This window comes from Mastacembelus armatus, chromosome 11 (assembly GCF_900324485.2).
Source record: "Mastacembelus armatus chromosome 11, fMasArm1.2, whole genome shotgun sequence".
Lineage (NCBI taxonomy): Eukaryota > Metazoa > Chordata > Actinopteri > Synbranchiformes > Mastacembelidae > Mastacembelus > Mastacembelus armatus.
The window spans coordinates 18722628-18782668 of NC_046643.1; the positions used below are offsets into that span (position 1 = coordinate 18722628).

Genomic DNA, 60041 nt, shown 5'->3' on the forward strand with positions numbered 1-60041 from the left:
CACACACACACAGGCGATGTAGAAACAGCAGTGTTTAAAAACCCCACAGACGTGTGAGACAGACGTTAGCAGGTGGATTTAATTCTGGTGAACTTTGACCATAGGGAAAAAAAACAAAACAAAACAAAACAAAAAAAAAAAAAAAACAGCTTATTTGTGAGGCTGCACAGTAACTTGATGATCCTCAGATTTATAACATCCAACACATTAGACTCCACATTTTATGCAGAAACAATTTCCTGTCATTTCTGAGACTGTAGCAACCCCGTCCTTTACGTCAGGATACCACGCTGTGCAAATATCACAGGTAAGTGCTGCAGCCCTAACGAACATTATAGGAGCCATAACACACTATAAAGTGCACTGACATTATTGATCACACTGCAAGTCTCTAAAGCAATATTACAGTGAACGTAAGGCATTAAAGCACAGCGTAAAGGCACGATGAGGTCATTATAGTAAGTATTGATTGACAGACTCACTGCACGTCTCTTTAGTGACAGGCCGATTACAGGAATATTAAAGAACATCGGTTTGATTTTGGCAAATGTTCGAGTATCACATCAGCTCAGTTTGGCAGTTTAGCCAAAGTTTCTCACTCAGCCAACTTGACTGTACTCATGTTTTCCCAAAGTGGCCTCAGTCAGAGATCAATACCCCCTGATCAATAGATGACCATGAATATTTGCTTCTAACCTGACTGAGAAAGACTGAAGGAGAGAGGAGAGGAGAGGAGACAGGACGGAGGTGGAGATGGATGGATTGCCGCGAATAAAAGAGGAAAAGATGAAGAGTGTCATCTCTGAGACTGTGATGGACGCTAATGAATTTATGCATCTGATTTTGGGAGTGTTTCACCTTCTGGAGCTACATGCATGTGAGTGTTCTAGTCAAACTGCTTTTGTGGTGCTAAATTCAGTTTTTCTTTGATGCAGGCTTATAGTTGACAGTAGGAAAAATAAGATCCTCAGAGTTCACATTTTCATTCAAACTAGTGAATTTAAAAAAAAAAAAAAAAAAAAAAAAAAAAAAAATCAGCTTCACTCTTGTTGCAATTTCAAACAAATCAGAATAAGAAAAATCCTTGGTAATTCAGCAGACACATCCTAATTTTTTAAGGATTCATTTTCCATAAAAAGATTTTGCAAACCCCCACGGCACATTTATATATGGACATTTGACTAGTAAAGTGTGTTGCATTATATTAAGTAAATGGCAGAAAGTACTAAGAATAAAAGCATCCGAACATGTCATTTGTTTAATACTATGTTTACAGTGACATTTCATCTAAAATAGGAAAATACCATGTTTGGTATCATATGAATAACAGACAATCATATTTAAACCCACCTCAGATTTAAGGTAAAGCTAATGACAGGGTTTTATTCTTTGTGTAGGCGCACTGTGGCAGGAAAGGCACCGGGGAAACGGGGGTCTTACCGGGGCTGGACCGCGGAGCCAGCGAGGACTTAAGTCTCCAGGCGCTGAAGTCGGACGCTGTTCTCTGAAAGACGAAGGGGACCGGCAGGGGGACAAACATGGTCCTCTGTCGACCTGGGGGTCGTTGTTTTGTTTTTATTTTAGTGTCACTTTTGTTCTTCTCTATCCGTCGTCCTTCCGTCGTACTTTGGCCTTTCTTCCAATGCTTTCCAGGTTTGAGGAGAGCAGTTCGTGGAGACGCTGGGATGGGTTGGGGGAAAAAAAAGACAGACTCAGCGATTGGCTGCTTCTTCCGTGGGTCGAGCCGGTTTCAGCGGATTCACATCTCTCTGTTTTTTGGATGAGTTTACACCTCGGACGCACAGATGTGTATTATGGTCCCTTCACTTGTGCCTTCTCGGAGTCAACTAGTCCGGTACACGCACACACAACAATGTGCAGGACGCAGCGACGACTGTTTGGCTTTGGGAGGAAACGAAGCGACCAGTTGTTACCCACGGTGGCTGCTACAGGCTGCGGGTGGCCGGACAGTGGGTGATCTCTACTATCATCGCACCCATGTAAACCTAGAGCAGTTGGTGCTCCTCTCTCAGCTGCTCTCCACTGGACGTGACACGGACACAAATAGACTCCATGTATTGTGTCCGGACAGCTGTGCGTAAAGATCGCAGTGGCTCTCTGGCTCTGTCTCTCCTTGTCGCTTTGGTTTGGGTTGGGAACAGACGGATTTCTCCTCCTGCACTGTCATGAAAAGTACTGTCCGCCGGTGGATCCTCGGTATAGAAAAAAAAATGGAGGAAACTGTCCGTGTAAGACTGGAGTTGCTTCTTTTTGGTTCTTGTAAAGATTTGGTTAGTAGCTGGCTGGTCTGCTGAAGAATACGTGCACACAAAGCGACACAATAACAAAACGCAAAAGCATTATTTGGTAAAAGATGGAAATAATCACATCATAAAGTAAGGCTACGCAGGGTCTCCTGTCTGACTTTCGCTCCTCCCTCTCCTCCCCTGGCTGTTTCTCTCTCTGCCTCTTTCTCCACCGCGGGTTACTAATTAAAGCAAAATCAATAAATCAATAAATGAATAAATCCATAGCAATAAGTACACCTGTCCTCTGGCTTCCTACTTCACTGATGCGCAAGCGAAAGCAAGAATAGCGAGGAGGCTGAAGTGATGCGCCTTTTTACGCTGTGCTGTCTTTTCTTTGGCTCTGCTCCGCCATCCGCCGGTGTGTTTCTCTCTCTCTGTATCCTGCGTGTGTGCGCGTGCATCTGCGTCCCCTCAGTATCTTTTGGGAACCCCGGTGGTTTCGGTCCGACACCGCGCAGCCTGAACGCACTCTGGCACAGCGAAGCGCTCCGATGGGTAGACAGAGATACCCAACCCCCCCCCCCCCCCCTTTTTTTAACCCCCTTTCCCTTCCCTCTGCCCCCCTTTCTCTCCTTACCCCCTAAGCCCAACACACGCACACACGCGCGCACACGCACGCATATGCGGAAAACTACACAGATCACCATCCTCTATCCTCCTATAGGCAAAAATCTTTTTTGTCGATTTATTGGCAGGTGTAGTTCTAGTATCTGAGGTGCAGATACAGCAGGTGGAAACTTCGATGTATACCACAGAAGCCATTTGTAAAGAACATGTGTTGTACTGAAACATATATATAAATATAAAACAAGGATTATATTAAAATGTACTGAATCCCCAGATGGTTCCTCTATGCTGCGTCCTCCCTCCCTGACCACTATAGTCCCGTACAAGATGCGCCCACATTCAGCCAATTGATCCTCTGATTACTTCATAATAATGAGGCCAATGATCACATCATCACCGGCCTCCGAAAAATCGATCTCCTCTGCACAATGCGCGGACATGAATCCAAAGAGGGGTGGGGGGCTTTGATGTATATTTCAGCAGGTGGATCTCTCTGCCTCTCTCTCATGTAGATTTACGTGGGTCTGGCCAACGCAAGGTCACCTCATCTAATGCATTTCCCTCACACAGAGGTGAATAATCAAAGCCCGCAGAGCCACGGGTGTTAAATTAGTAATTATTTGGAAGGTCTACGTGCGTGTGCGCGCAAAATGTCAGTGGAGCTGAATCTAAATTGCCGGTGTTTTTCCTATTAAGAGCTGGCGTTATGTATGTGTCCGAGGAAAGGTGCCTCCCGGCCATCACCATCACCATCACCGTTACCACCTCCACCTCCACCTCCTCCCCCGTGCACCACCGCCCCGATCTGCGTTTACACTCACGATTATCGCCGACATAGATTTTTTTAAATAGAAAAATCCATACGCTAAATATCGCGGTCAATAAAAGAAAATCGACCAAACCACACGCGCCTCTCTCCTTCCCTGTATACACGAGTGTATCCGCGAGATGGGCCCGAGCTGTTAATAAGTTATCGATCAATTATAGGCCTCGCATATGGAAAGGCCTCGGGCTGGCAGCGCTGATGTCTATGCAGAAGGAAAACGTCAAACAGAAACTATCTGCTACAGATACATCACCACCCTCTGACTCTACAGCTGCAGTACCACAGATACTAATACTACACTATCTCTATTACCAATAATGCAGTAACAAAACTGCTATTTGTAGTGGACTGCTAACTTTACTGCAGTACAGTTATTACAGTTTTAACTACAGGTGTCAATGCATCTTTACCACCACTACCACTACTACTACCTACTACCACTACTACTACAAACAACTGACCCCTCTATCACCATTACTACCATTTCACTATTAGTATTCCTCTAACAGTAGTACTGCTACTTCTACTATTACTGCAATACACTCTATTTCTACTAGTAGAACAAATGGTTGCGTCTGCAGACTATTATTCCTCCTCTACTAAAATTACTACATCAGCTTTTAAAATGTCTGTTTCGATACTGCGGCGTCTGCTCTGTACCTTCCAAGTAGAAATACTATGACTTTAACTGCTGCTGTGGCCTCTACTACTACTACTACTAAGAATAGTAACACCACGTTTATGATTTGTAGTTCGGCTACAAAAGTTGTAGTAATAGTACTACTAATGCTTCTATACCATGTAATATTACTACTGTAACCACTACTGCTGTGGTGGCCTCTACCATGACTTCTCTAGTAATACTACAACTACTGGTGTAACATGTATTTCTATTAAAGCTACCTCAGGTATTACTGACAGTGCTGCTAATGCTGCTATTCCCTCTACTTTTCCCAGCACTAATATTGTGAATACTACTGCAGTAACTGAAGTTCTTGTTAAGCTTTTGTCCTACGATTCAGAGCATTTCCATTACCTGCTTTAGCTTTTGATCGTCATCTATACATGGACACACGTCACATCACAAAAGAGGGCCACCAATAAAGAGAAGCCCACTCCCTGCTCCCCATTGACAGATGACATCGTGTGTCCAACGAGCGAGAAAGGCAGGAAAAAGAATAGGAGCAGAGCAGGAGGAGGAGGAGGAGGAGGAGGGAGAGGAGCAGCCATATAAAGAAGCGACTGGTTGTCCCTCAAGAGCCCCCCTCTCCAGATGAGGGCGAGCGCAGAGGAGCCCTGATCCAAACTCCTTCCAGACAAAAGCAATTATTTCTTGTAGAATATAGTGTGTTTTGTGCGTCCATCGCAGGAGAGGAGGGAGGTGTGTGTGGATTTGAAGGAGAGGTGAAGAATATGGCGCACGGCGGGCCTCATCAATAGCAATATGTTCTTTTCCCTTCTGTAATATCTATCCTTTTATAACTACTCTGCAACCTGCTGCGATGGCTGCTTTGTCTGACATCATGGGCTTATAGGCCATAGTGGATTTCTGATCAGCTACACACACGCGAGCAGACGGAGAAGAACCTAAAAAGCAAACCTGTTGTTTCTGAATCCAGACCTGGAGCTTAACTGCTGGACTATTTACAACATTACTTAAAAATCACTGATGTTTCTGTCAATATTAGTCAACTGTTATTTTCTTTATTGTCTATAATCAAATCACCTGCACATGCACACACACACTCTGCTCCAGCAGAAGATGCTACACACACTTTATGTCTAAAATAAAAACATGCTGATAAATGACAGTCTCATTAGTTTTCTGCTGTTTTATAGCATCATATTATGGTGTGTGTGTTAATGCTGTGCTGTTTTTACAAAAACATATACCAATAATCTGAATAAGTGAACACTTTCCTTTCAGATTATTGCTCTCCATCTGTCCGCTGTGTGTGTGTGTGTGTGTGTGTGTGTGAGAGAGAGTTCATTGTTAAATGGCAGTGTCATGTTGACAAACGAGTTGGTTGAATTAAATTCTCCCTCATCAATAACAAGAGGGACCCAATCAATACCAGTTTACAATTATATCACCACCTACCCGTCCGCTACAACACACACACACACACACACACACACACACACACACACACACACACACACACACACACACACACACACACACACACACACACACCAAAAGGAGTGAAAGATAAGAATCATTACCAGGCTGTATCATGGGGCTTAATAAACACTATAAAATATTCACGGGCACACACACTGAAGAAGACAAAATGATAACTTTGGTGTTACATGATTATGAAAACACACATTCTTGCACACAAATACATGGATGTAAATCATTCAGATGACCCTAACAGACACACACCACCTCTGTGCACACAAATTATTTTTAGCTTCTGACATTTGATCTATTTTCAGCAACTCTCTCTCTCTTTCCACCTTTCATTTCTTCTCTATGTCTCTCTGCTTTTCCTCTTGCAGCCTGACTAAGTAATCAATGCTGACAGATTGTCAATAGGCCGGTCTGGTCCCTGCCAATACCTCTCCTACATATCCATTATTCCTTTTAAGGCCACAAAGGACAAACAGAGAAAAGAGTAAAACACGATGCTGTCGATGCAGCACCTTGATACGATCATTGAGACAGATCAATGCTCTTGCTTAGAGCTCATGAGCTTGGCTCGACCTCGAGCGTGCAGGAAATCACAGACAGCGTGAAAATTGGTTTGTGAATATGCTTTTTATCCACTGAATGTCATCCCATGTTCTTATCTTCACAAGCTGAGGATTTATTCATATATTTTCTTTTATTTCACACATAATTTTATTCTCACTTTGAAGATATTTTCCTCCTGTGAATCTCCCAGTGTTCATATTTCACACATGTTCTGCATCCTATTTCCTCCTGGATTGGTTGTAATGGATTTAAGCTGTAAAATGCAGGACAGTGCTAGCATGGGTGGGGGGTGGGGGGTGGATAGGTGGGTGGAATCTGTCCTGTACACACAGATTTGCCTGCTGGTGCACACAGGCCCTGACAGTACACACCTGCCACACACTGTTACACTCGAGATGGCAGGACATCACACATGCAAAATATTTATATTCATGCAAACACACACCATAACATGCATGAACGCTCGAAAAGCAAACTCACATACTAAGCCTGTGGTCCTTGCAGTTAGAGAGAGGCCCAAACAGCTTAGCTTAGCACAAATGCAGCATCAAGGCTCGAGGTAATGCCATGACATGGATGGAGCTTTCCAGCCCATGCAGCCTGGAGTGTGTGGTCGTGTGTGTCTATGTGTGTGTGCGTCTGCTGCAGACGTGGGGGAGATGAGAGCCTTAAACACTGAGAGGATCACACCCAGCTCTCCTGGACACCATGGAATACGATCAAGAGGAAAGGGTGTCTGTGTGTGTGTGTGTGTGTGTGTGTGTGTGTGTGTGTGTGTGTGTGTACAAGAATGATAGTAAGACGTACAGTAACTGCGCAATACTGTAAAAATTAGAAGTGAAAGGTGTTTTAAACACCGTCCTTTACAAAGTATTCTGATGCTGAAATAGCACGTCACACATCGGCTGTTATAATATTCTAAATTAATCCATTTTTAAAGAAACAGCAACTAAATTTCCCATAAAATAGATTTTCTGTGTTAAAATATAAAACTCTTGAAAGAATTAGAGAGAAATGTGTGTCTGAGCCACAGTATTATTATTATTCATATAAAAAATTAATTAGACAATAAAATGTGGAGTTTCACAAAGTTGATAGCTGCCCTTGTAACACAAGGTCTCCTCTGAGACGTGCATTTTATTCACACAAATCTTCTAATCCCTTTTCTTGTACGACATAAACACCATCGACTAAACTCTTGTATCTCTTTTCTCTGCGTCTTTTTGTCCATAATTATTCTCTAGCCGCCTCTCTCTTCATCTTTCAAATACACACACACCAAATGTGCTCATGCTCAGCCTGCATGGTTTTCATGGAGAGAAAGAGAGACACAGACACACAGCGTGTGTGGGTAGATTTAGAAGCGGGGATCAATGAGAAATGTAGAAATCAATGCACTTAGCAGTGGGAAATCAATGGGGCCTAATCGGGATGCCAATGGCACAAGTCAAAACAATTAAGAAGGAAGAAAAATGTTTAACAACCCCCCAAACCCACCCCAGCCCAATGCTTACACAGAGGCCGAGGAGAGATGGAGGGAGTAGAGGGTAGAAAAAAAAACGAGAGGGCTGAAATAATACGAGGGATGCTGGTAATGTCAGGAGGAAGATAACAACAATGTTTGGATGTGCTCACGGATCAACAGAATTTAATTCTCTTACCTTGTAAACTGCCTGCAAAGCTGCAACTGTGAATCCAGGTCATCAGCTCCCATTGCTCCACCTGTGAGCTCATTTCACTCCAAATAACCTGTAAAGACAGAAGAAGGAAATCCGTCTCAGAGTCGGGCTTACTCAGTGAAGTCAGTGTAATTAAAATGATATAGTTAACACATAATGTCAGTGAGCTGGACCTTGCAGGTTATAATCAGTGGAGGTCTGGTCAAAACAAGCTCATCAGCAATAATAAACTGGAATAAGTTTTGATCAAGACTCTTGCAGGTTGATAAGCTGATAAAAACAGACTTTGCAATCAGAAGGAGAATCACCATTTTCACTGCTACTCTGTGGTGCTAGCAGGCTAAGCTAGGTGTTCCTGATGTTCTCCTCAGCCACATCCTCCAGCTGTTCCTGGGCGATGCTGGGGTCTTTTCAGACCAGGTGGAATCCTGCATCCCGTCCCTTATTTCACGCTCACATGTAGATAAGATGTTAAGATGCCTGGAACAGTCATTCTCTGGGGCCATACACGCTCTGATTAAACCACTAGAACTACATTAGCTAAGCACTACAGCACAAAGCAGAGACACAATGCTAAGGTCATCAAACCACGCACTCTCCACTCTTTGTGCTGCGGCAAATTCTTACAAGTCCTCTGAGTCTACTGGTACCTCCCAATACCTTTATACTGATCGATTCAAGAGCTCTCTGGCATAACCAAGCTCAAAAAAGAGTCTTTTGAGAGATCCCCTTCAGCTTGTCCGCTCCCTTCGTTACAGGCTTCCAGGGCTGTTGCTACAATAGACACAGACAATCTTCTGGAAACAGCTCAGCGGTTCATTAGTTTTCCCACACTCACTAATTTGGTACCGCTGGTCCTGGACAACTCAGAAAGATGAGAGTCAAGGCCCTATTGCTAATAGCAGTACAGCTGGAAAGTCCAGCCAGGATCTGTAGGGTCCATGCACCAACACCCCCTGCCTTCCTTTGCCACCTGAACGTATTAGACCGCTACACCTGCAACTGTGTGTGAGCTGGGCCCCTGCACAATGGTCCAGCCAAGACCTGTCTCGAGGAGCGGGCCTGTTGCTGATCAAGTCACTCCTAAAGCGTCTTGGTCTTGTCCCTCAGCTGAGACCAACTTGGGACACTCTACCAAGGACGAGCATGATCCAAGAAGTAGACAAATAACTCCAACACAATAAGATGTCGATTTGTGAAGGAAGTCAGGCCTATACGGAACAATGTGATTATTACAAACTCCGCTGGGAAACATGACAGCAGGTAGTAAGGGAGAGAGAGTCGAAGATACCTCCTACGACTCATAAAATCTGTCGATAAAAATATTTCTGTCTTAAAAAATTGACTGATGGATATGACACTGCATTATGAATATACCCAAAGGCACACTAGGAGAGGGCGAGGTGGATGGTTAACAAGAGGAGGGCCATAGAAACAGAGAAGGAAAGTATCTGAAGGTATGTTAGGGCTGCATGCCATAGGACTGCAGTGGGGTTTGCTGTGCATTGTGTGTGTGTGTGTGTGTGTGTGTGTTATGGTGGAGGCGGCGGTGAGGTTGATCTGGGGCCAATCAATAGCGGCAGGCTGTCTTACGACCCCTGAGTTCCTCCTGGCTTGGCTGGCAGGCTGGAAATCAATGGGCAGGGCCAATAACTCAGGGTGGTGTGTGGATTAGTGAACTGTCAACTAATCAGAGTTACTGAATCTGACACCACAGCTATTAACCTATTGATATGACACTTGGCACCAACACATACGCGCGCACACACACACACACACACACTGATGAACACACACGCACATGGGAACACGTAAATAAATGCCTGAAGTTCGTATTTCCTGCACACTGACGCACAGCTTAGTTACACACGTGCGAACACTTACATTTGAACACACACATTTTGGGGAGGATGCACAGCAGGTATATGTAAATATCTGGATTGTACTTGCTCATACATACACAAATCTATGTCTGCCATAAAACACACACACACTAGTGGTCAAAGCAGTTTGGAATAAAACTTTAGAAAAATGCATTTAGTGTTTAGATGCTGCTGTAAATGCCAAATAAAAGAAGTTGAAGTAAACTGTTATTTATAATGATACTAAAAAAACACACACAAGCAAATGAGATCACTATGTGAAATCTGTTTTATTTATTTATTTTTCTACATGTGATTCACCCCCCACCCCCCAATAGAAAAAGCTGCCTACTGAGAGTGTAAAAGATCTTCAGCTGTTCAGACGTTAGTAAGTGAATGAATAATCAATAAACACTAGTTTAAAGAGGCCAGAAAGAATAGAGTTGTATTCAGACAGCACAGCACAGGCCCTGACCTCTTTAGTGGCCACAGTTCATTTAGGGATAATCTGAAACAAACCATCATTCAGTTTTATTACATGTGCCGTGTGGGTGCTGCCGTTTTGACCCCTGACCTCCAAGCAACTAATGGCTTTGAATGTCAGTGAACCTGAACTTTCAGTGTATGCCGCTGTTATAGTATAGTCAATATCTCAATTGTGCCGTGAGTGTTGATGATGCCTGGTTCCTGCACACTAAACAGTTTATACTAAAATCCATGGTCTTTAAGCTCTAGCATGAGAAACCACTGTGAACTGTAAACGGCAGCTGCAATTTGTTCAGAGCGTTACTGCATCCTGTGTGGTTGCCTTCCAACATCTTAACTAACCACTCGATTTAAGTCCCAAACATTTCTGGGAGCTTAAAAAGGTGAATAATCTCTACATGAAAAGCATGGTAACCTGAGTTCAGGTGGCTTTACCCTGCACTACAACCCCGCTTTTATCCACAATTCATATCCAGATTCCTCTGTGCTGCTTTAATAAATACACCCTCTGATCTTTTCATATTGTTATGTTCCTCTAGTGTGGAGCTATAGGCTTACTCTGTGTCAAGGGTGCTGCTTCGTTCTACATTATTCTCCTCTGTTCTTCTGTCCCTTCCTACTTTTTTTTAGGGAAGAAAAAGGAGATTATTTTGTGGGTTAATTCCACTGAAACCGCTCTGAAGTAACTTGACTTGGCATGTGCCTATACAAGGCTCCACAAAAGGCTCGAAGAATACTATTCAGTAATGGGGTAAAGCAGGGGAAGGAGCAGGACAAAAAGCCTGTGTGTGTGTGTGTGTGTGTGTGTCCGTCCGAGTGTGTGTTACAAGAGCAGCTGAAAGGAGGGAGAAGAGAGAGAACAAAATCACCTGAGAAAATACGACAGCTAGCTGAAGGAAGAAAAAAAAAGAATGGCTGAACAGGAGAGAAACTAGTGAAAAATAACCAAGTGCTGGGAGAGAGGAGACGCTACATCCTACAGAAGTAAGACATTTTCAGTTCATTCATAAAGTGACGGTTCTATAAACAAATGTCTCGATTAATCAGCTTCACACCAGTGGTTTGTTTGTTACTTAGATTCAAATTTGTGTACATTTTTTTGGGGGGGGATTTTGATGATAATTTTTTAATTTAATGATTGTATTAGTGTAATGTAAAAAAAATAGAACTTGTTCAGTACTTTTCTGTTTATATGTAAAAAAAATAAAAATAATTGTATTTTCCAAGAGGACAAAAACAAAGAAAAGAGGCGAAGAGAAGATGTTTAAAAAAAAAAAAAAAGAAAGGACTCAGGGATGTGTGTGTGTGTGTGTGTGTGTGTGTGGGTGGAGCACACTGAGCCACACATGATAAGAGCTGTAGAAAGAAAGACAGAGCGAGTCCAGGGCTAAAAGAAAGAGCAATAGAGGTATGTTAGAGCTTTGCAGTGGCCGAGAGAAAGGCGGGGGTGGAGGTGGAGAGCTGGAGGAGGGGGGTCCGTGGGCCTCCCACTCTCTCCGGATTAGGAAACATATGCAGCGGAGGAGCGAGGGAATGGGGATGAACGAGAGCTGGAGGAGGGACAAGAATGTTTTTCGGGTGAATGGGAGGGATGGAAACACAAGTGCTGGACCATGTGTATTTCCACCCTTTTTCCATCCTCCACCCATTAACTCACCATCATCTTTGAACTTGATTGGTGCACAGGGACCCAGAGGGAAGAGGCTGCTTTCTGCCGTCGCCCTTTGACTCGACTTCTTTTCTGCCAACACAAGAAGCATATGAGAAAACCGCAGAATAAGTCAAATGAATTCCTTTTATTTTTCATGTGACGTGTTTTGATCTGAACGCAAAGAGTTTTCATTCACAGAAAAATAAACATACATATTGTGATTTTGGTCGATCAGATTAAAGTTCGATTGAATCAATAAAAGAATTAAAACCACTCACAGCTCAGTAGCTTTTCTATTGAACGGTGAGATGAGATTGCAGACACTAATAAATCCCTGTCGTTTTGTGATGTAACTGACACACAACTATAATTTTTTCATCTATAAAATACATAAAAATGCAAAGTGTGATTGTACAGAGAAAAGTCCTTTTATTACATTGTGGGAAATAACTTCACAATAATAATATAATGGAGAGCCATTGTCCTCTACATGGGTAAAAGCCAAACAACCCAAAATAACATTTTTGAATGTGATTTAATTATAATAAATGAGTTCATTTCCAAAGTGAAGCAGTTTTCAGATTACTGCAGTAACACCATAAACACCAGTCATATTCTCAATTTTACCTCCTCACTGGTGCTTTCCTGCAGGCTACCACACCACTCGCTAGAGCCAAATGCAAATATCGACCCAATCTTGTAAACTATCACCTTACTCTGATTAGTCACAATAGTTGCATCATGACAGACACTTCAAACACAGCAAAAGAACCTTGAACAAATCAATATCTTAAAAAAAATCATAGTGCAGACTCAGCTGTGCCACAAATAATTTGAAAAAAACCCTTTTGGTGACTTGTATTATAAGGTTCTTTATCTCAGACGGTATGACCACACACATAACTCCTACAATTAAATTCTTCTTCGCTGTTAGAAACTATATTCTGAGAGTCACACACACTCCGTCCACAATAACGTGTGTGGAGATTTCCACTGGACTGTACACTGGAACAGTCTACAAGCCTGTGTGTGTTAGCTAATGCCTGCCTGTGTTTTATGGCAGAGAGTGTATTCTTGGAAGTGTCTATATGTGTGTGTGTGTGTGTGTGTGTGGGGTGTTACAGGGGTCACGAGTCAAGGTCAGGTGATAATTTGCTAGAAAGCTGCAGAGATGAAGGGACAGTGGAGAGAAGAAAAAATGATGGCGAATTGATACCGAAAAGGAAGAGAAGGCCAATCGCAGAGAAAGAAGAAAACCTGGCACCGCAGTTTCTCACCAGTCTGTCATTGTCGTCTTTCAGCTTGTTTCTTTTGTTTTGCCTCTGACATTTTTTCTTCATTTTCCTCTCTTGCTTCCTGTGGTCGTCGGGGTTTAGGACATTGTGGTGTAAAATGCGATAAACATGCTAAAATAACGTTCTTCTTGCTCCACCAGCCTCTATCCTTCGCTTATGTTTTATTGTCCACCAAATTTCTCTTTCCTTCTCTTCCTAAACACACTCTCTCTTTCTCCCCTCGCACAGACACACACAAACACACACCTCTGGCCCAGAGAGGTCAGCCTTTGGTGGATGAGGTCAGGCGTCTGGGATGAAGTTGACCTTTGACCCGCAGGGCGCGATCGCCTGCTTGCATCCTAACCAGCTGGATCATGAACCAGCCGTCCAACTATCCCCGTGTGTGTGTGTGTGTGTGTGTGGCATATGTTTACATTTGTGTGTGTACCTATATTTTTATATGTGTGTGTGTACATTAATGTCTGTAAATGCATTTTGTAACGGACGTGTTTGTCTGTGTCTATACTGAGAAACTGGATGCAGCTCAGTCAGTTTCAGGGGGACGGGGGTCACGCTGCTTGTTACTGCCGTCGAATAACAAAACAATATCGATCAGGCCGAGGTCATCCACTGATGAATCCTGTCTTTAGTCTTTCTCGCTTATCTGGGGTTAACATCTCATTAACTGCTATTATCTCCACACCGGTCACCACAGCAACAAGCATCGAGACTTGAGCTGACAATTCCCCGTAGCCTGCATCCTGCGGATCACACAGGCAATGACCAGATTATTGGAAATCAATCCAAGGGAGTTACTCTTTCCCTGGCCTCCCAAGCTTCATTTCCACTACTTATTGAAGGACGCTGGTCAAACGGCGACTACTGCGAGCGTTACACAGATGTCAATACGTGTCGTGATGAGAGCTGATAGGCAACAGATATTATTGTGGCTGATTATTTTGTGGTTTGTGTGTTAGGTGTTAGCTTACAAGACAAGAAAAAGGGAAGCGGCCACAGGATTTTTGGTTGAATCCATCTGCTGCATCATGTCACATTTGCTTATTGCAGCATTTTAAAGACATTAACAGAGTAAAGTGTCAAGCAGGAAACAGCAATGTAGATGTTATCAGTTAATTTGGAATTTATTCATTCGAGACTGGTGAGAGTCACAGGGATGACAGTGAACCACAGGGGGTCGGAGCAGGTCTATATATGAGAGGCTTTTCTTCCTTATCAGCCTCTGGACAGTCCTGATCTTATTTTCCATGGAGGAATGGAGTTGGAAATATTATTTAAAGCCAGGGTGGGAGCTTCTCTACGCTGCTCACAACTTCACCACTGCAGTGTGTGTTTTTATTATTATACAATTGCTCTACAATTATAGTTTGATCTGCTCTGGTTTTCATATTGATTATACTGAAGAGGAAGGTTAAGGTGGGAAGGCCTGTACTCTACCTCACCTAGAGGTAAATCTAGATATTCCCCAGTAATCAGGAAAGAACTGTGTAATAAAGTCAAACCATGAGACCATGAGCTGATAAATAATGTTTCCTGCAGGGGACAATTATTTATTTCAGGGCAGCAGATCAGATGTTTGGCTGCAGCTGAACTGTGCAAAGCAAACGATGGTCTGTTTATTCACAGAGAACAGTTTTAACACATCACACCGCTTTAAATAAACTAATGAAGAAGTTTGGCTTGAGGGCTAAATGCAAACAGATAAACAGGTCACTAACAACTAGCACGGACCGGCCTACATGAAGTGGTCCGGGTTGCTCTTTGTAATAAACCTGGTCCAAACTCGGCCTGTTCTCGCGTGTTTTTCACTTGTTAATAAATAACAACAAGCGGAAACAGTTTCGGGGTTTGTTCATCGATTTGTTTGTTTGTAAAGCTAAGTTGCGTTGCTTAGTAACAACATGTGCCGTAGTTTAGTTGCGTAAGTGTCGTGATATCGACGGAGGGACGAAGTAAAAACTGCGTCAGAGTTTCCGATGCGCATTGTTTACAAAGGTTCCGGACAATAAAACCCTCCAGGGGTCTTACCCGAAGATAAAAGACGAGCCGGGTCTTCCTGGTGTTGGCAGGGAAGGTGGTGGTGGTGATCTTGGGGATCTTGGGGTGAGTTGCGGTAACAGCAGAGTGCCCGGGTGACCTTTGACCCAGGGGTCAGGTGCGGTCGACAATATGCTCCGGGCAGCGTGATGAAAAAGGCAATAGAGTCTATAATAAAAGCCAATAATCACATAATGTCTTCGGTGACAATTATGATGTTTGGTTATAGGCTATCAAGTAAGTGACAGTTTACTGAGAATCTATTCCTGGAAATGAGGTAATTTAACGGGATTTAGTGCACTTCCTGTTTTTATAAAGGCTGGTAAATAATCCGTTCCTGCTTTTTATTTTACAGTATTTCAAACTAAACCTGTGTGTGTGTGTGTGTGTGTGTATTCTGATATGCACAAATGTAAGAATCAGCATAACAACCACGAGATTACGCTTAAAACACAATCTGGACAACAAAACGTTTATAATTTGGGTTAGAAAGCTCAGGAAAGTGTTGTGGAGGTCAGGGGACACTTGGCCCTGCAGATATGAAATTCTGGTTATTATTCATCAATTCAAATGAAAGTCAACCCGTCGGGTTTTAGATGGAAAATCGATCGATGACAAATAGACATTTGAAAGCCTTTTCAGCCACTATGAGCACATTTCTTTTTCCAGAGGTCAGTCTTTAGTCTTTATTCACCAAACAGTTGATGCACTGAGGACGTAATGTACAGACCCATTATTTAGGATAAATAAAAATGTATGAAAAAAAGAAAGGAAGAGAAAAAGAATTAATAAATAGGCTAAATATCTCATGGAGTTATTTATACTGTGATATTTTTTAGATCATTTATTCAAGCATCTAATTTCGTTTACTCTCACTTTCCTCATGTTAAAAATAATAAAAAATTCAAATACTTTCCTGGTTTTGAATATTTTTCTGTGGACTATTTTCTGTTCTTCCAGCGCACTGACGACAGGCCATTTACATTCACTGCATAAATCAAATCGTTACTAAAATCAGTGCAAATATGTGCAGAGTGAATGTTTATAATATGTAGCATCATTATTTTGCATTTATCGATACACATGACTACAAACATGAGCAGTTTCTGCATACTGGGGCTTATTTGCATATAAGCAAATATTTAAATTTGTCGAATAAAAACGCAGCTTCTCGCAGTTTGTTAAAATATGATAAAAATCAGTCGATGTTTTAATAAACAAAACGAAAAATGTCTTAGTTACATGAACATTTATAGCACAATTTAAATAACTTTAGTTAAACGCAGTGTATAGAGAGAGAGGGAGAGAGAGAGGGAGAACAACAGCTCCACATTATTATTATTTTTAATCTAATTTGAATTTATCCACAGACTTGGGGAGCAGATCAATGTGCACTAAACTCATCCATCAATACATTAAAGAGTAAAGAAAAGCTACTGCTGCTTTCTGGCTCCTCGTCGATCAGATGACATTAAAAACGTCATGACTGTAGATTTAAAATAGTTATTTTAATGAATCCAGGGTAGGTTCCTCATTATTTTAGTTTATTGAGTTATCCAGGTCAAAGGGCTGGTAGCAGAAGGCCTGAGATAAATTCTAATATCAAACCAATTAAATAATAAATTGGCCATAATCTAAATGATTTAGGCTAATTATAGTTAAATTTAAAGATAAATTATAAGAGGATTTATAGTTTGAAACAAAAAAAAAAAGAAGTGTGCGCAGATGTGCAAATGTGCGCGACAATCAACTGATGCAGCAATTTATTGATCGGGAATTAATAAGTGTATGAGGGGGAGCAGTGGCTCATTTAACCCGCGTCACTCTCGTCATGCAGGGGCTCAGATTGTGAGTGTTTACCCTCCGACTCAAGCTCAGAGTGAAAATCCCACTGACCTGTGTCTGTGTGTGTGTGTGTGTGTGTGTGTGACATCCCTGACCGATAGGATTTCCATTAATTTACCTGCAGCCTCTTAAGTTTTCGCGGAAAGCCAAACATATGTCGCGGGCGTTTCTCTGTCTGTGGGATGAACCGTGCAAAACAGTAACGAGGGAGGAAAGAAGGTTTTTGTTTGGAGTCAATTACTGTCAAGTGTTTAAGCGCGTGTGTGTGGGTGTGTTTTAAGAGCTGGCCTGCAGAGAGAAAAACCTGGATCACACACAAACCGACACAGGAAGTCGCATCTAAAAAAAAGAACATTTCCTCTTCTTTTAAAAAGCAGAAAGAAAGAAAAGGAGAGAAAGACGAAGCAGCGCCTCCCTCCTCGCCCCTGTGAGCGGCAGGGTGTTTCTCTCAAAGCGCCCTCTCCTCCTTTTAATTGATTTCTCATAATTAACTCAGTGTGTTCATCGATTTCCCTGCGACCGCCCAGCACTGCCTCGAGACCGGCAACCTCATTATTTCCACGTTAACCCGAATAATCCCGAACAAATACTGAGCACGTTCAATAACAATTAGACTCTGGACAGCACTAAATAATCCCCGTTTCTGTCTGAGCGGGCTGCACTGAAACGAGGAGCAGAGATTTATCAGACAGGAAGCTGATCAACATTTAGGGAAAAGGTGTGTGTGGTCAGCATCAGGGTGTGGATGAGCTGATGAAATATAATGCTGAGTTAGAAAAACACTGAAGTTCAGCCCACTGTAATGTTTACTCCTCCACCATTTAACCAATTAACCTAATTCAATCCTGTTACACACCCGCTCAGCCAATTAAAAGGCCTGCTGTGCACATCAGTCACTTTGACCCCAGGCAGTGGGTGAAATGTGGAGCTGTAGCGTCTCTCTGTCAGCTTCAGTGGCCTTGTAAAAGGGGAGGAGGAGGTCAAACAAGCCTGCAGGCAGCAGTTCAGCAGGCACTCAGCTCCGGCTCCTGCTCCTGAAAAACAAGGAACAAACTCCTTGTTATTCCTGGTTTGGATGTGCAAGAAAAGTGACTGAACCTCAGAGTCACTTCAGTTTTCTGTGCAGACTTTGCTCTCTAACATTTATGGCATAAGGAACCTGACACCTGATATTTGTTCCTATTTTACCACCAGCAGTTTCTTCATGATGACATGGCCCAGGTGTCTGCACTGATGTGTATGGATTTCAGTACTTTTGGTCTAAATTTAGCTAAATCTGACAAGTTTACATCAGATTGGTGTTAATGTGTGTTGTCCCTGATTGTGATGATAAATAAAAGAATACGAATCACTGTGCTGGAGCTTTTAGACAAGTTACCAAATCCTCTTCAGGAGCTGCGGTTAATCCAGGAACATAAACAGAAAGTGAATCAAATCCAGTGCATTGAATAAAAACTGGGCTCCATTTGCAGTAACTCACACTGAACATGCAGCACAAGTTGTGTGTAGAACAAATACAGCTTCATATTCTTGAAGCAGTACAGAATGACCATGTATCAGCAGAAAATATAAGAAGGCAGAGTCTGAAGGAAAGAACAGAACAGAACAGAAACATGACCAGAAGAAGAACAGGACAGAACAGAAAGGCCAGGTTAAAAAAAAACAAAAAAAAAACACTTGACAAGAAGAGACCAGAGCAGAGAAGAGCAGGACAGAAGAGAGACGAGTGTAACTGAATAGGAGATAATAGAGTAGAGTAGAATAGAGGGGGCGAGGGAGGACAGAAAACAGAAAGAGTGAGAGGGAGGAGGCGGGTGATGGTGTTGGTCACGGGGGGTTAAAAGAAGGAGGCGTCTAAAGCTTGTGAATTAAACGCTATGAGGCCCCGTGTCCTCGGCACGTGCACCGGGCCTCAAGAATAAAAGCAGCTCCGGCCCATCTGGCTTTTTAGAGGCAGGAAGAAAAGGGGGCGAGAGAGAGGCCGAGAGACATAAGCAGAAAGCAGGCGAGAGAGAAAAAGAGAGAGAGAGGGGTCCTGTGTTGCTCAATGGATAGACTGTGGCATTCACACTGCCAGGCATTTAGTGAGCTTGATTTCCACTGGGGGTCCGCTGTGGTAAAAACACAGTGAGTGCCAGCAAGAGCAGGTGAAGCAGAGACTGCAGCAGAAAGAGAGGAAGAGGATGTCAAATGGCTGAAGAAGTGTTAAAGTGAAAGAATTTTGTGTGACTGTGACAAAAGGACGAAGGCGTTCAGAAACCAGTTTAATGAACGGTGTCGTGTGAAGGTGGGCAGGTGTTCAGGAACAGCCCCAATAAAACACACAGCATAAATCCATACGTGTCCTTCAGAACATTTTGCTATACCTTCACAGTCACACACACACCTTACCTCTCCTGCACTCGGCATCTTAGCTGTTTCCATGGCGACTGCAAGCAGAAAAGGTGTGTGTGGATGTGTGTGCGTGGACAGCAGCAGCAGCAGCAGCAGCAGCAGCAGCAGCAGCAGCAGGTGATGAGGCTCAGCTCATGGCAGACAACAGCTCCAGCATCTGGGAAGGTGATTTCTCTCCCTTCTAATAAAAGTTGGAAAGAAAGAAAGAGACAATGCAACGATCATTAAAGGAGAAAACAAACCTCCGCTGGAAAAAATGAAGAGGACACGGAGTAAAGTAAGAAGAAGTGAAACAGGATGGTTTCACATCAGAAAAACCTAATTCCAGGATGTCTGTGTGAATCTCTACAAATCCACAGTCCAGTTTTTTGTTTGACTTAATCTGCAATTACATACAAAAAAAACCGTACATGTTCTGTGTGTTGGCCCCCGATTATTGATTTTATATATCTTCTACTGCTTTATTTTATTGATCTCTCATTTTCATCTGCTGTTTTTAAATCCCGTCTTCATATCATCGCAGGATTCTTTTATTATTTATCCATGAATGTGTTTTCCATCAATGCATGTTGCTACATTAGTTTGTTGTCATTTTTATATATTTACATTAGGTCTTTGCTACTTATCCACATGTTGAATAATCAAGCAGTGACAGCAAACTGCTTCTGTGGATAAGACCCTTCAATGTTAGTGGGAAATGACATATTTGTATTGTTTTGGGGCATTTAATGCCTTTGAGGGACAGCCGGCAGTGGAGATATGACAGGAAATGAGTGGAGGGAGAGACAGATGGGAAATGACCTGCAACAAAGATCCTCACAGCTGGATTCAAAGAGGGACGTTGCAGCTTGGGGCCCCAGCGACGACCGGGTCTATTTCATAAGAAACATCCAAATATCACTAATGAAGAGCCCCAGTCAGCCATGACAGTGTGACAGGGACCCCCTGAATCTGAGCCTCATTTGGTCCAAATGTCGTCTGGGAAAGGCCTTTACAGGTAACACACCTGGGTCGTCTGTGTCTGAGAAACAAAGCCAGGCTCAGAGTCATCCTGTGTGAATAAACTGGGTTAATTAAAGCAATAAACAACCCACAAGAGGACTCATAAAATAAAACGATGCAGAATTGATATTAATATTTTTCTGTAAGTACAAACACAATGTCTGGGATGTAGCTGCCACCAAGGACACTGAGGTCGTGTCCCTGGTGTTTCTGCAGCCTGCAAGGAGTTTAAACTCAGCACCTAAACCTAATCCAGCCCCTTATCAGACTCACTGCCTTGAAACTAATTATAAATAAACGCCTGTTCAAGAGAAATATGATTCACAGATTATATTTATTAGACTAATCACTACAAATTTCAGATTTTCTTCTGGGATGTGGGTGAAAGGTGTCCTCACAAAGTCTGTAAAATCCTGTTAATTTCTCTAATCACAAGTTTGATTCTAAGTTCATTTGCATATTTATATAGCATGTATGAGCATTTCTCTCAGAACCTACTGGACCTGCAGATACACACTCACTCTCTGTAACAGATTCAGTCTTTCCTGTTTTATTTCACCTTTTAAATCTCCTCCCACCTCGTCACGTGGCAGAAACTTCCTGTCTAACAACAATTATTTTGGAAATCATTATAAGGAAACGATAGAGCAGAAAGCAGGAGCAGAGAGAAAATAGAGAGATAATCTCCTTAAAGCAGCCACGTCATCTTGAGGGACCGAATGGGGGTCGTGCGGGTCTTTATACATAAGGAAGGAGCTGAGAAGGTCGTTGAACATCCTGACCTCAGGTACAGAGCAGATCTTCTCTGTAACATCCCTCTGATGTTTTTCTGCTTCTTCCTTATTTCTTACACGGTCTGAAACGCACAGACTGAGACTGTTCAGACTTTCGTTAAGGCAGAAACGTTTAACGTGAGTGCAGATTCAAACCCAGCTCATTGGTTCATGTCTGTACAGGTCCTGGCTCAGGCGGTTGCGGCCCGAGGGCTTAGAGCGCCACCGCGTGGCCACAGGGCTGAACTGCGCCTGTTTGTCCCAAGGTGTCCCGGATGCCACTTTCACCTGTGCCCTGAAGTTCTTCTTCCTCATCGTCCTCAGTTTGTCTGTGCTCAGGTAAGCTGACTGTACTTCTACAGGGGTGAGCAGAAGCAGCTGGGACACATTAGTTAGGGCTGATTTTCATCATCACTTAGTGTGAGGTTTGTTTTTGCTGATTATTAGTCTCTAAAATATCAAACAACAGATTCAAACTTGACCGTTAAAAACAAAGAAGCAGAAAAACTTCACATTTGAGAAACTGACGTGAAAATGACTGAATTTCTTTCTCACTGAATAATAATTAATAACTTCCAGCTTCAGTTTACTACAACACAGTTCAACTCATGACTTCACACCATAACATCCACACACAGCAGACAAATAATTCTCCATATAATAAACCTCTGCTATGTATCTAATGTTTCCTTTTGACAGTGATATCATTCTTGGACAACATTTACCAAGTGATCATCCCACAAACGGTGAGTATTTGAGGTTGAATATAACTTTAAAGCAGAGAGGAATTTGTTTCAAATGAAATTCTTCTATTAGATTATTTCTTTTTAAATAAAAACGACATTGTTCTTTTCTCACCCTGCAGAATCTTTCTCCTGGGCTTTCATCACACCACTCGTGATCTTTGGTGAGGGTCTGTTTTGTGCTGGATTTGTATTTATTTCCTGCCACAAAGTGTTTTTGCAGGCGACAGTAACAGTAGCACTGAAATGTGTCTGAAATCAGCCTCACCAGTGTGGCTGTCCAAGCTGCACAGGCACTGTTTGATAACCCTGCAATGGTAATGCAGGATATTGGAGAGGAAGAGGCTGGGGGTCTGCAGCTCTGAGAGATTGGCTTTGCACGGACGCCTTGTGACTTTAAGATCCTATTTGGTCCAGTGGCTTAAAATCTAAAAAAGGAAATCTTGGTACTAAGGTGCTTTTGACCAGATAAGTCAAACTGGATGTGAATTTGTATTCTGCACCACAGCCTGTCAACATTTCTCACTTCTCTAAACACTGAAGCTTCCACTGTTACATCCAAACAGAATCGAGCACAGTCACCGGATCATAAACACCAGTGAAATCTAATCAGTTCTGCAGTGAATTTGACCTTTGTGAAGCTTTTAAAGTATATTTGCTGTTAACAATAAATTCAAACATGCACTTAATGTGAATTGTTGCACTGACCAGGTTTTATATTACGAGGGGTGTAATTATTTAATATGTCTGCATTAACTGATCCTCATGTCCGATCAACAACCCAAAGATCTTCAGTTTATTATGAAGGAAGACGGAGAAGCAGAACTGAAACACGGCATTTAAATGAATCAAATACCACATAAGTTTGCAATCATTGATCAGTTAATTGATAAATTGCTGAATGAACTGTTTGAGCTCCGTTATACTGTTATAAATGTGGTAAGTGGACAAAATATTAGGGACACTTTGCATTATACAGCCTCAAAATGTCTCTTTACCTTAAATACAATAAGTTTTATGATTTTTGTCATGTTCAGTGAATAAATCAGCTCTTATCAGTGGGTGTGAACTGTGCTGCTGTGGTGATTTTACCTGAATTCTGGTTTTCTTCGTTGTGTCCTGCAGCTGCTGTGGTTTGTATCAGCGTTTCCATGAAGAAGAAAACTGGTTCAGCACCACCGAGGAAAGAGGAAGTGAAAACAATCTCAGCGTCCATCCAGCAGCTTTAATTAAACACAGCGTAACTGTAAACACAAAGGCTGCTGTGCCCATGAAACAGGACCAGGTGAAGCTTTTATATGTGAAAACTCTGCTACTGTATGATCGAAATATGAGATGGAGATTGATTTTGACTTTATGTGATGCATGTACACACCTGATGATGGTTTCCATCCACAGTAACAGATGCTGCGGCCTTTTTAAATCAATTCATTAAAGACGTGATAGAACAAGTCACTAAAATGTTGCCCATTTACTTCATTTACAGTAAATACACCAACAATATATTAACACTGAGTAAATCAACACTGATCAGGCCAGGAAGTGTTTTACAAAATGTAATTTTTACCAAGAGAGATACTACACACAGTAAATAAAGACACAGACATACCCAATAAATAAAAATACTCAACTCCAGTGTAGAAAGTTATAACCAAAAATACATTTAGTTTTTTTTTTTTTAAGACGAAGTTTACAATTTGAGATTTTTTATTATTTTTTTTACCAACACAGGTTACAAGTGTTACAACCACGGCCATTTCTGCAGCAGCAAAATGTGAGAAAAACAAAAATAAAACCTGACCCAGCAGCCCTGGTTTTCTTTTTAACACAGACACACTGTTTGTCCACAGGAAATATTAACGTGAAATAATGCGAAAGCTGCTCACGTTGTGTGTTTTAACTACAAGATTAGTAGGTTCATCATTTTGATTATCTGCTTTCGCAGCTGGTGTGTGTGTGTCAGCTCTGAAATAGACGTATGACACCACAGCTTTTATATTTCGTGGGCTCTTGTTTTTATCTAGATTTATCTGTCACAGCTCTGGGAAGCACCGCCCTGCGACAGAAACCTTCTTATTAAAGTTCATTTAAAAATAAAGAAATAACACGAAGCTGGACGTGAATTGAGCTGATGTTCTACTGCTTCATATATTACTGCGACGCAGAGGAAAAGATGGAGGGAGGGAGAAACAGACAGCGACTACATACAACACCATTCATTATTAACACACCCAATATAGCTGGACTGGACACCTCTCTCCTTCGCCTGCCCTCTCCCTTCCTATTAACACACACACACACACACACACACACACACATATATATATAATAAGAGAGAACCAGAGCCCTGCAGGACCCTCCCACTGACCCTGCGACCTAGGCACCATGGCAACCCTCTGACCCATCCTGCTGTTGCTGTGGTAACAACCTTGGAGCATGTCTGACCACTGCCCCCCCTCACAATCCTCAAACGCACACTCTCTCCCTATAGCCCTACAGCCGCCCCCCCTCCTCCTGCTCCACGCCGAGCCGAGGCAAACCGATCGATATTCTATCACACAGAACAGTGGAGCGAGAGAGAGGAGGCCACGGGCCAGCCAGATTACTGAGAGGGGGGAGGATGGGTGGAGGTGGTGGGTGGGTGGAGGTTGACAAAAAGAAAGCCAGTGTGTGTGTGTGTGTGTGTGTGTCAGAGGAAACGAAAAGGGTTTTAGGGAAGGTAGAAGATGTCTGTGTGCAAAAAGGGGTTTTAGCGTGCGGGTGTAATCGGGTAGGAGATTGGGAGAAGGTGTGTGTGTGTGTGTGTGTGTGTGTGTTTGATTTGAAAGAAAGAGGTCGAAGGAGGAGGGGGGTGAGAGTGTGAGTGGGTAGAAGATTGAGAAAAAGTGTGTGTGTGTGTGTGTGTGTCAGAGCGTGAGTGTTATGGTGGATAAGAAAGGGATGTGTTGTGAGTCATAATGAGTCGAGTGGAGCTGTACGACATCAGCCCTCGTTTTTATTCTAACAGAGGTTTGTCAGAGAAAATTCAGACTGTGTGTGTGTGTGTGGATGAATGTAGTTTTATTTATTTAAATTGTACAAGGGCAAATATACAGCATGGTCCAATGGCACATGCCACAGCATTCATAGTCTAAGCTAGTTTCCAATTCCCTCCCTAAATAGGCCTTTAAAATTCATAAAAGTCAACAATAAAATATACGCTGAACAGCACAAAACGCAATTTAGAGCACGAATGGTACAGATACGATCAGACACCAGATCACTCATGACCACATGACTGAGCCTTTCTTTCAGCACCTTTCTATTTGAGCCGGTTTGAGTGATCCATTTTGACTCCTCTGGGTAAAAAATGTCACATGTTCATTTCCCAAACACAGATGCTGCTTTTCTAAATGAGGATTTACACAAAGACACTTCACCGTTCCCAGTGGACACACATCATGAAATGAATACACACAGGTTTACAAGCTCCTGCTTATGTTACAGAGGCAGGAGAAGACAAACACAAGATAAAATATAAGTGTATCAGATATAAACTAATTTTAAACTGGCAGCATTTTCATTTATTGCAGGAAAGTATTTTACAAAAACTACATTAAATGCCTTGTGTGTATATAGACGTGTTGTCATCTACATTCATCTGCCAGATCAGAAAGTTTTACACACAATCTTATACTATGGTGATACTATCTATTTTTCCCAATTAAAGAAACAAACCCAACAATTAATTCATCATTTTATAAGCAGTGTGTCCACTGTGATCCTATGTCTGTTTCATTTGAGTCAATCGACCATAATATCCATAATAAAACTGCAGTGCACAGCTTGTGTATGTTGATAGTAAACATCAAAATGCCTGGTATGTAAATGTGTTATCTTTAATAATCATTACAGAAAGGACAGAGGACTATGAAACACTTTTCATTTCCAGGTGACACTACCTGTCCTCCTGTCTGTCTATTTCTGTGTTATGTGCAGTGAGGACGTCCTACTGTACTATCCAGAGGTAGATTAGAAAGTAATATTATTGCCCTGGTGGTAATTAAACCTAAAAATACTTGGTCTCTGTGCAGGAGACGAGTATTTAAGTGTTATATGTTAGATATCAGAAAAGGTTACGTGAAACTCCTGAAAGAAACAGATGAGGAAGAGACGAAAACAATGAAGTCAGAAAAAGAGGTGACCTATATCTCCTGGGTTAAAAGTGGTGTGTGTGTGTGTGTGTGTGTGTGTGAGAAGTGGTCACTCATTTGCTCTGTGAGCCTTGTAATAGTATTCATGAAACATGGACACCATTGTGCTTGGTCACTGCGTATTTGTGTGTTTGTGTCTCACACACACACACACACACACACACACACACACACACACACACACACACACACACACACACACACACACACACACACACACACACACACACACACACACACACTCCAACATAAAACCATAAAACCAAAAAACAAGTCACAGGCTGTTTTGACTCTGGTTTGTTACTGCAATTAATTAATAAAGGCTGAATTTTGATCACTGATGATTTTCTACATAACAAATGTCATTAATAAATGTATAGTGATTTCAATATATAAGAATAAAAATACTTTCTTGTCACCACAGGGTTTTTTATGAACAAATCTTTCTGGTTGTTTTTAACATGCCATTAATGAGAAATCCTTCCCAATTGTAATGTATTGCATTATCTTCCAGTTCTGTATGTTTAAGGCTCATTACAACAGAGATTTTAACCTTTTTGGTGTGTCAGGGCTTATTTCAAGAAAAATATTTTCCTGAAGTGAACAAATTTATACTTTATACTGTCTGAATGATGAGAATGGGAAATAAACCTTATTTATAGGGATTTTATTTATCTTTATTCCATTTTTGCAGTCACATTTGCCAGGTCTAATTTCTCTCGTGGTTGTGTCACATCCTGCACTTCCCCTTGGGGGTTAATAATATCTCCTCATCATCTCATTAAAAGGGGGTCCACTATGTAATGCAGGGTGAATCAACAGTATTTCTAGTGTTTGGTGCTGTATGATGGTAACAGCCTGTTCTGGTCATTTAATCTCAAGCCAAATGTCCTGGTTCACCTGTTTGGTCGAGTCAGCACATATCTGCTCGTTGAGGTGTAGGGTTTAACTCCTTACCGAGACGTCGCCCCAACTTTGCCTTCATTGTGCATGTGTGTGTGTTCACACAGTAACAGAAACAGGGAGGTGTTGCCAGGGGATAACCTTCAGGACCTGGACGAGTCTTCCTAACAAACTACAGCATTAAGTTTAGAAAACTATCAACTAAATCTGTAGCTTTCCTCAGCTTTTTGGGGGTTTATACTAAAAGTCAGATCAGTGTTTAGCTGTTACTGTCCTGACTTCCAGCCACTGCAGCTGTTTTCAGCGATAAAGCTCTAAAGACCCACTGTCCACTACCTGCTCAGCTCCAAACAGCACAGACAGTGAGAGAGAGACTAGCTGTGAACACAGAGGTTATAGCTTATAGCAGCTGGAAGTCACATATTTCTCAGACCAAAGTTAGAGAGGACTAAATATTGGATTTAAATTATTCAATGGGTCAGAGACATAACTCCAGACTCTAAATTAATGATACTGTACCTCCATAAGTTGTACATGTAAATGAACAACCACTTGCTACCAGTCATGTCAATGCTGCATTTATGATGTGCCTTCACTGCAGATTATTGTGGATTTAAAGTGCTAGGATCATGTGACATTGCCACTAAATGGACCTGGTGGTGTCATTTTCCTAAAGAAAAGTAACTTCACATCTGTTAGGTTTGTTAAAGTCCCCACTTGACTGTGAGATCAATGAGCCCGTTTCCCATTACAGACCAAAATATACCATGTGCTAAAACTCTTTAGGTAGAAAACAGATGACTTGACACTATTGCTGCAAGTAAGAGTTGGTCACAGCATTTATTTCCATTTTCTGACAAAACTCCACACAAAAACAACTCGAGACCAAGCTGAAAAAAGAGAGATCCTTCTATTTTATTTCATATTCTTTTTTCTTTTTTTTTGCTGCTGTTTCGCAAGTTAAGGTACAGTGCCTTATTCCATATTTTCACAGATTTAAATAATGAAATTGGAGAGAAATCTCTTTTTCCGAGGACACAGAAAGATTGTATTTTTTTTTTTTTTTTTTAACAGGGTGGGGTTGGGGTTGCAGGAGGGGTTAGGATGGGAGAATAAGAGGAGGCAGGAAGTGAAGGTGGGTGGAAGTTTACAGGGACAGAGGGTTTGCACGGTGTTCACAAACAGACAAGCAGGGACAGATAGACAGGCAGGGTGGGGGGGGGGTGGATTGAGCTGGGGAGAGTAAAGGAGAGAGAGAAAGAGGACAGGAAGAGAGGGAGAGACGGTGTGCTTCGTTATATCTGAATGAAAACAAGCAGCTCTCAGACCCACTCCAAACGTAAAAAAAAACCAAAACTAAAACTTTTGCAAACAATTATTTTGTTTTTTAAAAAACACACAGTCGTCTATTAGAAAACAACACAAGCAGAAAGAAACATGGGGAGCAGGATGGACGGAGAGAGTCTGAAGATGTGACCTTTTTTAAACTTTTTTACCCTGATGAGGGCGCAGGTGAGTGACTACTTAAGATTTTTTCGGCAGTAAGTCAGAGACTGGCAGTGAGTAAACAGAAAGAAAAGGAGGTGAAGAAGAGAGAGAAGTGGGTGAATATCAGGAAATGGCAGTGATTAAAGAGCTGGATCTGGGTGGCTTTTCTCTGGCAGAAAACAAAAAACACAACAAAACAAACAAAAAGTGACACCACCCACCCGCTCAAATCGCCAGTCAGGGGATTTGGAGGGGAGCTGCCGTGTTGTTGTTCTGCTTGGCAAGAGTGATTGCAGTGGAACAGTCAGGTTTTCGGCTTTATTCTTATGATTATATTCTTTATTCGGTTCCACACAGCGCTGTAGTTCGAGTACACACATGACGAGTGGCTGCAGCTAACAGTGTAGTAATAAGCATCGGCACAAACAGTGATACTGGCAGAGACTAGTGCTGTAGAGACTTTGGATAGAAAAAAAAGGGACAGGGGGACGAGTGAAGATTTACAAACCCACCCCGCCCCCATCCTCTCCTCCTCTGTGGTTGGTCCTCTTGTCGTCTTGGCATTTGTTTTTTTGTTTCTTTAGATGAGGATGGAGAGGGTGAGAGTTGGAGGAGTAAACATAGTTTTCTTGTACGGTTTGACTATGTTGAGAGGAGACGAGGGATGGATGAGGGGAAGGAGGAAAGAGAAAGAGAGGGAGATAGAGAAGAAAGGATGAATTCAGGGAAGGATGGGTTGAGAAGGAAATGATGCTTTGATAATTTAATAGTATGTCTCTTTTTCCACCCAGCCTGCAGAAACAGACAGAAAAGGAGGGAAACAGAAAAAGGGTAAGAGACAGTAGTTACCCAGAAAAGGATTTCAACGCTGGTGTAAGAGTCAAGTCCTGCACAAAATAGCTTTAATATTCTACACATAAATATTGTCATGTAACTGTTATTCCGTTATATACTACAAATGTATATATACCGATCAGCAATGTGAATAAAACTCTGTTTGCAGAGTAAAAAACGGTGCCTATAAAACGCATCATTCAAAAATGTTCAGTAGACCAGTGAACCTGTGCGCCAGTCTTACCTCCAGGGTTTCGGCGAAGGATGAGTTTTCGGATTTCATCGTAAACAAAGATGAGGAAACTGTATGGGAACGCACAGAACCACCAACTGGGCCTGACAGACAAAAGGAGGGGCAGAGTGAGCAGAGCGACTGGGTCAGAACAAAAAAAAAAGTAGTTCTTACTGTAATGATTATTTATTAATGAACACTAATGATTGTAATCTTTGCTGTTGTGTGTCTGCTTGGCCCTTGTGTGGTACTGGGTTATACACATAAACCTGACATGACTTGAAGGCAAGACAAAGGGAGGAATAATCTTATATAACTGTACTGTCATTGCAGAACAAAACAAACACCTTGTAAATAAACACAATTTTACATCATGTTGATGATGTGTTGATCTGTGATGATGTGTTGATCTGCTCTTTGCTCCTAATCGGTGTGTACTGTCACTTACTTGAGTGGGTACATCCGTAGTGCCACGTCCATACCAGGGCAGTAGGACAGGAAAGCAGCCAGAGCTGTTTCTTCAAACAGGCCAAAGATCAAAATCTTATTCCTGCGAGACAAAAATGCATGAAGAAGAAAGTGAAAAACAAAGGACAGAGACAACAGACAAATCAAAACAAAAGTGTCAGGTGTTAAATAAGGAGGAATCAGTATGTGACCGAACAGACTGGGAGCTCTGATCTGTAGTATTCTTCTGTACACACAGGGCTGCAGCAATTACTATGTCCATGTACTTTTGAGAGTGAAAATGGCTTCACAGCTGACTCTGTGCAGGCAGGACATAAGGATCGGTAACAACACTGGTACCTGTGTTCATGTGCCTGGACTATAAATGCTGCCTGCAGAACAGAGCAGCGAAGTTAAGAGAACGGACCAGGAAAAACAGACAGAAGGAGGGAGGGAGAGGAGCCCACAAACATAAAACTGGGGCCATAAATTAAAGATGTCTCAGACTTAAACTGGTTTTGTAGTGACATCTAGTGGCAGCTATGGAGAACTGCAACAACTTCCTAAATGCCTCATTGTGACTAAAGCCCTCAGTACAATCCACTCTAGGTATCAATAGCAATATGTTCTCCAGAATCAGAGGTTTTCTCAAGCCCTCAAATACTGCACCGATCTTAATGTGTACTTACTTCATGCCCTGCTGGAACACAGAGTTACGTCTGGTCTTACAGATGATGACATCTGCCCACTGCACTACCACAATACTGACGAAGAAGGCTGTGTGGCAAGTGAACTCTACAATCTTACGCTGCTCATAGGTCTGTAGAGAGAACGAGCAGAGAAAGAAGATGTATGAGCTAGTCTGTCCAGATTCTGGTCCGAAACATCGATCATATGACAACACTAATGCTCTTCGATCACTGACACTGTAATAAATTGTGTATGTGTTGTCTCAGCTCACTCATACCCATTGCTGCCCGTAACTGTCCTCCAGGTCATTGGTGGAGCGATCGTCCCAGTTGAGCCGGATGCCGACAAGCACAGATGGCAGAAAACCATTTTCAGCCATGATAACAAAATAGGCAAAGAAACCACCCAGAGCTTGGATCATACCTGGAGAAATAGAGTTTAATTATTTATTAACTAAGTTAATCTGACAAAGTAAAATCCTGTACACCCAGAAAAACCACCAAATAGTCTGATGCAATGACACACTGTAGGAAATTTTGGACTTTGTAGAAAGAGCTAGAATCAGGCTAACGGATGATCTAATTCACTGAACCAATATTCACTTTTATTATTTTCTTAAAATAACATGTTGGCAATAATTCCACCGGAGTACTTTACAGTACAGATATTCAGTGTATGTTGAATAACAAATATGGCACCTACCAATCTGCCCATAGGCGATACTGATGAGCCTCTCATTAACCAGTTTGTCTCTCAGTGGGTTTCTGGGCTGGCGCTTCATAATGTCGCTTTCTGCTGCCTCATAGGCGAGAGAGATGGCAGGTACCTGACAGCAAGAGGCAGAGACAGTGTTGCTATAATGCAGATATAATTTGGGGTTTCATGGTTACACGCTATAATGGCTTTGGACACAAAGGTTAATTTTTAATCACACAATAGTTTGAATCCATAACAAACTGCTCGTGAGCAGATAAAAATTCTTCCAGCCAGAAAAACTGTCAGATTTCATGTATTTTGCAACAATACAGTTTTTCCTTTCCAGTGGAGATCTGACTCTAACAGACCAAGAGACTCACATTCATATGAAAGTTACTATTGAAAAAATACTGACAGGTAAAATGACTGGACGTCCTCCTTCCAGTGTTCCCACACTGCCATCTACTGTTGTTTTTGTGTAAATACTCTTTAATTATAACTCACTGTTTTGCAACATCTTTAAAGTATGTTAAAGTTTGCGATATAACCACAACACTCAGTTGCTCTGATAATAATTACCAGGTATTACTGGATCTTTTTCCACTTGCACACCTGTTTGACATGGATGTCTACAGTTCAAGTTTGTGTACAGCTGTAATGTGCATGGACGAGTTATTCAAAGATCACATGAAGAAAAACGTCCTTTACCATGTCTGTTCCCAGGTCGATACAGAGGATGGTGATGGTGCCTAGAGGCAGTGGGATGTTGACCAAGATGAAGAACAGGAAGGGGGTGATCTCTGGGATGTTGCTGGTCAGAGTGTAGGCGATGGACTTTTTCAGGTTGTCAAAGATCAGACGGCCTGTAAGGATAGAGGTGGAGTGGAAAGAAACAGCAGTGATGAAAAGACCACAGCTCAGCATGAAGCAAAACCCACAAGTGAACCCAGGTAACCTTTGAAATACAGAAAACTACATAATTAACTCATTGGTGCTGCATTAACAAATGCAGTAATTCTGCTGAACAGTGCTTTACTATAGGACACTTAAAATACTGAGCAGGTAATTCTTCAAAGGTTTGTTTTATTTTCTCTATTTTATTTATAGTCTCTTATTATTTTGAACCGCACCACTTACAACACAAAAAAAATAAAAAAAATAAAGACTAAAAACCTAAACTGGAAAAGATTACACACGTTTTTAGCCATAACGCTAAACACTTTAACTTCTCATCCCCCCTTTAGCTTCCCTTCTTCACAGTCTGACTTTTCATTTCTTTCCCACCTTCCTCTACTCCAGTGACGATGGAGGCAAAGTTGTCATCCAGCAAGATCATGTCAGCAGCTTGTTTGGACACATCTGAGCCAGAGATTCCCATGGCAACACCGATGTCAGCCTTCTTCAGGGCAGGAGAGTCGTTCACACCATCACCTGTAACAGCCACAATGGCTCCCTGACAGAAAAAGGAAACACAGTTTAGAGCTTTGTCCACAAAATGCTCAAAACCATGCACTTCTTTTTTTTTCAGCACTCATTCTTAGTTGCTTATGAATATATAAATGTGTTTAATGCCTACAAAATGTGTGTCTATGTATAATACATGTACCTGTCTCTGACAGCCTTCTACAATGATGAGCTTCTGCTGTGGGGAAGTTCTGGCAAAGACAATCTCTGTGTGGTTCCTCAAAATATCGTCCATCTGCTCCTGAGTGAGGTCTTTCAGATCTGTGCCATGGATCACACAGGCCTTGGCATCCCTACATAACACAGCCAATGCAAGTCAATCAGTTTTGTACGACAAATGACAATAACTTCCATCATATCGACACTTACCTGGGGTTGACCTGGCTGACTGGGATGTTGAGGCGGGCAGCGATATCTTCCACTGTCTCATTGCCTTCGGAGATGATGCCGACACCCTTAGCAATGGCTTTGGCTGTGATTGGATGGTCGCCAGTCACCATAATGACCTGAGAAAGATGAGGAAAAAGAGAAGGAGGAGGTAGGAAGTGAAAAAAGCAGAAACAGAGAATCTAGTAACAAGACTCTAGGAACAACTGGAAAGAATAGTATAAAAAAGAAAAATAAAAGGAATTCATACTACTCCTAAACCATTATATAAAATTCCGTTAAAAGTGCCCACCTTGATGCCAGCAGAACGACATTTGCCCACGGCGTCAGGCACAGCAGCACGGGGAGGGTCAATCATAGACATGAGGCCCACAAAGCAAAGGTTGTCTGTCTGGAAGTTGACGTCATCTGTGTCAAAGGCAAAACCTTTGGGATATTTGTCCTCTGGCATGAATACGTGGCAGAAACCTGAAGGGATTAAGAGGGAAGATGGACAAATGAATTGCATATACAGGAGGATACTATACAATAAGCTCTTATTCCATGAACTTTTCTAAAGTAACCACTGTTTTCCAATCATTTATCACCCTTACCCAGTACTCTCTCTCCCAGTCCTCCCAGCTCCAGATAGGCGTTCTGGAAAGCCTCCTTCATCTCATCATCCATGGGCTGTTCTTTGCCCTGCATCATGATGGTGGAGCAGCGGTCAAGGATCCTTTCTGGTGCTCCCTTCATCACCAGCAGGTAACGGTTGTCATTTTCATCTTCAGTTTCATGAATTGAGAGCTGGTGGGAACAGATTTTAGTGTTGTATGTAAGTATGCAGTTTTTTGCAGGGTTTACCACGTTTCAGTTAAGTAAATCAAAGAGACTAACCTGGTACTTGTTGGTGGAGTTGAAGGGGATCTCAGCCACCTTCTTGTTCTTGTCCCTCATGGCCTTGATGGAGCCACATGACAGCTCAATACACTTCAGCAGGGCTGACTCTGAGGCATCACCAGCCACATCACGCTTCAGGATGGGCAAAGATTCCTGGCCGGCCTTGAACACAGCACGGTTGCACAGAGCAGCAATGCGGGCCAAAGACACCCATGTTGTAGAGCTCTTGTCAAAGGAGGAACCTTCAGAATAATCAGGAAAAAAGGATTTAATTTAATTGACAGGTGTCTCATGTTTTTACACTCATTGCTGTGAGTGCGTCGCCACAAAGTTAGATTTTTGGTTCCAGAAACTAACTAGATGGCAATAATCAAATCTAAATCAGGTTACAATACTGGTAATATCTTGCAGGAAGACAGTACATGAAGACAGATGGCGAAGGAAAATCTCACCAGACTGGTCTTCAGTGGTATCAGCCTCATGTATCTGGTTGTCAAACCACATGTGGGCCACAGTCATCCTGTTCTGGGTCAGGGTTCCCGTCTTGTCAGAGCAGATGGTGGAGGTGGAGCCTAGTGTCTCCACAGCCTCTAAGTTCTTTACCAGGCAGTTCTTACGAGCCATTCGTTTAGCAGTTAGTGTCAGACACACCTGAGAAAGACCAGACATGACAGGCAAGAACAAAGAGGGAAACGGAGACAGCAGGAGGAGGAAGGACAGACAGAAGGAAAGAAGTTGATGACGAGAGAGTAAGAGACAAAGGTCAAAGAGAAACAAACAAATCAAAGAAGAAAGAGAAAAAAACAATTAGTATCTAGATGGTAAACTAACAGCACAGATGAACCCCTCCAGGCACTAAACTGATTTATAATTTATGCCAATGAGTAGATCAACATCAGTGTCACACTGAACAACAAGCAATTAAACTGTGCCTAAAACTAAACCAGTTGGACACCTGGAGACATTCATCCTGCTCAACAATAGCAAAATGCACAAAAACCTCCTTCAAAAAAATAAAAACACAGCCCAACAAGCAATGCAGAGAGAACATGAGGCAACGGGTGAAGTGATGAAGCAGAGCAGCGGTGCAATATGTCATCATGCCAAGTACGGCAAGACCCATGGGCCAAACAGAACTAGCAAAGGCCAAGCAGAGGAGGCCGAATCCAGTTCAGAGCTCACTAGTCATTAGCCTAATGTCATTACATTATCTAGACGTTGTCATTGCAGACAGCACGACGACTGGCCTGGAAAAGAAAGAGAGAGACCTACAAAGAGGAAGATGGAGAGAGAGAGAGAAACAGGTACACAAAATATGGGACTGCCCTAGGAAGACAGAGAGGAGACAGATGGAAAGACAGAACCACCAACACACAATACACCACCTTCACCACAAAAACAGCTATGTTAAAGCACAAAAATACAAAGATACTCACAGAGATGCACACAGACATACAGCAATATCACAACACAGACAACTCACAAGCACAGAGAAAAGAAAAGCAGGTACACAAAAAAAAAACCACAATAGAACACAAAATAAGCCATACAGACAGTATATACAGAAAGCACATAGTCAGACATGGGCGAAACTGGCAACTTAAGGATTGACCTACATTCAGGGACAACCTGCATCATGTTCTGTAGTGCAGATGAGTCTGTTAATCTTTAAATCTAAAATAATGTGTGGATTAGGGGCTAAAACTATTTTCAAAGTCAATTTCTGTAAGATGGATGCTGTTCAGGTAGAAAAATGGCTGTTTAGATATTTAATACATGAATTTTAGGAAAATAATGTTTGACCCCAAGTCTGCAAACAACACTACGAACTGAGGAGAAAATCAAACACACAAGAACTGAAAAACTGAGACAACAAATCAAAATGACAGAATCTCACGACTGTACAAAAACGCTGCAAACACACAAATACACACACACACACATTCACTTCGCTCTCCCAAACTGAGAAACACAAAATCGATTAAAAATATCTACCTTTCCCTCAACTAACACACAAAGCACATACATACAACATATTCAAGTTTGTCATTTCTCTGCCAACTCACAGTGACTGTGGCCAGCAGCCCCTCGGGCACATTAGCCACAATGATACCAATGAGGAAGATGACGGCCTCCAACCAGCTGTAACCCAGGATGAGTGACAGGACGAAGAAGGTCACGCCGAGGAAAACAGCCACACCCGTGATGATGTGAATGAAGTGTTCAATCTCTTTGGCAATGGGTGTCTGAAGAGAAGAAGTTTTACAGTTTTTACTACTTATCAGCATCACAGGAGCACTCAATCTAAATCATTTGTTAATACACAATGCAACCAAGGAAGCAAAAAGATAATGAATAATGAGTATGTCACCTTGCCAGTTTCCAGGCCTGAGGTGAGGGTGGCGATGCGTCCCATCACTGTACGGTCACCGGTACAGACAACAATACCACGTGCTGTTCCTGCAGAAAGAGAGGACAGGCAGGAGTTTTATAATTGTTCACTATCAGTTCCAGGGGAGAAACAAAGAAGGCTTCAGCAAAACATAAATATAAAAAGTGAGAGTACGTGCATACATGAATGCAAGCATGATGATCATTGGAAGCACTTAAAGGTTTTAATGTAATGTAAAACAATTTGTCCACAAGAGGGCATCATCCATTATTATTTTCCAGTCCACCACTAAGAGCAACAAAGTCTATGGGATAAAATGATGAAGTGAACTGGATGAACTAAAACAGCTATGAGGTTAAATCAGGTCACATTTTTGGTCACTGGGTTCCCCTGATGACCAGTGATGTCACTGGCTGCTCCTTCATCAGACCAAACACTGACTGTAGTCAACAGTAACAGCTAATGTGTGGCACCTTTGTTTGCAGGACTATCTGAGCACTGAACCAGAACCGTACAAACATAAGTAAGCAGTCACATGAGGGAAAACACACACAGACATCCACATATGTTTGTGTGTGCCTCTGTTTTTACAAAGAACAGTGGGTAAACTAAAAGTGCATCAATATGACGATGATGAGTCAGGATGAAGACAGTTGTGATGGGAACCTTACCCTCAACACAGTTGGTAGAGAAGAAGGCGATGTTGCGGGTTTCCAGGGGGTTGTCATGGGTACAGTCAGGTGACCTGGTCTGGGGCTCTGATTCACCAGTCAGGGATGAGTTGTCCACCTGAACAGAGAAATTTGATGATCAACTGGTGGGAGTGTGAAGACTATATACAAATTTCAGATAGGCAGACAAAATGTAAAATGTAACACTGAGGTACATATGAGGTTCATATGAAGACCTACACAAAAAAATGTATAAAATCTGTGTAAATATACCATGAAGGTAAATAAGTTCTCTCTACTTTCTCACAGATTGTTTTCTGCATCACGCCTGGAAAATGATCGCGTTCACAAAGCTGTTTTATTATAAAGTCTGAATAATGCATTGTGCATGCTGTTCTTGTTTTAGATAATATTTGATTACTCACAAAGGGTGAACAGAAACACTTCTGTTATCCATTATTACTTATACCTTTAAATACGGTGCAGCCATTTTTTACTGTTGGTCACTGAAACAGAATGAGCTGAAAAGTAATGTGTTGACTACTAACATTAAAAAGACTCTTAGTCTGATGCTTTTGTGTTTGGGACTGGAAACTTAATAGTCTAGGGACAACAAGGGCATCTTTAGGGAAGTTGTTATCTTGTTAGGTCTGCATGAATACAGGACTATAGCACTGCTTGTAGCTCACCTTACAGCCGTGGGAGGAGATGATGCGGAGGTCAGCAGGGATCCTGTCTCCTCCTTTCACCTCCACCAGGTCACCTGCCACCACCTGCTCAGCATTGATTTGCATTTTCTCTCCCTCACGGATAACCAGGGCTTGCTGGGAACAGAGACAGAAAGAGAGAGCAAACAAATTTATTTTGGGGAATCATTTACATAATTATCCATCCATTCATTTTCTATACCTGCTTATTCCTTAACCAGGGTCACAGGGATCTGCTGCACCCAACAGTGCTAACCACTCATCCACCATGTTGCCCCATTTACATATTTATGTAAAGTTGAAATTGCTTACCAAAAATAACACAAACCATTGCAAAGACACTATTTAGGGAAAGGTTAGAGATGAAGTACATCAGTGTAAAAACTACAGGAACTGAGAGGCTCATGTGGAAGAAAAATTAAAGCTGTGACAGCATTATATTGTGACATGAAGCTTCATAAAAATAGAATTTTCCACTTAATAAACACCAGAATAACTTAGGAACCCAGTTTACCTTCAAATTACTCTACTGAGTGTAAACTGCTTTTTAGATTTAGATTTTTGCTCGGTGTCAGTAAAGGTGATCATAACTGGGTTTCTGCAAGGTTCAACAATTTTAATACCACACAGAATGGAATTTAATACCTGTTTTTCTAAAAGTATAAAACCATATCAATGAAACCAGTAGAGCTGATATGACCAGGAATTATTTAAATACACTGACATCTCCTAGTGTATAATGATAGCTTTTATTAAAATAATGCAGCAGAAACTGATTCATATATGGATGAATTATCTAAAATAATCATTAACTGGACAATAATACTTTGGATGTTTTGTGATGACAAAAGGATCAATGCTGAGGAAATTCTCTTTAGTGCTTCTTGTGCTACTTTCTCTTACCATGTACATTGATGAGACAAACTTAAAAACGGAATAAATCAGGCACTTTTGGCACAAATTGCCAGTTTTTGCCTGGTGTTCCACTGTTTGGTGTCCAGTACCTGAGGGACCATGTTCTTAAAAGACTCCATGATCTTGGAGCTCTTAGCCTCCTGGAAGTAGGAGAAGCAGCCGGTGATGATGACGACAGCTGACAGCACGATACCCAGATACAACTACATAGACAGACAGGGGAGGAAGAAAGAAATATGAGGCTTTCATAATTGATTAGAGAGTGACTTCACCTGAATCTAAAAATGTATCACATAAGAGGAAGGAAATGGAAAAATAGATCACAGAGATGCAAAGAGAACACTGGACTTTAGAGGAAATGCAGAGATAAAAAAAATCAGTTGTCATAAAGTTGAGGCTCCTGTAAAATTGAAACTAGAAATAAGACAAATCATGCTTGTTTTATTTCATATGAATGTCTTTAAATAATTCTCCCATTGGCACTCTCATTTGTGTCCTGTACCATTTGACATAACTGCAGCCAGATATCAGAGTGTGAATCTCTGTTTTGAGGGTGAAACACATCCTCATACTGACGTGTCACAGTTGTTTCAGCCTGAGTCACCTCCTGTGGTCTGAACCAAGTTATTTTGTCCTGTCATGCTGTGTGTGTCAGAGCAGTTCAGCCTCAGTCCCTGACTCCACATGAAGCAGTGCTGACCCATGAATGCCCTTCTCTTACCCTGCCATTACCAACTCCAGGAGTTACACACTCCCTGTGGTGAGCCCAAAATGGATGCTAACAAGATGGTGCCTGTCAGTCTACAGATGGGTCGGCCGGCATGATTCAAACAAACAGCTGACACAACCTTTGTCAGTGACACAGTCTTGCCTCTGAGGAGAAGTGAGTCAATAAACTGCCTTGTAAATCCAAGTGCTGGAGGACATGAGGCAGAAACACTTGCAGCAAATCGCCCTCCTCTAACCTCCTCCTGTGGTTTCTCACAGGTACTGATGATCTACACTGTTTTGATACATTTTTAGAAAAACATATTCTTTGCATTGTGTCAGAACTCCTATCTTTCAACATGTTATTTAACATGCGGGCTGATTCATTTTCATCACCAGGCCTGAGAGTTCATCCCATCATCAACCATGCATCAAAAATCCTCCACTTACATTATCCCCAGCGGGCTCGTCCTCTGTGGCAGCCTGGATGGCGTAGGCCAGGAAGCAGAGGATGGCACCGATCCACAGCAGGATGGAGAAACCACCAAACAGCTGGCGACAGAACTTGACCCATTCTGGGGTAGTGGGGGGTGGAGTCAGGGCGTTGGGGCCATCCCTGGCCAGGTACTCTGCAGCCTTGGCATTGGTCAAACCCTGGGCAGCAGAAATGGAGAGGGTGGACAGACAATTTAAAGGAGAGGTAAAAAGCAAAGAGAAGTAGGTAGTGGGGGGGAAGGAGGAGGAAAAGAATCAGGGAAGGAAAGACAGAGGAAAATTAGGGTGGAAGAAGAGGACAGAAAAGGAAAAGAACGATAATATTCTAAATAATTGAAATTGATTTTACAATCGTATTAACTGGGATGTAATAAGTGAAAAGTGTCACAAGTTATTTGAAGCAAATAACATACCTGGACGATATCAGTGTTGTATTTCCGGCAAACTTCCTCCACAGACATTTTGTGTTCCGTCTACAAAGAGTTTAAACAGAATGTAAACTTAAAACATCTGCCAATTTTCATATGGATTCATGTACAGTGACCTAATGATACAAGTAATGTAAGGGGCCAGAGTTGTAAAGAAGTTCATTTATATTCTAAACATGTTCCTTTATCATTAGCAAAACTGACCAATACAAATGAACTGAAATTGTCTGTATGTTCCTCAAAGACATTTGGCATTTATTCAGGTTTGACCTATGATATTTTGAAGAACTACACAGTTTTATCCTCTGAGTTTAGCTTCCAGTCACACGGGGGCAAATCCTTCCACATCAAGATTAAACTGCTCTGGCATATTACCTCAAACTGCACTGTAGCACTACTGTACACTGACATACCTCGCCTGCTGTCCTTTTTAAACAGAGAGATTAGATTACAACTGGACTGTAGCTCTTTGAATGCTGGGGTGAAGCCAGGACACACACTATCTATAACCCAACTACACAACTGGGACTTCAATGATGTGACAATAACCAACTGATTTTGAATGAGGCTTTTGGGAGCTTGTGCCACCAATCTGGTAGGTTAAAAAATAAATAAAGATAAAGATAAAGATAAAAAAGCCCTACAGTATTAGCACCATGGGCATCTAGAGCACACTGTTTAGGATAGTGAGGTCAGAGAAGTAGAAAGTAGTGTACATACTATGGGAACTTCCTTCTTGAGGTCATCCAAATCTTTGCCTCCCTTCTTCTTGGGTGACTCCTTCTCATCCTTGTCCTGCGTGGTGGCCACGCGGTAGCTGTCCGACCGTCCATACTGCAACACAAAGAGACAAGATCGCTGAGTTTGTTCATTTTATGTGGACAGAGAGAAAATGCTAGAAAGTCTAAGTAGAGAAACTTCTGCCTATCCTACTTGTAGCTGTCACTTAGATTCATCACGATTAGATTCAGCCAGCCAGTAGGCCTAAATCCTATTTTCTTCTATATTATGACCCAGTCAAAACATCTAGAGTAAGATCCAAATTAGATGTTATCCCCTGGTGTGAGAAGGGGAACTCAAGACTTCCTGATTAGGTCTGGCATCATTAGAGCACGGGCCTGTCTGAAGAGCTCCACTTAAACAGCAGTTTACACCACCACTATTTAGGCTACTGCTGCTCAACCACAGACACTGCTATTGTGTCTGAGAGGGGGGGCAACAAATAAAAGCAGTTGAGAGAGAGTGTGATCACACAAAAATTAAAAGACCAGAAGATATAAAGAGAGAAGGTACAATTCAGGACCCAGGATAGAAGAAAAATGACAGTAACTGTAACGTCTTCTTGGGATAGTTATAATCGCCAATGTCCTACATTAGTGCGTCTGGATATGTGTGTCTAAGCAAGATAAGATAAGATAAGCTAAACTTTATTAATTCAGGGGAAATTCAGTTAAATGTTATTTAGACCTTTCTTTTAATGTAGGAATGTGTTTGCAAACTTCGACTAAACCCCTTCAGTATACGGCAATCCTATTACTTCTCTAATGTTCCTGATAATGAGATTATCACTTTTGATCATTTTTACCTCCCAAAGCAAATTTATCAAGTGAAACTAAAGCTGAGCTTCAGTGGAAGAGGGCACTGATAAATGACTGAAGATCAAGCAGTACAGTATAATACACAAAGCTGTAATTAGAAGATAGTGATCAATTTCAAGTATTTTCCTTGATTCCAGTGTACATCTTACTTTCATCAGTCACACAACACAACACATGGGAAATTAATTGTGTAGAGTAGATCAGGGCGATGATGGTTCAGCTGCTAAACAGCAGATGTGTTTTTAGAAGCAGAGACAACTGGAGACAATTTATGATATACTCATTGGGAAGCAGGGTGTGTATAGTCAGCTACGCGTAATTAAATGAATCCATTGCTAGAGGAAACCTCTTTGTCTTTCTTATAATTTTGTGAATTTAAATAGCCTGTTTAACCTAATGAAGTTCATTTAAATTTTACTTTGAGCCTAAACTCAGCTGACATTTCCTGAGAGCGTTTTAGAAGTGTGCGCAGCCAAATGTGTGATGGCTTGTTACTGGGGATGCATTTTGATTTGACATTTGCTCATCAGGCAGACTCATGCTACCATCCAATCCTCGTATAAATGTGAGAATATGTGCTGTAAATAATCACATATTGGGATTCAGGTTCTGTTAAACTGTGCGTGATGAGAAGGAAGCCCAGACTTATTTTAGAAAGCTCTTATCTGGATTAGTTTAGGCTGAGAGGTTTCACAATGATTTGATGGATGTTTTATGATGTTGACTGTCCGTCGGAGCAATGGTTTGCTGACATCCAGCCAAACATACTATAAAACATGTATTAACATTCTCTGTCTGTTGTCTCAATCACTTGAGAAGAGGCAGATAAATCCCAGAAATCCACCTGTAAATATCATGTCTGACCGACAACCCCAAAATCCCCTGCAGGCACAAATATCCTCCTCAAAACATGCAATAGTTGACTCACCACATAAAAATTATTAAGCAATGGTAAAGAGAGAGCAGACTCACACACATCCAGACAGTAGCAGAAGACCTTTGACACTGGCAGCTATAAAATTTTAAAAATCCATATTTATTGTTGTTATTGTTGTTGTTATTGTTGGATAGTGTTAATAGGTAGAGGTATTATTTTCTGCTTGACTGCAAATGAGCATTTTTCCATGCTTGGATTTCTGTGTGTGTGTGTACCGTGCGCTTCTTAAATGTGTGTGTGTGTCTGTAGTTCCATCTGTCAGGAGGTGCAGTGCTCCCCTGTCAGTCGTGTCCAGCAGGCCATGGGATTACTGCTGTTTACTACTCTGACAGATTAACCCACTGAACAATAATAATCCCTCTCAATCACTCTCTCTTTCTGACCCCCATCTTTTTAATCCTACTCTCTCAGTCATCCTTACTCATTCACGTGTTTACGCTGTTGTCTGTATTTCTCTGGAAAAAAAAAAAAAGCAGTGAAACTATTTATATTTGACCCAAACAATCACTCTTTCTTTTCATTTTTGCCTACCTCTTGAAATATTCTTGTATTTGTTGAGCTATAGAGGTTACAAAGATCATCTCATGTATCTTAAAAACTACAGGCTGTTACTGAAATCATTATGTTGACAGTGTTAGTATCCTTTGGCTTGACTGTTTAACCCAGAGGAGCATCCACATCCCCAAAGCCCAACATTAAACAAGTCCCTTTAGTGTCTAATTTCAATTAACAACTCAGGATCAGCTACTAAGATCCAGTATCTGTGATGATTGTTATTTATGACCAGGAACTCTACCCGTCTAGCTAAAGAGTAAATAAGGCAGATTTCCAGTGCACTCTGACTGTAATTTAAAAGGGTTTGCACAAATAAACAGTGACAGTAATCACTGACAAAAAAAAAAACAAACCTAATCACTGCTCACTAGTTAAAATGTGGTAAACCTAAAGAACCAATGAACTGGACTACTGTGAGACTACACAGACAGAGTGTCAGGGGACCATCTACACACAGCCATTTATTTTTAAAGACATTTGCTACCTCAGTTTGTTTTCTCCTCTGCCCTCATGCTCACATGTGCTCACATCCATTCAGGACAATGACTGCCAAGGCAGTAAGGCCATTCAGGCAAGCACGTAAACAGCCTTGAGCAGCATTTGACTATGCATGAAGTCACAAAAAGAAACCTAATACATCTACATTTATACCAGTACAGTTAAGAGTTGTTTAGACTTCTTTTCACTACTGAAAACCTTATAGAAGAAAGCTTTTATATATTGTGTTATTACTGTCCATTCTGTTTACAATAATAGGCTTTTTTTCTGTGTTGGTCATCCTTTTTTATGTTTATGCCAACAACGTTTCTGCTTCTGGTTATATACTTGGTAATTTCAACCTCTTTATTTTTCTTCACTGCATCACATAGTCCCAGGAGGGACAGGTCACATTCACACATTTGACAATGTGATGAAACAAACATGAGCATGGTGAACTGAATAAAATGAATACCCAATTATCAAGGGCAACATGTTCCCCCAGGAATTGCTATTTTACAGACACACTATGACTTTCAAAGACATTTCTGAGTCAAATCAGGGCAAGTACAACCTAAATTTTAGAATCCCACACCAACCAATATCATATTTGTTCTAATTTACTGTGGACTGAATTCCTTACAGATGTATAAACAATGCACAATGGACTGGCATATATTGCCTTCATTGTCGCTGATTAAATTGACTTAATTTACAGGGTACTTTCCTGTGTATTTTCTTAGCCCAAGTACAGTATGTACTGTTCTGACTGTTCTGTCTAGTTACAGGCTGTAAAACCTGAGGAGGTCTAAGCATCCAGATGTTCTGTGCCAGGCTACAGGACAAACTGTACATGCTGAACATTTGCAGTCTGCTTGAACTGCTGGTATTGTGTACCTAGCCTGGCCTGTGGCTCAGAGCACCACAGGTCTGAGGAAGGCCGGGTAAGCCCTCTTTTAATCTGCTGAGATCACCGGTCAAATCTCAGACATTAAACAGGGGCATTTTATCACTACATCCTAGTACAAGTATGAGTAAATGCATAGATGGTTTGGAGAACAACAACAATAAATCATGAGCCTAGCTTTAATTAAATGGTGCAGATCAGGACACAGATACATATCTACTGATCATATCTGCTAATGAAGGGAAACAACTTCAAATGAGCTGTAATTAGAAAAAGGAGGCATGAATTATTAAGATCAGTATCTCTATGATACAGCTTTCCTAATTCATTTAAGTAATTTCAGAAGTAGTTTATTATGACATTTATTTCAATGAAAGCAGCAGAATGCTCTTCTCCTTTTCACAATCCCCTGTTAGGGAGGACACCAAATGCAAATTGGAACAGCAGCATCCATAGTATAAGACCTAGAAATATCCACCAGCTGGCACTGAACCGTCTGGTATTTAGCCATGTTCAGCGTGAGGTATTTAGCCTATTTTTCAACTACATCTGAGGATGTTCCAGTGACTGAAGTGTCACGTTTGTCACTACAAATCTGAAGAGTGGATCTCACTAGTGTATGTTGTCTGCAGTGGGTCAGGGTAACCCCCCCCCCACACACACACACAAAAAAATAGATTATCACACAGATCAGTGGACTACCCGAAAAACAAAAACTGATGGACTGAGTGCCACACACATACATAGGGTAAAAGAGGTCCTCCATCATCAATCCCTCCCTTCACCCTCCCACTTTGTTTACATCCGCCTCCCAACAGCTGCCCATCTGTTTCTGATCTACTCATCTGCACCAAGGTTTAATGGAGAGACAGCTAGAGCCATGATGCAGACCGATGATGATGATGATGATGCTGGGTTTTAGCGTGCAGTACATATGTTTTCAGTGTCCACAGCAGATAAATGCCATAGGGATCAATTTGTTTTGATCTGATTCTGTGAAATATTTCTTCATTGGAAGCTTAGACGGCTGCTGGAGGAGATTTCTAACAAACCAGACCACAGATTTTGAGCTGCTCGCCAACATTTAGCTGTGTGTGTCACCTCCTGCAGTGCAGCAAGTCTGAGAGTGTGATAGAAAATGGCAGTAACAGAATCAGACTGACAGCATCTGCAAACCAATGGGTTGACAGATGAAGGATCAGAGGTTTCCTAGTAGCTTCCAATCTATTGGTTCAATTTAACTAACTGAAGTCAACTGTGTTAGGGACATTGGAAAGTTTAATAATGCACTTAATGTGACGTAGGCTGTGTGTTATGTAATAGTGTGCAGCATGCTCTCACTACTTGTCATTTCTGTATGGTGGTGTTGCAGAAGGTGTGGGAAACAACTAGTTATCCTAAGTCACACCACGCAAAATGACCTTATAGTATATTTTAAAGTGATTTGGAGAAGAATGGATCTACACTATTCCACACACACTCACACAGATGGAAACTAACGACAGAAAGGAGGTTGAGAGTCTGTGTTGATGAGATATTGACGGACTGCAACGATTATACAAGAGTCCATGACCAGGAAAATATATATTGGATAACTACAATTAGTAATAATAAACTGCACTCAGTACAGGTATGTTTAAACTGGAAAAGTCCAATAGCACTACAGCAGAGTAGCAGTCTGGATGTGTGATTAATACAATAATTAGTTTTTACTTTAAACAGGTATCATTCAACTATGGATGGTCACAGGAGTTTGACATATTTTTCACACTGATAACTTTATTTTTCCTGTAGAGGTAATTATTATTAGGAATAAAAAAAATACCCACTACAATGAAGAGAGCTCATGGTGTCGAGAGCTACTACAGTGTATGAACGTTCACCTTCATCATATATGGGTTACACATATATGTTGCATTAGAGCAGGTTGGGTCAGAAGAGCACTGCCTATCTTTAAACACACAGACAGTATGCATTGAGCCACACCACACATCATCCATCCTCCACAGTGATTGGTTCTCTTCCTAAAGCTTTGGCACCAAGTGCATTATGGGATATCAGCATATGCATTTATCCTCGTATAGTTCCTTTTCCCTCCTGGTCCGTTGTGTTATTTCTGTAATTTTCTCCTAAACCTCCAACGTTGCTCCCTCCTCTGTATCATCACTGCACATAAGCAGCATCTCTTGTAGCATTTCTCCTCTCCTCCATCCTTCCCAGTATTCACCCATCTCAAGGTGACTCACCACAAAGAAAATCTCTGCCTCTCTACGCTGCTCTACTTCTATCATTATGTCTAATTCACAGAATTATGCTCAGATTTCCTCTAGGGAGGACACTCCTCTCCACAAGGCCTATGTTGGCTGACCTTTGTCTCATGTTTGCCTTCCATCCTTTCACACACCAACACAATCATTGCCTCCTCCAGCAACATCCCCTATCAATTGATTGGCCTGGATCAAATGGCCTCGGTTGCCTTGTCAACTGAACATCTCTGTTTCTCCCTACCCCCACCACCACCACCCATTCACTTGATTCCACCCCTCCCAAGGGCAAATCACAGCCTGAATATGGGAGTTTCCACTCCCCCACACTATATGCACACCACCTCTTCCACTCTTTGACGCAGTAGTCAGAGTTGTGTGTGTTTTCCCCCTCTGGCCATATAGTGGACAGCATCACAAACCGTGACAGAACGGCACCGTTTCCATGACTCGGCCTGAATGCTCTCTCATCCCAACCCCCCCAAACCTGAATGTGAAGCAGAGGAAAAACCACTGCCCATCATTAACATGGATGTACCTGACACTAAAAAAAAAAAATAGAGCTAAATTAATCCTAAAGTACACATTTGCCTGATTTTATGGATGCTACACAACAACATTGACACCATAATGCAAAACCTCTAAGTAAAAATACATCATACTGTAGGAGATTATATAATTCTATAAATAAATAAGGTTAGATGAGGTTGTAATATGGTATGGACACTGGGTAATAACTTATAATAATACAACAGGTATGTCAGAATGATTTTTTTCAGAATGAATGACATCTTAAAGTCTAAATTTAGTGGCTAGAACAGGATGTCCTCCATGACCTGACAGATCAGTGAGGTTCTGGGAGGCTGCAGGGGTAAAACGAGACGTGGAGGTGTCGTCTCTGCCCTCACGGAGAGCACCTTCCTTTGGAGCCTGGCGGTCGACATTTTTAGGAGTTGGTTGGTGAGGGATGGGTTGACCATCAGTGAGAAACCATTTTGACGCACTTGTCTGTGCCTATTTGGTACCCAGCTGCCTCTCCATCCTCACCAAGCACAGCACCGCCAATGACAGCAACACGACGCACTGTCGCATTATGTAATGTTTGAATGAAAATGCAGCAAATGCTTCCTAGTGAAGATGAATCGAGCAAAATTCATAATCAAATAATGGTTTTGACCCCCCCCCAGTCCCTACCCTATGTGGACCCGCATTTCCATTCCGCACCCACATCCTACAAATATTCTAAAATCGCTATCTTTTTATTAAGAATAACTGCCAAGGCACACACTTGCAGCCATGAATGTGGTGATAAAGAGTTACTGCAGTCAGACTCAGAGGACTGACAAGATATTCCGCAATCCGGGCTGCGGTTTTTTTGGCCACCAGCAGGTTTCATATTCTTGGGCGTAATTACCTATTACTCATAAACGATTTCATTTCTGATGGGTCGAGTCGAGTCATTATCCAGTCTGAAGAATCGCCCCTTTTTTTTTTAGGGGCTGTGAATTTCCTAAACCGTCTGCGCTGTGTCCAGCGGCTGGATCCAGATGTTCGGTCGGTGTAATCTCGTTTTTTGGAACCGCTGAACGAAGCAGCACATCTGCATAACCAGTGCTTGTTGAAAACCTCTGGATCTGGTCTGCCTTCTGGGCCCCTTCTCGGGTTTGGCACATTTGCTCGTTCCGTTACTTTTGCGTTACAGCGCCAAAAAAAGGAGAAGACTCCCAGAAGACTTAAATGAAAGACACCAGGCGTGTGTTTAACGTGTCTGGTCAGAAAAGCAGATTGTGTTGATGTCAGACCTTCATCTAAAATACAGACTGATTAAAACTGCAGCAGTGACGGCACCTACACCTATTAAATTACACGCCACTGCCTCTCACCCAGTCAGGAAAATGAAGCACCTTCTTTCAGGTGGGTGACGGCCTTAATTGCGATGTTCTCCAGGTGCGACAGCAGCATTAACGTTTCCATTTGATTTGAGAGCTGTAAAAACGATAATAGAGCCTCAAGTACCAACCGGGGGGTCGTTACTGTAACGCGTTACCACCCTGCACCGGTTCTGTCGCACCGCCCGGAGCCTGGATGCGGCGGATTGACTCACAGAATCTGGCGCATGTTCCACGGAAACAAAAGAAGAAGAAAAAAGACGCAGAGTCAAAAAAACAAAAAAACAAAAAACGGTGATAATTTCTCACCGAGTCGTTACCGTCATTTGCAACGCGTTGATTTGTTGTGATGAATGATACCTAACGTGATGAATCGGTTGGACTGTGACGATGCATGCAGCAGAGCATTTTAAACAGTATTTCCATTATTATGGCTTTCTTAGCTAAGTCACACTGTTTAACATTAGCCCACCGTGTTCAATGTCATTCTAACATCATGCCTGTGCCTCCATGAGGTTTAACCCTTTCCTTAACACACACACACTCACACACAAACACACACACACACCGACAAAACCCAGGCTGTAAAGCTAACTTTAACAGAAACGACATTTTACAGCAGATTAGCTAAGTAACGTTAGCATCAAATTAGGAGAAATTTAGCTCCTACCCCCATTTCGGCGCAGTCAGTCGGGTCTCCTCAGAAGATGAGTCGCTGTTATTGTTGATTCAACCAGAATATTTGGCTTTAAGGCAGGAGGGGGAGCAGTTTCTGGTCTGATAATGAGAAGAAAAAAAAATGCCTCCTTTCAGTTGAGAGCTATTGTGCTAATGACCAAAAAAAAAACAATCTACTAGCTAACATTATACCCTAAAATGGTGTCTATTTTTTTTTAAGAGGAGCGGGCATAAGGCAACTTGACAAGGCAAGGTTTCATCGAACACCTCGGCAAAGCTGCAGCCCGTTCAGATGAAAATCAAAAGAGTTTAATATTTTTCGTTATAAAATGTGAAAATGATGCGCAGCCGCTACTGACACTTCACCAACCTTCTCCCTGTGAGGCGCAAATGATGCCGGTGGAAAGTAGACCCGGGCAGCAGGCTTGTCCCTCGGATGCTGTCTCCCTCCGCAGTAGCTCGCCGACTGCCGCACCACTCAGGGTTTAACTGGTATTCCACTCCGCGAATGAAACTAGGACCAATAGGTTCTGTGTTCATTCATGTCACAACAGGAAAAACTTGAATAACAGTAATATCTCCCTCTCCTCAGTTTGTCTGCTTAGAAATAATAACATCCAAGTTCAGTACAGTTCAGAGAGGACTTATCCTGAAATGTTGATATGTTGAATCACCGGGGCAAATTAAAACTGGCTCTGCAGCCATAAACATGCTGGACTACCATTCTCTAACATATGACTACTCCAGATTCCTATTAAAGCCAATGAAAACAGCACTACAATGCTGGAATAAGGCTGTGCTTGTGTTACTTTATGGTCATTTGATTGAACCTCATTTAGAAAACAGTGTAAGCAAACACAAGGAACCTGGGACCTTTAAGGTCAAGAGGATTCTGGCGCTCCAGGCCGGTTATCTGCTGTAGCATGTTGGTAACCCATTCATGCCTATAACCAAAATCAGATACACAATTAGTGGGAATTATTGCAAATGAAGCAGTTATAGGTATTTGGAAGAACTGATTACACCAATAAAAGTTATTTTGCATGTACTCTGTACATGTGTTACGAAAATGTACTTATCTCCCTCCACACAAAGGGAACAACGAATGATAAATGGTTTAGGAATTTTGGAGCCGATAAATCTTCAGATGAATTTATGAATCTTCTTCCTGGATTTCTGTTTAGTTGGCAGCAGCTGTCTCAGCTGAAGCCTTTCTGTTGCTGTGAAAGACATGAACAAAGTGCACATCTGCATCGTCAATGGTATCAGGGGAAACGACTCACTTACAGACTATTCTCCTAGAGCAGGATAGAGCCTGCATTAGTAAGGCAGTATTCATTAAACAGATGTGCAGCAAACACGAAAACATGGGTTTGTTTTAAAGATCATGTTCACAGTTAAGGGAAGAAAAGAGAGGAAACCAGGATAGAAAAATCAGGGAACAAAGACATAATCAGTTAAAATGTGGAGGAAGAAGGATGGAAGAGAAAGAATGAGGCACAAATGTCAACAGAATTCACTGGTAAGAAATTCAGTTTTATAAGTCTGTCATAAGTAATAAAAACCCTGACTAAGGTCCACTGCACAACCTGCATAAACTAAAAACAGATATGACATGAAAACAATGTAATGTTCGTGTTTAATGAGAACGAAGCTGCAGCTTCACATACTTTATTTCTGTATGCACCACCTGCTGTAAAAGATTAGGCAATTATAGTGGCAGAGTCTATGAATACTGCGCAGCTGTCCCACACACACACACACACACACACACACACACACACACACACACACACACACACACACACACACACACACATGCATGTATCAATCTTGGGTCAGGTGATTGGCAAACACTAAGCAACTAGGTGGAAAGGAAAGCATACCACGTTGCGTAACACATGGACATATTAGACAGAGATCAAGTTAGTGTGTGTGCATGTCTGGGCGCCCCCGCACAGGTGTGTGTGTGTGTTGCTATGCAAATGTTTGTGGATGCCTGTGAGACTGTGTGCAGGCTTGTCTGTATCAGAGCATGCCTATGAGAGTGTGTGTGTGTGTGTGTGTGTGTGTGTGTGTGAGGCAGGCACTGTGTCCAGATGGGATCAATACCCTCCTCGATCATAAATTGAAGTGCGGCCTGGTTTCTGCACTGCTTTGCCATCTCTCCAACATGCACCATCAATCACACGTTTTTTTTCTAGTAAATTCTTAAACTGATCTGGAAAATTTGGTGCAGATACTCACATATTATGCTTCACAAAGAAATACTGTGAGATGTGACAATCTGAAAAGGTAAAGATTCCTCCATAATCTACTCTGCACTGCTTAGCCTCTAAAGCAGCCCATGTTCCTCCAGGGCCTCTATTCTGCTTATCTTCCAACTAGCCCAGACCTGCCCACTGCTAATTATCTTGATCAGGTGTGCTCGGCCAGTCAGAAGCTGGAAGATACCATCTCAGATGAGGGTGTAGTGGGGGGAGACAAAGTGAATTGGATCTTCCAGCTTCTGATTGACTGAGCACACCTGATCCAGGTAATCAGCGGTGGTTAGGGCTGGCATAGTTGAAAAACAAGCAGGGCGGTGGCCCTCGAGGAGCATGGGATGGACACTCCTGCCCTAAAAGTTCACATCAGGGCTGGAGACAACCTCAGCTGACATTAGGTGAGAGGCACAGTAGATCCTGGACAGACCAGCTATCAGTTCCAAACTACCAAGATGAGGTTTGGAATTAAAATGTAGAAGCTACATTATTGTCACGACATGCACAAACAAAATATACATCAGATTTATGCAAGTCAGTATTAATTTGAAAAAATACATTACACAATTTTTTTTATCTTAGTAACACAAAATATCAACTCTGTTTATTGACCAACACCCACCTTACCCCTCTTCTTGTTATTTCTTCTGTCTATCACTAAGGTTGGGGAGCAGTTGCCAGGTGTGTGCAGCGAAGCACAATGCAGCTGGAAAAAAAAAAGCACCTGAAATTCTCAGTACATCATTTCAGAAAGGTTGAACAACAAGGAGTGTATTTTAAGAGCGGAGAGAGAAGCAGACGTACAGAAGAGGGAGGAAAGAACAAGAACAAAAACATTTCAGACCTGGTCACCATAGCAACAACAGTCAGGTAACCATGGATCCCTAATCATCTCGCACAAAACAAAATCGAGGAAACTGGGAAAAGGATGAATGGAGCGAGGGAGATGAAAGCAGCCCGAATGGAAAAAAGACGTGTAAAATTAAAGTTAAATTATTGATGTAATTGTGGCTTTTTGTTGAACCTTTATGGTTTAAAAAGCAACAGACTGAATCAGACCAGTGGTTGTGAAAAGATCTTGTGATGGAAAAGAAATGCTTTGTCATGGTCTGTATCAGTGAGAGATAATCAACAAGAAGCTAAGAGAAGAGTCCAGGTTGTGACACAGCAGAAGACAGGACCTATCTGGCACACACACATACACACAACTCATGCATCACTGAAATTATCACAATTTTGATCCTGAAGATTTTTAAAATAAAAAAAAAAGGTTATTGGGCATAAATATTTGGGCAATGCAATATTTCTTGGGCTATTTCTGTGCAAACTGAAGCAGCCAACACTGAGCCAAATACTACAGTGCTAAGTTGAGCTATAAGTTATGTGACATATGTTTTCTTACAACAAATCCTGGTATTTTATTTTAACTCTAACTCTGTATTGGTTAATATGATTTAGGTTATCCAGTGCCTCGGTTCTTTCCCTGCACTATGTCACAGTTTAACATCCAGGAAAGAGCTTTCAGATCCAGGGGCTTCCCAGCACACAGTCCTCAGAGCAGCTCCATGGAGCAGCTGCAGGGTTAAGTGCCTTGCTCAGGGGATCACTGAGGTATTTGCTGATGCAGTGGAGGGTTTTACGTCCTTGCTGACTTTCTCAGTATATCTGGGGATTTATGTCACAAGCTCTAACCTTTAACACACACACTCTGTAAATGCCACAGTGTGATTATCCCACCTCTGGGTCTAATAGCACTGGTGTTGGATCAGTAGTTAGTAATTTTAGTTTAGTAAAAATTCAGTTTCAGTTGCCAAGAGGAAAAACAAAACATTTAACAAGCCCTTAAACCCATTTTTAACCTATACTCTGAAATTAGATTTAGAAAATATTACTCAAAATTGGGATTAAAAATAAAAATAAACTGTATGTATGTATATATATATATATATATATATATATATATATATATATATATATATATATATGTATTTACTGTATGTGGAGATGATGGATATAAAAACACCCTTTGCAAGAATATTTATTCTGAGATAAAACATAACATGCCACAGACCACACAGTCACTGTAACTGTGCATAATAACTACTATCATACATTATTTACAGCAGCACTATAGAAAACTGAATATCTCATTCCTTAAGATCTTAGTAACAGAAATAGTTTTTGTCAATGGAGGAAAATACACATAAAAGAAATGAAGCGTGTGTGTGTGTGTGTGTGTGTGTGCGAGTGAGTACCTTGAAAAGGGCAGGATGAGATGTGTGCACTGATGAACATTATCCCTGCATCACCGAGCGCAGACATGTCCTACAGATACAAACGTGGAAACAGACACGCATGCACATCGGAGAGATAAATGAATGGGCACACAGCAATACTGGTATGACAGGTGTTTGTGTGGTTCAGGTATGACTGCACAGGCTGACACAGGTACTGACAGCAACACAAAGACAAGCAGAAAAGCTCTCTTTGCTGCTCACAGACTTATTTGCTGTGGGTTGTGTAAGTCTCTTGCCGTGTGAGAAGGGATCTTCTGGTGCCCTGAAACATAATAACAAAGACCTACTGTACATGCTCAAAATTAGCTCTCACTGTGGTTAAAGTCCAACCAGATCCAACCAGTAGCAATAAACAAAATGTCCTTCTCCAGTTTCAGCACTCTGGACAGCGCTTGTGACGCAGCTGTGTTCAGGTGAGTTCTGCAAATTAAATTTAAAAAAGAAATGTTGGGGTAAAAACCACATAGCAGCTGTTCACACATGAAAACAGAAGAAATACTCATGATAATATATGAGCAAATATCCTGGAGATATTTAACTATGTGCTTTCATTCAGCAAACTGTTTCTTTCCATTTTCCTTCCTTTCTGCCTTTTTTCCCTTCTCCCTCTCTTTTACCCTATCTGCCCTTGAGCTGTTCGAGGTTTCTCTGCACTTCTTCTTGCATCCCTCCCTTTTCTCCTGTTAGCAGTAAAAAGGCAGCAGTTCTGGGGGGAGCAGAGAAACATGTTCCTGTACCCGGTTCAATCCCCCCCACCCCCTGTCTGCAGTGATGAGATATGCTTTCATTTGCTTTTTTTTTTGTTGCAGAGGACACACAATCTGTATGAGGTCAACTGGATGAAGCAGTACTTTACAGTCAACAGGAGAATGAGCTGCTGAATAAAGCGGTATTTGTAGGATGGATGTTAAGACAAATGCTACTGAACCACAGTGACACACAGTGTACGAAGAGTATTTCAGATGAATGTGCTGCAGTTTCCTCCTGTATCTCCCTGCATCCGTCCTTTTCACTGCACTGTTGGGTCATTTTGTAATTTCATCTCTCTTCTGCCTTTTTTCTCCATAAATCCACCAAACATGCTTCTCCTGATGGAACACCGGGTACAACGCTTTTTGGGAAGTGCTGCTCTGCTGAATAAATAATTCACACTCACATATGAAAGTTTCTAGCATCCCTGATTTCTGCTTACTGCACCTTCTGCTCCAGTCAGACACACTGGGCATGTGGTGCTCCAGCTCCACAGCTATGGCTGAATTTACACCAGGTATGTGTTTCTTTACAGTGAGAAGGGAATGGATCATGTGTCCTGATTTGAAAAAATGAATTTTATGCCTGTAAAGCATTTTTAAATCCAGTTCTTTGTTAGTGATGACTTGATTGGATGAATGGTGAAACGTTTCGACAAGACGTCCAGTAGCCATGACTCAGCTTCTAGACACAACATCTGTAGTTTGCCTCTGACTGGGACATTCATTTCAGGTCATTCCCTATTTCCCTCCTTGCACTAATAACCTGTCATCTCTTCAGTGTAATCTCTGTAATAAAGTAATAAAATCCAAAAAAGGCAAGGCCAAAACGTAAAAACAACACAAACACACACACACACACACACACACACACACACACCCTCACACACACACACACACACACACACCCTCACACACACACACAGAGTATAAAAAACCAAAGACAAGAAGACAATTTACCATTATTATAGTTTATTAATTAGCTAAGCTATTAAACCAAACAACAATCTGTGGTGTTGCTGTAGTTGTTCTTCAAAAACCACAGCAACATTGTAGTGATGTGGTCAATGATCTACAAAATAAAATAACTATTGGTCTCCATAAAAGCTGTTGGCTGCTATTTCTCCATCAGCTTAATTGGACTGTGGAGTATTTATTCTGCTTTAGTGCACCTTTATTAACACACACAGCCACAGTTTGAAAACCAAACAAATCTCAATCTAAAGACTAAAGGTTTTCAGGACCTGGTTTCACTCATGTCAGACTCTGTGGGATCAACAGAGGAAGGAAGGAAGTCAAGCTAACTCCTTTCAAAGAAAAACAGCATCCTCTGCTGATTCTAAACGCTATTTTAACCGCTCATGATAAATATTCCGGAGGGAATAACACATTTCAGGAAAATCTGTGAGGGTGAGGCAGGAGTTGTCAAACACAGTCACGCCTCCCCCAGCTGGTGCTCTGCTGTGGCAAAGATGGCTGCTGTCCCAGCAAAAAACAAAAAACAAAAAAAACAACAACAAAAAAAAACAAAAGCTCTGCTGCTGTCTCTTTAAGGCCATACTCTGTTGCGACAGCCAATCACAGCCCATAAAATGTGGCTGGACCGTCCTCGATGACCTTGAAGGAAGAGAAGTGAAGGAACGGAGGATGCGAGAACAAAAGGGAATGATGGATGAAGGTGGAAGACTGAGGCAAACGAGGATGAGCCTCTCCCCACCCTTACCTTCTCTGCTCTCATATATACTCCAATCTCTCCTTTCTCCATCGATCTAACCCCCTCCACCACACAATCACGCTTCCTTCATTTCTCTCTCCTGACAGTCCTGCAGAGTGTTGCATAATTCCCAGCCTAGAGGAGGGAGGACAGGATGGAGGTGAGGAAGAGTGAGAGAGGCGGCAGGGAGAATGACTCACGATGCAACACACACTGCAACGCCACACTGAGCTGAACTGCTGAAATCATCTAATACCACATAGTTTATCACCAACAGGCATTTTACACTCCTGAATCAATGTCTAACTTTTACCGATCACATCATTTATTTGTCCTTTGCATTTAGACTTTAAGGAGGAAAAATCGTTTTTAATTATAGTATACAGCGAACATGGGTCATGAATAAAAGATAAGACGCCTGCTGTAACTGTAAAACCTGATTATTCTTACATTAAGTATATTGAGCCTAAGATGACCTATGGTATATAAGCGCCTGTCATTTTTCCTCAGTGTCTACATTTTCAAACAATTTTAAACAAGAAGGATGTAGTTTGAAGGCTAATACTGACGATATGTGGAAGATACATGACATGAGTAATGACGAGAACTGAAGGACAATTACAGGATAACATTATATAGTTTGAATCTTTGAATTATGTGAGTGGGTTAATGATGATGCTTTAGAAAGTGCCAGAACTTATTTTCTGTGAGATTCTGTGTTTGGTAGCCTATAGCAAATTAGTACTTGGTTTCCAAAACTGGATAGTAAAACTGTTATTGATCTTTTTATTATTGGGACTACAGGTTTGTCCAGCTACTCACCGACATAAAGACGTAACGTCATACATCCACGTCTCGTTTTCTCCTTACCTTCTGTAATATTAATAATTCATCTGGCCTGTAAATAACTGTCGGTGTCCCTGGGAACACACACACACACACACACACACACACACACACACACACACACACACACACACACACACAGATGTTTAGGGGTGTCGGGATGACCTTGCAGAGGAAATCGCTGGCTATTCATCATGTTACAGCTTCAGTGGTGCAAGGAGCAGGAGATTTGATAAGACCTTGAGATAAAATTGGTCAGTTCCACTGCAGGACCACATGAGGCTTAGCAGGACCTGGAGAGTATAGTCTCACATACATAAACATGTAACAGGGTTGTGTGCTGTTTACGCTTTGGTGCAGCCATTTGATGTTGCACAATATTAGATCATGAAAGATTTTATAATCTGCCCTGAACAGTTAGAGCCTGGAAGGAGGAAAAGCCTTTAGGTCACTGGAAGTTAAGTGTGTAGACAGTGTGTTTGTATGCAAATATGTAGAGGAAACATAATATTATTTTATATGGTGGACAGATTTCATGATCACTGACAGCTCGGCAACATTACTGCTCCACACATTATACAGTAAAGGGTTTTACTGTGAAAGCATTAAGTATTTATATCAACAGCTCTGCAGTCAGTGTTGTGCATTTCTCAGCACTTTATAGTGGCTTTACATGTGAGCCAGGACTGCAGGAGGCTTATTGTTAATATCATAGCAGGTTTTTGAGGGAGCTATATTTTCAAACTACGAACATTTTAAATGTAACTTAATGTTTGCAACTTTAACAGGCGTGAACAACACGGGTAGGGTTTTATTTTGCATTTTCATATGTTACCTTCAGAATCCTATGAAAAGCCACAGGTACTCATGTATTTATGTCTTCAAGAAAAGGTCAAACCAATATGCAGTTGTGCACAAACACCCATGGCTCCTGTAGGGGTCAAACATGCAATGATCCCTCCAAACACCTCATTCACCTGCCACTGCTAAACAGTAAACACAGGGACATGAGCAATGACTCAGCCCTGCTTTAGCCCCATTTGGTCCTGTTGTAAAATTCAGAGCCGCACAGTCTGATAGAGGTACTGAACCTTCCCGCCAGAGTAATGAGGGGAAGCAGTGCTGGGCCACGTTCTGTAACGTCTGCACATTCGTCTTATGTGACATGTTCTGGAAATACACTCTGAATGAGCGCGATAACACCTTATTATTAAACATAATAAAAACAACATCACAGACTGCTGATAACCACTTCCATTAGCTATACCTGCTCATCCTTGAAGGGTGGACAGGTCACCAGTCAGTCACAGGGCTGTTCGCATTCACTTCAATATTCCCTGGTTAACGTGACCTGCATATCTTTAGACTGAGGGAGGGACCTGGAGCACCCAGAGGAGACCCACACAGCCATAGGGAGAACGTGCACACTGAATTACCATCACTGTAAAAAAGAAAAGGACACATGCAAAAAAAGAAAACAATGCACCACATCTGCTGAAACTCATTATCATTTAGACTTGGAGTAATTTTCAAAATGAGAATGTGCTCTGAGCCAGTGAAAAGCTTCTGTAATCAGCCTGGAATGAACTCAGCTCTGAGTCAATACAAACAGTCATGATGACTAATATTTCCCACCATAAACCTGTGAAGAAAATAACCTTCAGCCACATAGTGAAGGGCCACAACAAAACCTCACACTTCATTCAACTAAAACGTAATAAAGTTTAAACATCTTTACATTTCTGACATATACATTTGTTCTTTAAATCAAATTTTCTTGCTTTAGATAGATTTGTCTTTGCTTATCCTCACCTTTATTTCTCTGGAAACTCTCATTCCCTCCAATCAGCACTTTTAAATCTCACTAATTAATATATCTGGTTAAAAATGACAAGTTTAAAAAGGTGGTTTTATGACTGAAAGAAGCAATTTCAGTTTTTTTTCTGTCTAATCAAACAAGAAGTAAGTTGTTAGATCCAGATTTAACAAATAGACAGGTTTACTTTCACAGGAAAACAAATGGTTTTGTCCAAAAGGTCCGAAAGGTTAGTTTTCATTGCTTTCAGACCTTTTTACTTATGTGCAGTAAAAACCAATGCTGTAAACATTTATTGTTATTAAATAAAAAGAAGTTTCAAGTTAATAAGGAATCTGTGCTGAGGGTGTT

At 41.6% G+C, this 60041-nt stretch overlaps 2 protein-coding genes and 1 long non-coding RNA gene across 8 annotated transcripts in view; all 3 read right to left on the bottom strand.

Moving 5' to 3' along the window:
• The window catches only part of pou2f2a (POU class 2 homeobox 2a), a 63764-nt gene extending 51644 nt beyond the window's left edge, over positions 1–12120 (bottom strand). For 4 of the 5 annotated variants that reach the window (XM_026299551.1, XM_026299552.1, XM_026299548.1 and 1 more), the window contains exon 1: positions 1441–1909. In XM_026299551.1, the coding sequence (XP_026155336.1) occupies positions 1441–1540 (100 nt within the window). In that variant the 5' untranslated portion in view covers positions 1541–1909. Of the gene's footprint in view, positions 1–1440; positions 1910–8064; positions 8153–12087 lie in introns of those variants that run through there. The other variant, XM_026299549.1, reaches the window with a different exon arrangement.
• Positions 12121–16874: 4754 nt separating this feature from the next.
• LOC113125950 (uncharacterized) lies at positions 16875–23391 on the bottom strand. Its single transcript, XR_003295223.1, has 4 exons — positions 23263–23391; positions 20454–20673; positions 19650–19833; positions 16875–18292 (listed from the first exon to the last, which is right to left on the bottom strand). It is a non-coding gene; the product is annotated as an uncharacterized LOC113125950 (long non-coding RNA).
• Positions 23392–26853: 3462 nt separating this feature from the next.
• atp1a3a (ATPase Na+/K+ transporting subunit alpha 3a) lies at positions 26854–50493 on the bottom strand. 2 transcript variants are annotated; one of them, XM_026299784.1, is made up of 24 exons: positions 50375–50493; positions 49997–50103; positions 41420–41533; positions 40685–40744; positions 40227–40430; positions 39158–39271; positions 38136–38270; positions 37447–37564; positions 36755–36843; positions 36450–36629; positions 34836–35034; positions 34381–34625; positions 34098–34290; positions 33797–33972; positions 33487–33623; positions 33260–33410; positions 32938–33106; positions 32362–32516; positions 31660–31783; positions 31235–31380; positions 30957–31087; positions 30269–30370; positions 29833–29924; positions 26854–29546 (listed from the first exon to the last, which is right to left on the bottom strand). In XM_026299784.1, exons 2-24 carry the CDS (start codon positions 50000–50002, stop codon positions 29518–29520), a joined length of 3069 nt encoding a protein of 1022 aa, XP_026155569.1. In that variant the 5' UTR covers positions 50003–50103; positions 50375–50493; the 3' UTR covers positions 26854–29517. The 2 variants fall into 2 exon arrangements, with proteins under 2 accessions (XP_026155569.1, XP_026155570.1); XM_026299785.1 differs by having other exon boundaries at positions 50364–50388.
• Between the last annotated feature and the right edge of the window lie 9548 nt (positions 50494–60041).

What these genes read in the sequence shown, in the direction of transcription:
- atp1a3a (XM_026299784.1), bottom strand. An exon ending in ACAACACTGATATCGTCCAG is followed by an intron (nt 40,431 to 40,684) that starts GTATGTTATTTG and finishes TCTGCTGCCCAG; the next exon opens with GGTTTGACCAATGCCAAGGC. An exon ending in CTACGGATGTACCCACTCAA is followed by an intron (nt 29,925 to 30,268) that starts GTAAGTGACAGT and finishes TTTGTCTGTCAG; the next exon opens with GCCCAGTTGGTGGTTCTGTG.